The sequence below is a fragment of the Myotis nattereri genome (assembly GCF_964212035.1).
Source record: "Myotis nattereri genome assembly, chromosome: 3".
NCBI classification, from domain to species: domain Eukaryota; kingdom Metazoa; phylum Chordata; class Mammalia; order Chiroptera; family Vespertilionidae; genus Myotis; species Myotis nattereri.
In genome coordinates this window covers 48,482,685-48,554,773 of record NC_138077.1, presented here as the reverse complement: position 1 = coordinate 48,554,773, position 72,089 = coordinate 48,482,685, and the positions used below count along the sequence as shown (strand labels likewise).

General features: G+C 37.3%; 2 protein-coding genes across 2 annotated transcripts in view; one reads left to right on the top strand and one right to left on the bottom strand.

Annotated features, from left to right (window-relative positions):
• The first annotated feature begins 38,005 nt into the window (after positions 1-38,005).
• Positions 38,006-57,260, top strand: TMEM207 (transmembrane protein 207). Its single transcript, XM_081087029.1, has 5 exons — positions 38,006-38,231; positions 40,117-40,154; positions 44,065-44,109; positions 45,530-45,672; positions 56,228-57,260. Exons 1-5 carry the CDS (start codon positions 38,157-38,159, stop codon positions 56,362-56,364), a joined length of 438 nt encoding a protein of 145 aa, XP_080943155.1. The 5' UTR covers positions 38,006-38,156; the 3' UTR covers positions 56,365-57,260.
• A 14,292-nt stretch (positions 57,261-71,552) lies between these two features.
• The window catches only part of CLDN16 (claudin 16), a gene marked incomplete at both ends in the record, with an annotated part of 21,788 nt that continues 21,251 nt past the window's right edge, over positions 71,553-72,089 (bottom strand). Inside the window, one exon of the mRNA XM_081088571.1 lies at positions 71,553-71,686. Coding sequence (XP_080944697.1) covers positions 71,553-71,686 — 134 coding nt within the window. The remainder of the gene's footprint in view (positions 71,687-72,089) is intronic.

Sequence of the window (72,089 nt, the reverse complement as noted above, 5' to 3'; positions counted from 1 at the left end):
TTACAGACAAAAAAGTAAAGCTCAGAAAGCAAACTGTATCGCCCCAAATCACATAAATGTAACTGAGAAATCTTAACAATGTTAGTATTTTAATCCCGGTGGTCTGATTCTTAAGTATAAAGAACTATTTCCTGTATCATAGCTGAGTTACAATAAAATTATAGAAGAAAATTAGCAACTTAGTGTTTTTCTTCCCCAAATGCATCCTTCAATGCATTGCATGCTCTGTGATCAATAATGAAATTTCTATAACCATTTCTCCTTAAAAGTGAGCACCAAGTTTTCTCAGTAGAGGGTGCTGGAGGGACATTGGAGAAGGAAGAGACTTTCTGTGCAGACTGGATGTCAACACAATGTGGGTGTGAGAACAACTGATAGAGCCTGCCCCAGACATGGGCCCAGAATGCAGTCTCTAGGACCATGCACCTTCTGCCTGGTGATGACCTTCCCACACCATCTAGATGCTGAGTGAGTACAAACTGACCAGTGGCCTAGAGGGACACACACCCATCAGTGGTTTCATCTGCAAGCACCCTCCACACCCCCAGCCTGCCTCACTCTGAAGCCCTCTGCCCTATTGGTGCCAGGAATCCCACTCCTCTTCTACACCGCAGGTTGCTGACTCCCTGCAGTTCACCTGCAATCAGAGGATTACCTATTGTTTGTCCTGGAACTCCAGACCATGTTTTGCCATTTCTGCTACCCTGTGGCTGAAGCCCACCTCTTCAATGAAGTCTGAACCACCTCTAGGTTTGTGCTTCCTTGGGCACTCCATCAGCCTCGGGGTCCTTTATAAAGCATTCTTATATCTTACAATTACTCTTTTATCTTGTTTATAATTATTTACATTCATCTTCCTCTGTTTAAGCTAGGGGGTTTCTATCTCGTGACTAGGCCCAGACTGCTATATCAATGGAATTAAATTTGGGACATATTTCAACAGAGTAAGAGAAAGGGTAAAGCTCTTAATCACTATAGAGAATAACATGAATTTCACATTGGGGAAAAGATAACTTTCAATAATTTGGTCTCAGGGTCATCCTAATTGACTTACTGGAGCAAGGAGGGAAGATTGTCAAAGACAGTTCTAGCAACCAACCCTAAGGAAGGACTGAGAAACAATTTGAGTCATTGAAAAATACATATTCAATTTTGGTTCCAAATGTCTGTCCTTTCGTCCCTCTTTTTAATACTGTAAAATCCTTTCAAAAAATGTTTTTAAAGGAAGGAAATAATACAACTGAGAATGAAATTAACTACTTATGCTCCTTAGAAAGTCTTGTTTGGACAGTTCTATCCTTTAGGAGTTTGCAGAGTATCCATCTCAACTTGGGGGGAAGACTCTAGTGAAGTGACACAGGAACCCAACTTGTGTCTAATTTGGTTCAATGTTTCTGCAATTGGTAGAGACAAAGGGGGAAGATTTATTAAACTTTACAAAAACAGATGCTGAGGGGAGAAAAAAATGCATAGATATAAAATAAAGAACCATGGAGATCTATATAGAGACAATTTATAATTTAACAAAGCTAAATGAAAGCTGAGTCTTCAATAGATTTATATTTTAAGACAAGTTCCTAAAATGTTACAACTCTCCCCAAAGGAGAGGAAGTTTACTATTTTCTCAATAAGAAATTATGTGCATTGCCTGTCTCTGCTGATTTCTCTTGGTGAAAGTGAAATCCTTGATGAATTTTCAGAAAGATTCATAAATATAGAGAATTCACTCTCTCGATCTTGTTTTAACAGTGCCTAAGGATCAGACATGGGCTCTGCCTACACAATACCATAAATCTGGTCAATTCAGGTTGAAAAGCAAAGCAAGTCAAATGAGTGAGAAATAAATCAAGGAGATGTAAGCTACAAAGCAACTCTTTGAATGATTCAGTTTTTCAGTTTCCATGGCCACATGATTCTCTCATGCAGTACACATAACCACAGACAATTTAAGGTGGATTTATGGAAGCTATAAGCAGACATTATCAGTCCATAACTGAAAATGAGCTATCACATATATGCACCTTAGACAAAGCCACCTTACAAAATTTATAATTATCAATAATAGCACAATAATAAAAATACCTCATAATTATTGAGAGCATCCTCTTTTCCAGATACTATAATAGACCTTTTAATGGTCTTAGCAATTTAGCAGCTTGCTCAATTCATACAGCTGGAAAATTCAAGATGTTGTGTTTGAATCCTGCTATGTTTGACTCCTAAGCCATTTTTTTCCACTGCCAGGAAGAAGCCGGGAGATCACTTAACCCACACCCTGTTTGGGGGAGAAAAAGTCTTGAGAGGAGAAATTAAGTGTGTAATACACATTTACAGAATCAGCACTAAACCTAAGTCTCCGTGTCTGCTATGTTTTCCATCACACAAAGCTCATAAGGAATATCAGTGCTGCAGACTGTGTGTTTCTGAGCCTATATGTATAGAAGGGAAGGTATGGCAAAGGGACTGCTGGAAGAGAGACACTACTTGAATGAATTCAATTCAGCATAGGGATTTTGAAATTTTCAGATATGCAAAGTCAGTGAAATACATATTTTTGATTATTGCTTTGGTACAGTTACCATGCCAGGTGCTATATAAGAGTAATAAATCAACCAGATATAAATCTCCCCCTCAAAAGAATTATAGTATAGTAGAGGAAAAAATATGTCTATAAAATAGTTTAATATAAGGCAAAAATATATATATAATAATTTTTTAAGTCTAAAAATAAATACTAATATATATATATATATATATATATATATATATATATATATATATATCTATCTATCTATATCCCTGGAGGATTTAATAAAGTTTTAAAATGTGGAGTAGGATAATCTATTTAACTTAAAATTCTGTCTTATTCTCAGAGTTATAAGAAAATTATAAATATTACAAGTCATTACATTTTTTTCTCCTTTCACCATTTTAAGTGGATAGGTAAGACTTTGTACCCTAAAATATGGGACAAAAATTACCACGTTACAGTCTGTGGACAAAATTTGGCCACAGGTTCTTTTGACTATTCCATGAAAGTGTTCTAGACATTTAAAATTATTTGTTAACCTATAAAAATCAAGAAAGTGTGCATTTAAAAATAGCATTTTCTCTATCTCTACTCCTGGAAGAAACAGTCTTGAAAAACTAAAGTCCAGAAACTCTTTCCAAGTTTTCTGGATTGCATCAATCTTCCAGAGTCTATATGATCCTGAGATAAATTTTCCTGCCAATCCTCCTGGTAGAGGCAAATCCAGATATATTTGACTTAGGATGATATAGAAATATGAGTTTGGGGGCATATGAACCAAAATAATATCTTTCCACAAACATGTAAGAGTAGTAAGGAGCATTCTTAGTTGAGTGACAAGGCAACAACTCAAAGTGTGTTTGGGGAAGGTATGTAAGTGAAAGAAAAATTATGTGGGGTGGGATAAGTTGATGGTAAAAGTAGGCAGGAATGGGGAATTTGGAAAGGTAGGAAGGTTGTGATCACATCATAATAGTGTTTGAATGCCAAACTAAGGAGTTTCTATTAAACTTGTTTTCCCCCTCATTCTTTTTTGGGAAAATTTTTAAAAATTTGTGAAACACATGTAATAATCTAAACAAAAATTTTTACAAAATACATAGAATAATAATCTCATTAAATGGGCATGGCTTCTTTTCCCACCATTTCCCCCTTAAGTTCTCCTCCATTATATATCATAGTCACTAAATACTTTCTAAAATATAACCATAGCCCTGACCTGTTTGGCTCAGTGGATGGAGCATCGGCCTGAGGACTGAAGGGTCCCAGGTTCGATTCCGGTCAAGGGCATGTACCTTGGTTGTGGGCACACCCCCAGTGGGAGATGTGCAGGAGGCAGCTGATCGATGTTTCTCTCTCATCGATGTTTCTGACTCTATCTCTCTCTCTTCCTCTCTGTAAAAGGTCAGTAAAACATATTAATATATATATATATATATATATATATATATATATATATATCCATAATAGGGATGCAGTGTAAAAAGTAATTTGCTCCCATAATCACCTATTGGTCAAATAGTGTTTAAGTGCTTGTTTTCACCAACTGTTTCCATATACATTATGATTCAAATACCATGACAACCCAGCAGTAGGTGAAATTATGTTTGCTACTAGATAGAGCCCAATCCCATATTGTGTGCCTTCAGATTCATGTTCTTTACAATATTCCTAATCTCCACTGTGGTTAATTTGGTCTTGGTGCTCTAGACTCTATGGACACAAAAAAAAAGGTTATTCACTATATTACAGAGTTAATGAGGACAGGCTGTCCTAAACCAGGTGTGCTAACCAAAATGAAGCAGGTATTGAGGAGGGTAGTGAGTGACCAGCCTGCAAGCGCAAGCCCTGTATTCTAGGAGGTGAGAATGTATCATGAGTGAGAGATGTTCAGAGTCCCAGGAGGAAGAAAAGAGAGGCAACTCTGGTGGGTGCCAGGTAACTACTGAGCAGAACTATAGTCTATGTAGAAAGAATCTGCAAAGAGTAAGGAAAGGTCTATAGCCACAGCCCCCTGGACTTGTTAGGAAGATAGGGATTCAGGAATTGTAATGACGATTCCAGGATAAAGCTTGAGTCAGAGTATTACAAGTGTCAATACTTTTTAAACTTTCAAGTGCATTTAAATCACTTAGGGATTTTTTTAAAATGCAGATTCTGATTGAGTAGGTCTGAGGTAGGACCTGAGATTCTGCATCTTTTAACAAGCTTTTAGGTATCATACCTTAAAGCAAATACTAAAAGTCAGGGCATATGAGCTGCCAGTGGTCCTAGAACTGTTTTAGGTGAGGATCTATCCCCACCTGAATTAGCCCATAGGGCTCACTCAACCTCTGATATGCAGAATGGGAGACTGAAAGAGCTCAACACAAGGCTAAACTTGCCACACCTCCCCAGGTTCAAGGGAGAAGACTCCTGATTGAGTAAGAAGGAACTCCTTCAAGACCTATAAGCCATGCAGGGCCATTTTGAAGCAATAATTTGATATATGAATACTTTTTAAACAGGCTTTAAAATCATTGCAGAAAAATTGGAGCTAGTCATTTTAGACCCTTCCCTAGGTCAGTGGGAAATAATAGGTACTAGATTTTTGTTTTAAAATTGGCAGTAAATGTGGGAGCATGGCTCAGCTTATGTAGCTCGACCATGAGAGCTGAAAATAGGACTCGCAAGCAGGGAATGTCATCTGCTGTGTTTGAGATGGAAACAAAAGGCAGATGGGCCCCAAAGACAGAAGAAGAGGTGGGGCAGATGGGATTGCCTATCATGGGCTATATAAAATGCAGGATGAGAAACTTGCGTGTATTTTACCCTTTGAACCAAAAGGATGTTAGAGAAATATTCACCTTAAAATGAAGAGAGCAGCTATTTAATGTCAAAGTTAAAACTGGACACTAGTTAATGTGGTAAGGGCAGTCCACCAAGAGCTAAATTCAACTTGGATTTGTCCAGAGGTGATTGAGCATTTAAAGGGAGAAGAGGAAATAAGAAAATTAAAGAGCAAGGGCTTAGTAGAGTAAAGAAAGTGAAAAATTACAAAAATGTAAGATGTGGGGAGGGTTGGTCTCTGTGAAATTCATCTGAGTTTGTTAACTGGCACTTAATCAAAGTTAGGCTCCTGGTTTCCCACAAAGGCTGAAGGATAAGCACCCTATCTTCAGTTGTTATTGGGACAAACAATACATTCTTTTGGAAACCTTGAGCTTTCTCAGGCAGGTTCCTATGACAGAGTAGGGCCATCCTAGTGATGCAGCCTTAAGCTGTTAGAAACAATATCAGAGTTTGTTCAAGTCTTTATAGGCTAAAGGTAGGCCTAGGAAAAAAGAGGACTCAGCTGAGAAAAATCTTTGTTGCTAAAAAGTGTAACCTTAAAGTTTTAGATGGCTCTACCTTTGGAAAATTCTGGACGCTGAAAAATATGCCCACAGATTCAGCCCTTGGATGTAATGTATCACAGCAGTAAGGATATTACTTTTTTAAGTCATCAGCCATATTAATGATAGCAAAACAAATCCACTAATGATTAGTGGGAGAAGGACTTAAAGAGTTAGTTCATCTAGACAACCCCATCTTCACCATCCCTGACTCTGGTCCATTTCATAAATGTGGACAAAGTCATTCAAAAAAAGGTAAGTGTCTTTTCCCAAGATCATGTTTAGTTAGGGAAAGAGTCAGATATATGTTTTAGGCAAGTAAAAAAGAAGTTGCTGAAGCAATGTGAGGAATTGGATTTCACAAATATTGGGATTCTCCCCTCCTAAGTGAAGCTGGTAATGCCTTTCAACTCTCCCCACACCCACATCCATGCCCCTTTTTCTGCAGCATCTATTGCCTCAGGTAGAGTGGGAGGGAGTGAGTCCTGATGCCATCTGTGCTGCTAGGATGCCCTGGTATTTCCATCCTCCGCCTACTACATCTCATCTTCACCCCTATATTTTTTTTGCAGAAAAATCCACTCAAGCAGCATAGAACTGTTTGATCTCATCGCTTCCCACCCCTCTCCCCCCAACACATATAAATTCACATTTCTCCGTTGAGTCAGTTTGTCAAACTTTTTGTTATTTCGCCTTCAGTGTCAAAAATAAGTCTGGTCTTGCCAACATTAACCACACTGCAGTATTATTTATATAGCAGCAATTGCTTCCTGCATCTGTGATTATAACCTGGGGGAAAGAACTAGAGCACTGGCTGGCCTTTCAAAGTGTTTCCTTTATGCTTTAGTCATTAATGTTTCAACCAACAGTTGGTGCAGGTTTTCTGTCATGGCTTTCATCTAATGTTACATTATATGATAAATTATTCTATAAAATGAGGAACCCCAGCTAAGGGATTAATGTTAGGTGTCCTTTAAGAAGGATTTGGATTGTGTATGTTTAACGTATTTGTTATGAGATTCCTTGAGCATTTCAATAATGCACCGGCTTTAAACCCTTGCATTCTGTTGTCTGTTTAAACAATGTCAGATCAACTCTTGCTTCATAGGCACCAAAGATAAGTCTTCTCATTAAATGAAGCCCTTTTGGTCCTACCCAGATAGAAACCCATGATAAGCAAATGATCAAGCAGCTTCTCTGAACTCATTATCATTCATTCCCTCTGTCAGCTGCCTTTCTCTTCCTTATCTCTTCCTTTTTCTTTCCCTCCAGAAGGAACACCCAGCTTTTTCACACTCAATCGTGAAGCCATGCTAAGAACTCTGCAATGCAGTCTTCTCCCTAAAAAGGGGACATTTTATGTTATCATTTAATTATTCCAGGCCACTTAAAGGTTAGTTAATAAAAAACTCAAACATTTTCCCACTTTTACCATAGGTAGAGTTATTTAATTTTACATTTTTAAGAAGCTCTTAAACTAAAACTCTCTCAACCAGTCCCCCAAGTATCAGCTCTTAAAGTCATTGCATCATAAGACATATGTGCTATGAAGATCATTACATTTCCATTAGCCAGAATACTGACACTAAATTATTCCTTAATGTCACCTTTAGTAAATAGATCTTTTTTCCTTAGATCTTTAATCTTATGTTAGTATCCTATCTTCTTTTACTAACACTCAAAAACACTTAGGATAATGGATGACGTAGGTATAAAAGGCATCATAGCAACCAGAAGAAGCTATAATTATTCTACAGTGCTATCAATTTGGGTTTGCAGGGAGTTTTGTTGTAAAAGAAGAAGAAGAAGAAGAAGAAGAAGAAGAAGAAGAAGAAGAAGAAGAAGAAGAAGAAGAAGAAGAAGGAGGAGGAGGAGGAGGAGGAGGAGGAGGAGGAGGAGGAGGAGGAGGAGGAGGAATGCACTTCCTTTTCAAGTTAAGGCAATTAGAAGTCTGTGCAGACTATTACATGAAACCTTTAAGAACACATCTGAGCCCAGTTACTCAGCTGCTTATTTGCACTCCAGATAAATGTAGAGTGGTGGAAGGAAAAGTGGGAAACTCAGGAAATTACAGTGCTAATTCAAGCCAAAATGCCTTGGGGGATTTCTTTGTGTCTTTCATTTTATCACTAAAGTTCTAAGAACTAAAAGTCTTCTTAAACTTATCAAGTTTTCTTACTTCTCTAGTTCCCATTCTTCTTTTTTTTTTTTCATTAAAATTGATTTACAAGGGATAGTTGCTGTGTCTTTGAACACATTTAGAGACAAAATAAAATCATTTGGGTTTTTAAAAATCAAAGCTCAAAAGTAAATCATACTGATAATTCAACTGTCACTTTCTGTAAATAGCTAGTAAAATCAGTTTCCTATATTAAAGATCCCAACTTGAGAGCACACTTAATAAGTAGGTATACACAACATTGATAAGTCTGAGCTTGGATCTAAGTAGATGACCATTTTAATTTCCTATCACTCATTAATCACCAATATCATGTTTTAGTTTATTACTATCTAAAACCAAAAAGTTCTCAACTCTAAGTAAATCTATATAAATAATTACTTGGACCTAGTTTTTTATTTTCTATTTTTAAAAATATTTTTATAACTATCTCCATTCCCCTCCCTTTCCCATTTCCTACTTTAAATGACATTTAAGAGCCCCTTAATTATAGAAATGATATCACAGCATTAAGATATAGCACTTCAGTCTAGCTGGCATGGCTCAGTGGTTGAGTGTTGACCTATGAACTAGGAGGTTACAGTTGGATTACAGGTCAGGGCACATGCCTGGGTTGCGGGCTCGATCCCCAGTGGGAGACGTGTAGGAGGCAGACAGTCAATGATTCTCTCATCACTGGTGTTTCTATCTATCATTCCCTCTCTGAAATCAATAAAAATATATTTTTAAATGATATAACACTTTATACTATGAGATCTTCTATGTTCTGGCTAACCTATTGTCTTTCAGGATTTTTGTTTGTAGTCTGCTGGGCTAGTTTTGGTTAGATCACTTGATCCAGAGGTCAGATGCACTAAGCATCACATGCATCTATAGAGCTTTGCTTAGTTCTGCTGGAATAGAAAAGCCATAGATAGAAATAGTGGAGAAGTAAAGGGAACATAGATGAAAAACTTAGATAGTATATATAGTTCTAAATTATAATAAGGGAATTTAGGAAAGATTACTTACTCTATCAATAGTCACCTTTCCCCCCCACTGTTACTTAACTCTTATCTAGAATATTCTAATGACATGGCCTGGTCTAATTTCTCCTTTGCATACATCCCACAAAATGAAACAAGATATTATTATAGTAATTGCCTACTTTAACAAATCTCTATTAAAGTTTTTCAAGTTGTGGTCCATGAACATACTGATTCTGAATCCCTAGGGAAACCTACAAACAAGGTAGATTTCTAGTGTCCTTCCCAATCTACTGAGTCAGTACCTCTGAAATCTTTTATCAAGACCCCTTGGTAGTTCTTAAACCATTAGTCTAAATATATACATTACAGTCTAAAATATCCAGCTTGTTCCAAGAGGTACTCTAAAAGGTAGACTAATTTCTCACTAGATTAGCCAGGTTCTTTTGGTTCGAGAACCAGAAACTCCCTCCAGGCTGCTTAGGATGGCTTGTAGAAAGGGCACAAAGACTGATGTAACTCTGGGGACCACCCCCCTGGTTTCTCTACATGGAGCTTCTTTCTCCTCTAGATTTCAATTTGCATGACCCAGAAAAATCTTAGTTTTTCTCTATATGTCTTATCTTTCAGCTTTATCTCCCACTTAAATTATGTGTTTTTAAGTTCAAATAATCAACGGAGGGTGTGTGATTGGCCTCATTCATCTCTGGCCAAGACTGTTTGTTTGTTTGTTTGTTTTTGATGAGCCTGTCCAGTAGCTGACCTCTAATCCATCGAGCATTTAGAGACCAGTTCACATGGCAATGATTATGGCCACCTAAGAGAAAGTCCTGAGTGACAGCAGGGCACATGGGTGGTCTCAAAGAAGAGGCTGTATCTGGGAAAACATTGCAATCAGTAAGTCAATTGTATCTTCTCTCCCCACCCAAGGTGCATTCCTAAAATGCACTCTAGACTTTCCCACCTCTCTGCCTTTTTGTGTATATTTCCTTCAATCTGAAATGACCTACTTTCCCAATCTACACTCACTAAAGTCTTATTATTCCTGCAAGGTCCGTTCTCAATTTAATTTCATGAAGGTTTCCCAAACTCTCTAAACAGTATTAAACTCTCCATAACCTATTCTCTCAATGGCCCTTTAAGATGCCTTTTTTTTTTTTTTCCTTTGCCTATAATTAATCTCGTTTGGATGACTGAACCACTGGAGGTCAGGAACCTTGTTGAATTCATTTATGGTTCTTCTACAGAGTTAAGTACAGTGTCTGTAAGTATAAAGCATCCTAACAGTGTTTTTGGATTGTTTTAATAATGTGGCTAATCCAAAATTATAAACTTCAAATCATTACTTTGGGCTTTGGCTATGACTTAGGGTGGTATTGCATTCATTGTTGTTGCATCAGTTATATAATGTTAAAATATTTAGATATTGTTATGTGACAAGAAAGAGTAATAAAACAGTATCTATGATATATGTTTCTTTGAACAAAAACATGGAGATTCTGAAAGATATTATGTCTAATAGTTTATCTGATAAATAAGTTTATAACATTATAAATATCAAGCGTTATTACTTTAGCTACTCTGGGTCTTACTTTCCAATTTATATAACAAAGGGGTTTCTCAAATACCTCCCAGCTCTCACATCTTGTAATCTTAGGGCCTTTGTGTATCACTCACATTCCCTTTCACTCCTCTTCTCCTCTTATTTGCCCCTCCATTAAAACATTTTTTTTTTGCACTACTTCTCCTCCTAATCCCCTAAGATTTATTTCAGGCCTCCAAATTCATTGCCTGCGCATTAGTCAGACTCTACTTGCTCTCTACCTTCCTTGGGTTTATAATGAGACTTTCACACTGACCCTATTACCTTCCATTTCAAACTACATTGAAAGAAGTGCTCCACACCTCAGATCTGTTTCAGGTTAATTTCCTTCCATCTAACTTAATTAAGATGTTTTGGATAGTTTGAGTAAGTACACAATCTAATTGTCACGACAAAATGCACAGGGATTTCCAGCAAGTTTGTTGGAGCACATACACAGGGATTCTCTCCCTCTTGCTTCCCCTCAGGGAGCCCCAGCTAGTGAGTCAGGGATGTGCTGGCAGAACCCTTGAAAGATCCTGGAAAATAAAATTCTTGAGAAGAGCAGATTCTTTTTCTCGGTAGAAAAATACCAGGTTGTAGAAACAGAGGCTGGATGATGGAATTTATGCCAGTAATTATCTCAGAATGATAATTAACTATTTTCTTCAAGTTTTCAGATATTTAAATGCCTTCTACTTTGCTGTGACTGTATCTGAGGTAGAATGAGTGTGCTTGGATCTTTTGTTTGGATTCCAGGCAATGACTGAAAACTTGTTTTCTTTCTCCTTACCAGGATTATTTCACTTGGTCTCATAGCTTATAATGGGTATTACTTTTGGGTAAATAGGTTTTTATTTATTTGTTTAATTTAAATGACCATGTGTGAAGTGTCCATTTTTAGACCTTAGCATTAACATAAATTTTTTAACAAACTGTGACAGCTAAGGTATCAAGCTTTTGTGCATCAAATGGATTTGAGTCTAGTCTGGCCTCTGCTTCATGGTGGTGTACAAATTGTGAGGTGTTGAGAAAGGCCTATCCCAGGTGCAGGCAATAAGAGAGTGCACTGTTGGCAGAGATTTTATAAACAATGATAAAACAGATTACAGTAATAAAACTGATTAAAAGTCTACCTGACTTTATTATAACCATGTACAGGCACTTATAAGAAATGTCAGTAATAAAATACTTCTTTTTGAAAAAAATCACTTTTGGTTAAAATTTTAAACCAATGTTTCTGCCAGTATACTTTGACCTAAGACTACTGAGGGTACTAGAGATCCTTTTCAGGGGACTGTGAGGTCAAAACGATTTTTATAATATTACTAAAATGTTATTTGCCTTTTCCTCTCATATCCCACTGAGTGTACAATAAAGTTTCCAGAAGCCATAATGTGGTAGTACAACACATTAGATGATAAAGCAAATAAGATATTTTACTTTAGCTAAAATGTAAAGCAGTGCACTTTCACGCAAATTTTAATGCATTTTTCATTAAAATATTTTATGTTAACAGGAAATACGGTTACCATTATTATTTTAAAAATAGTTACAAGCTTGTATTCACACCTATCGGATTTTAAATTTAAGAGGAATATTTTATATAATAATTTTGTGTATAGGAGCTTTACTGAATTCTAATGACACAGTGGTAAATGCACAATGATCAAACATAAAATCAGTTTTTCAAAACAAAATAGTAGAAAAAGATAAATAAGCAGAGAAGATAGGTATCACTGGAACTAACACAAATATTTTTTTAAAACTAAAAAAACCAACTTCATATAAAAAAATCAACACTCTAACAGAGGCCTCAGAGAGATTAGAGAAAGTATTTCATAAATAAAACAAAAACACAATGCCATGGAAAAGGTATAAATGAGTACAAGGGACAGCTCTTAGAATTTCAAATAATTGCCCAAATAAATAATTCAGGAGAACCATTGAAAGATGAGTTCAAGTAAATCACCCACTTTTATGAAAACCTAATGAAGTTCTCTACTTTGGAAGGAAAGAATTTTGTTAGTGTTATATCTCTATGTCTTGCATTTTGTTTTTTAGTTCTAATTTACCTACCCAAACTAGTCAAAACAACTTCTCAATATTATTGTAGACCAAATAGTTCTAGTTTGTTTTAATTTACTATGTAAAATCTTTTTAACTTTTACAAACTAAATTGAACTTAGCCCTCCCAAGCAATTTATGGTGTACAAAAAACATTAATTGATTGCTTGTTATTCACTGAGATGGTACATTTTATATGTCAACCTTATTGGACCACAGAGTGTCCTGAAGTGGACAAATATTATTCTGGTTGTGTCTGTGTGGGCTTTTCAGGGTGAAATTAATATTTGAATCCTGAGACTGAGTAAAGTAGTTTGCCACCACCCAACAATGAAAGCCGGCCTCATCAATCAGTAGAAAACCTGAACAGAGCAGAAAGGCTGACTAAGAGGGAATCCTTCTATCTTACTGCTTGATCTGGAGCAGCAATTCTTTGGTACTTTGCCTGCCTTCAGATTCTAAAGGACACATCTGTCTGAATCTGGAGCCCACCAGCTTTAGGACTGAAATACACCATCAGCACTCCTGGGCCTCCAGCTTGCCAATTGCAGATCTTGGACCTTGTTGGTCTCCATAATTGCGTGACTCAATTCCTGTGTGTGTGTGTGTGTGTGTGTGTGTGTGTGTGTGTGTGTGTGTGTGTGTGTTTTCTCTGTGTTAAGCAGAACCTTATTGGTTCTGTTTCTCTGTAGAACCCTGACTAATACACTGACTAAATTACAAATAGTGCAAAATGGCCATCCCATGTCTCCATAATGTGGTGAAAATAGGCTTCTCCTTGAACATTAAGTAAAGCAGGGCAATGTATCATAATAGAAAAAAAAAAAAATGAACAGACAGAAATCTGGAGAACTGGGTCCTAGGTCAATCTCTGCCAGGATCTCGCCAGACACTGCAAATTACTTCAATTATCTAGAACTCAGTTTCCAATATCTATAAAATGTGGGGTTTGAGGAAATGAACACTAAGATCATTTCCTGCTTTGCAATTCTATGATTTTTCAGAAACTGAATTCTAGATAAGTGAAGTGATTTACAGTGTCTGGAGGGGTCCTGGCAGAGACTGGCCTGGGACTCAGTTCTCTTGATTCCTGTCTCTTTATTCTTTCTATAATGAAACATTGCCCTACTTTACCTAATGTTCAGGGAGCATACTATTTTCATCAAATTATACAGACATGGGATAGCTATTTCTCACTACTTGTAATTTAGCCAGAACAAATAAAACCACCATGAGCTATCACCTCACACCTGTCAGAATGACTGTCATTAAAAAAAATCAACAAGCAACTGTTGGTGAGAATGTAGAGAAAAGGGAATCCTCTTGCACTGCTGGTGGGAATACAGACTGGTGCAGCCACTGTGGAGATCGGTATGGAGTTACCCCCAAAAATTAAAAATGGAACTGCCATATAACCCAGTGATTCCATTTCTGGGAACATATTAGAAGAAACCTAGAACACTAATTTGAAAGAATATATGCACCCCTATATTCATTGCAGCATTATTTACAGTAACCAAATTTGGAAGCAGCCAAATGCCCATCAGTAGATAAAGTGGATAAAAAAAAGCTGTGGTAAAAAAAGAAAGAAATCTTATATTTTGAGACAGCATGGATGGACCTGGACAGTATTTTGCAAAGTGAGATAAGCCAGTCAAAAAAGACAAATACCATACAATTTCACGTATGTGTGGGATCAAAAGAACAATATAAACTAACAACAACAACAACAAAACATAGAGACAGGCTCATATAGAGAACAGAATGAGAGTTTTCACAAGGAGGGTATAGAGGACTGGGTGAGAAGCGTGAAGGAATTAAGCAAAGAAGTAAAAAGAGAGACTTATGGACACAGACAACAGTATGGTGATTGCCAGAGTTGGGGTGGGGGAGGTAGAAAAACATAAAGGGGATAAATGGTGATGGGAGGAAACTTGACTTGGCGTGGTAAATACACAATATAATATACATACAATGTATTGTAAAATTCTATACCTGAGACCTGTATAACTTTATTAACCAATGTTACCCCAATAAATTCAAAATAAATAAAATAAAAATAAATAAAATCTAAATAATTACTTAATTTATTGTTTTTATTAGATTTGTTATCAAAGTGCTAGAATAGAATCATTTATACCTTTACCACAATTTGTATCATTCATTTCTCTATTTTTTTACTTGTCGAAGTGCTTTTCCTTCTTCAAATTCACTGCCCTTTCTTAAGTAAAGCTTTCTCCTCTAAGCAGAATTTGCCTCAGCTTATTTTGGCTTTCCACTGAATAATTTTCCCTCATATTTTTGTTTAAGTACATAGTGTACTGCATTATAAATTATTTATACATCTCTTCCCTCATATTTTGTTTCAAGTACATAGTGTATTGTATTATAAATCATCTATTTATACATCTCTTTCACTATAAAGCTAGGAATTCCTAGAGGATAAAGACTATCTACTTAGACTCTTTCACACAAAATTTGATGAGAGCACCCAACACTAAGGACTTATGTTGAATAAAAATTCAGTTTAACAAATGTTGACTTAGTATGTAGCAGACACAACACTATATATTATATGGACTCCAAGGTGACTGAGACTCAATCCATGATACATTATAACAGGAAGTAAAGAAGATAAAAAAATCAAGTAAATATACAGCAACCTAAACAACCTCAGCACTGTTGACATTTTAGGTCAAATATTTTTTTTTTATTATGGAACTGCCATATGCATTGTAGGATTTTTAATATTATTTCTGTCCTCTACAAACTACAACCCCTCCCCCAATTGTGACAACCAGACATTGCCAAATGTCCACTAGTGGGCAAAATCGTCTCTGAGAACCACCAAGTGGTTCCATCTCTGGATGGCATAAAGTAATTCTCAACAGAGTGCTTTGGAGATGCAAAATAGGAATAAACATAACTAGTTGTGAAAATCAGAAAATTTTTCATTAAAAAGTTGTTTCAACCCTTGCTGGTTTGGCTCAGTGGATAGAGCATCAGCCTGCGAACTGAAAGGTCCCGGGTTTGATTCCAATCAAGAGCACTTGCCTGGGTTGAGGGCTCGATCCCCAGTGGAGGACTTGCAGGAGGCAGTCAATCCATGATTCTCTCTTATCATGGATGTTTCTATCTCTCTCTCTCCCTCTTCCTTCCTCTCTGAAATCAATACAAATATATATATATATATATTAAAGTCCTTTCAGATGAGCTATTATTAGCACTAAAACCAAGGCATGTTTGAAATTTTAGCTAAAATGTTCATTCCTTGAGCTCTAAACAATATTGATTTGTAAATTCTGAGCATGAGTGTTAGCAGAGTGCATTTGTAAAGCCAGAAGAAAACTGTTCTTTGAATATTTTCTAATATATAAATATCAAGGTGAACTACTATTTTTGCTAATTCTTTATATATTTCCAAACAATTCTTTAGATTTGCACTTTTCTTTTTTTTGCTTTTATCTTAAAAACGCAATTTAATAGCATTGTTTATTTTCTTGGAGAATTATTCCCATGTCATCATATAATGACCTTCTTAAGCCCAAATAAGACTTTTTTTGTCTTGATGTCTATTTTGCCTGTCATTAATATAGATAAACTAAGCATTCTTTGATTAGACGTTACTTGGTATCTTTTCCCACCCTTATACTTTCATTATTAACCAGTTTATTATTTATTATGTCAGGCTTTTGTCTTGTAAATAGAATAATATGTGGTTGCTGTTCTATACTTCATTCTGAGAGTCTTTTCATAGGCAATATCATACCATTTACATTTAACTGGAAAGTTTACATCATTTAAATTTACTATAATTACCAAAAATATATATTTATTTCACCAACTTAATTTTATATGTAGAGAAATTATAGTGGTAAGAGAATGGACTCAAATCAGATTCTCTGAGTTCTATTACTTACTAGCTATAGGAGTTTTGAGAAACTAATTAAATAACTTGCATGTCAATTGCATATTTTTTAATGGCACACTAATGATGCTAATTGCAACATCATTGTAAGGATTAAATGAGAAAAGACATCTCATACATTTATAATGCTGCCTAATCTATCTATCTATCTATCTATCTATCTATCTATCTATCTATCTATCATCTATCTATCTATCTATCTATCTATCTATCTATCTATCTATCATCTAAAAGGCTAAGTGTCGCCGAAACTGGTTTGGCTCTGTGGATAGAGCGTCGGCCTGTGGACTGAAAGGTCCCAGGTTCGATTCCGGTCAAGGGCATGTACCTCGGTTGCGGGCACATCCCCAGTGGGGAGTGTGCAGGAGGCAGCTGGTCGATGTTTCTCTCTCATTGATGTTTCTAACTCTCTATCTCTCTCCTTTCCTCTCTGTAAAAACTCAATAAAATATATTAAAAAAAAAAAAGGCTAAGTGTCCATCCAACCAGTACCTATGATGTGCATTTGTGGGAAGCCAGCACTTCCCAATACTATGATGAGAGTTCACCAAGGAACGCAGAAGGCCCATCAACTTTGAGCATTAGCAGGGCTGACACTAAACACAAACTGTTCATGCTGAGATAAGTGGTGGCTCAAAGCAATTTCCTGACCTGATAGCCTCCAAGTAAATGTTTACTGGACCTTACTAATCCTTACTGACCTTACAGACGGACTGTCTGCTACCTGTTTGCCATGCTTTACTGAGGGCAAGATGTGTATCTAAAACTGAATAAAAGCAGATGGGAACCAGATTCAGTGTGTCTCTTCAAGAAGGAGGATCCACCTGGCCCCCAATGCCTTCTAAATTCATATTTCTTGTATACCATTTTCATTTGTGCGTCGACCCCTCCTTCAGATCTTGAACCCCTTCATGCAGGTCGTGGCATGCACTGACCACCAGGGGGCAGACACTCAACTCAGGAGCTGCCATGACGTGCACTGGCCATCCTATCTAATAATAGACAAACATGGTAATTGACCATACCTTCGCTACACCTCCCATTGGCTAATCAGTGTGATATGCAAATTAAACCAACCAAGATGGTGCCCAGCAGCCACACAGCTGAAGCAAACAGGAGGCTTTTTTGCTCCAGTGATGGAGGAAGCCAAGGTTTCCCGCCTGCTGCCACCCGGCTCTGAGCTACAAAAGCAGCAAAGTTTCAATTATAGAAGCTAAACAAACCCCAGATACCTGCTTTCAGCAGGCCGTGGCCTCAGAGCTGGAGTGAGCAGGAGCCTGGCTCTTAGCTCCAGTGATGGTAACAAAGTTTCAATTATAGAAGGTAAATAATCCCAGAATTAAAAAAAAAGAAAAGAAAGGAGAGGCTGGGAGCTTCAGTTGCCCACCAGCCTGAAAACAGCCCTCAGCCCCTCACCCAGACTGGCCAGGCACCTCAGTGGGGACCCCCACCCTGAAGGGGGTGTGACCAGCTGCAAACAGCCATCAGCCCCTCACTCAGGCTGGCCAGGCACCCCAGTGGGACCCCCACCCTGATCCGGGACACCCTTCAGGGCAAACTAGCTGGCCCCCACCTGAGCACCAGGCCTCTATCCTATATAATAAAAGAGTAATATGCAAACTGACCCTAACAGCAGAAAGACTGGGAATGACTGGTCACTATGACACACACTGATCCCCAGGGGGAAGACGCTCAATGCAGGAGCTGCCCTCTGGTGGTCAGTGCACTCCCACAGGGGGAGCTCTGCTCAGCCACAAGCTAGCTGATTGATGCCAGTACAGCAGTGGTGGTGGGAGCCTCTCCTGCCTCCTCAGCAGCACTAAGGATGTCCGACTGCAGCTTAGGTCTGCTCCCCGCTGGCAAGTGGACATCCCCCGAGGGCTCCTGGGCTGCCAGAGGGATGTCTGATTGCTAGCTTAGGCCCAATCCCCTGGGGAGCAGGCCTAACCAGCAGGTGGTCATCCCCCGAGATGTCCCAGACTGCAAGAGGGCACGGGCCGGGCTGAGGGATCCACCCCCGCCCCCCACCAAGTGCACAAATTTTTGTGCACCGGGCCTCTAGTTTAAAAATAAAAGGCACCACAGAGCTGATGCTAACAAACCAACACTTGGCTTCCCCCAAGTGGGACACAGGCCCTGCCACCACCCTGTAGCCACGGCCCACCAAATCGCAGCCAATGATGACAAGACCCATGGTGCAAAATGCGGCCCACAGCCCAGCCCTGTCCGGAAATGGTCACTGTGGGCGCCAGGTAATGACATCACGTAGCAACACCCGGTTTCTTCTCCCTAGGGACTAGCCCAGCAGTGGGCAAACTACGGCCCGTGGGCCAGATCCGGCCCATTTGAAATGAATAAAACTATTGAAAAAAAAGACCATGCCCTTTTATGTAATGATGTTTACTTTGAATTTATATTAGTTCACACAAACACTCCATCCATGCTTTTGTTCCAGCCCTCCGGTCTAGTTTAAGAACCCATTGTGGCCCTCGAGTCAAAAAGTTTGCCCACCCCTGGACTAGCCTCTTTGGAGTTTCTTCATCCCAGGAGCCTAACTTGCTTTATAGCCAGGTGCAAACATTTTACAGTTTAACCAAATGTCTGTGAAGAATTTTCACATGCCTCATGTCATTTGATCCTCACAGAAGTCCTAGAGTAGGTAGATAGAAGACTCAGTAGAATCCCATTTTCTTTTCATTAACTGAAAAACAGAGATTTAGAAAGTTTAGAAACTTGACCCGACTGAAAAGAAGTAAGAAATGGTGGAAATTGAAAATTACTTCAGGTTTTCTTACTGTGCAGAATATAGTCAAACACTGCTACAGTTAAATATTTTACCCTTTGTTCTCCTTGCATGATCTACAATAATAATCTGCTTCATGTTGATATTTACTGTTGTGTTGCTGACAATTACCTGAAAGATAAATTGGGGTGCTTCACTGGGCTGGAAAAAGTTTAGCTAATCAGAAAGCAGGTCTATTTAATCAAGCTTATTCTATATATATTAAAGGCTAATTTGACTCGCGCATGCGCAATACATATAAAACTCTCGCTGGTGCCAATCATGTGTGTATAATTTGATCTGTCATGGTCGATCATGAATTTGGTTGGCACTTCTATTATAGAGAAAAGGCGAATAGTGATATTAAAATATTTCTTCTAATTAATTTCCTTACAATGTGCATGAATCCATGTATCGGGACACTAGTTTTACTATAAGTACTCAATAACTATTTGTATATATAATTTCATATCTCCATACTATGCTTTCTTCTTTGTTTTTATTTTTCTTTTCTCTTCTTCCAGTAGATTAAATTTAGTCGTTACTAGTTTCAAGGTTTTACATTTTCATTTATATCCTTTTTGTGCCTACTTTTAATTTCCATATTTGACTTGAAATTTAATCAGTATTTTTATCTTTCCACACAAACAACACAAAGATTATAAGAATACTTTACATTTACTCACATAACTCCCATTATTTTACTCCTATGGCTTCTTGAATCCCAATTCTTCCAGGACTTAAAATCCTTCTTCCTGAAGGAGTAGCCTATAAGGGGAAAACTCTCTCAGTCTTTGTTTACCTGAAATTTTCTTTATATGACCCTCATTCTTTGTTTAAATTTAATTTAATTTTACTGTTGATAGTATAACAGATGTCCCCGAATTTCTTTGTCTTTACCCCCCTCCTCCCAGCTCCTATCCCACTCCAGGCCTTCACCAGATTATTTTCTGTGACCATTGGTTATGCATATATGCATATAAATTCTTTGGTTAATCTCTTCCCATCTCCCCCGCCTCCCATCTGTGATATGTCAGTCTGTTCTATCCCGCCATGTCCCTGGACCTATTTTGTTCATCAGTTCATTATGTTTATTAGATTCCACTTATAAGTGAGATCATGTGGTATGTGTCTTTCCTTGATTGGACTATTGCAGTCAGCATAAACTCTTCAGGTTTCTCCATGCTGTCTCACAGGGTAAGAGATCCTTCTTTTTCACAGCTGCATAGTATTCATGGTATAAATGTACCACAGCTTTTGTACCCACTCATCCACTGATGGGCACTTGGGCTATTTCCAGATCTTAATTATTGTAAATAACACTGCTAGGACAGCCTGGTACCAGCACAAGAACAGACATATAGATCAACTGAACAGAACAGAAACCCCAGAAATTGACCCACATCCATATTCTATTTGACAAAGAAGGAAAGAGCATACACTGGAGTAAAGACAGTCTCTTCAATAAATTGCATTGGGAAAATTGGACAGGTACATGCAAAAAAAAAATGAAACTAGATTACCAACTTATACTATACATAAGAATAAACTCAAAATGGACTAAAGACTTAAATGTAAGTCACAAAACCATAAAAATCCTAGAAGAAAACAAAGAAAGCAAAATCTCAGATATCACATATAAAAGAATTTTCACCAATACATCTCCTAGGGCAAGAGAAACAAAGGAAAAAATAAATAAATGGGACTAAATCAACATAAAAAAACCCTTCTACACAGCAAAATAAATGATCGCCAAAATGAAGAGTGAACCCACTGTGTATGAGAACATATTTTCCAATAACACATCTTAGATATAAATATATAAAGAACTCATACAGCTCAATAAAAGAAAGACAAATAACCCGATTTTAAAAATGGGAGCAGGACCTGAAAAGGCACTTCTTCAAAGAAGTTCACTGATGGCCAAGAGATACATGAAAAGATGCTCAATGTCACTAATCATCAGAGGGATGCAAATTAAAACTAGTAGAAGATATTACCTCACAACTTCCAGAATGGCTATCATCCATAAATCAACAAACAAGTGCTGAAGAGGATGTGGAGAAAAGGAAACCCTAGTACACTGCTGGTGGGAATGCAGATTGGTACAGCCACTATGACCCTCATTCTTGATATATTAGCTGGGCAGAGAATTATAGTTAACAGTTCATTTCTTTCCACACTACAAAGATATTCATAATCATGATCTCCATTGTTTTTGTTGAGCTTTCTATAGTCTATCTAATTACAGTTATTTTGTATCTAATCTTTCTTTGCTATTTAGTTGTATATTATACTAGAGACCTCGTGCAAGAATTCGTGCATGGATGGGGGCCCATAGGGCAGGGCTGGTTGGGAGGAGGAGCCACAGGATGTTGGCCAGCTAATCCCGCCACTGATTAAGGTATTGGGGGCCAATTGGGGTTGGGGCTGGCTGGGGGGGAGGAACCACAGGCAGTTGGTTGGCCGGCCCCACCCCCTATTGGTGTGGGGGGGCCAATCAGGGGCAGGGAAGGCTGGCTGGGGGGAGGGGGCAGGGGCAATCAGTGCCCAGATCAGGCTGGTTGGCTGCTGCAGTGCATGTCATAGGCACCGATCGTTCTGGTGGTTCTAGTCATTCTGCTGTTCTGGTGGCTGAGCTTTTATATATACAGATATATATAGACTAGAGGTCCGGTGCACAAAATTCTTGCACTGGGGGGTGTCCCTCAGCCCAGTCTGCACCCTCTCCAATCTGGGCCCCCTTGGGGAATGTCTGAACGTCAATTTAGGCCCGATCGGGCCTAAACCGGCATTCAGACATTCCTCTCACAAACTGGGACTGCTGGCTCCTAACCACTCGCCTGCCTGCCTGCCTGAATGCCCCAAACTGCTTCTGCCTGCCAGCCTGATCACCCCCTAACCACTCTCCTGCCCGCCTGATTGATGTCTAACTGCTCCCCTGCTGGCCTGATCGCTCCCAGCTGCCCTCCCTGCAGGCCTGATCACCAACAACTGCCCTCCCCTGCTGGCTATCTTGTGGTGGCCATCTTGTGATGATGTGAGGGCAGCCATCTTGTGACAACATGGGGGCAGCCATCTTGTGATGATGTGAGGGCACCATGTGAGGGCATGAGGGCCACCTAGGCTTTTATTAGTATAGATAATTGCTTTGATTTGATGTACTGATGTTTCATTAAAATATGTCTAAGTGTGGAATTATTTACTCTTTTTTTTCAAATGTATTTTTATTGATTTCATAGAAGAAAAGAGAGGGATAGGGAGATGGAAGCATCAATGATGAGAGAGAATCATTGATCAGCTGCCTCTTCCATGGCCCACACTGTTGACTTAGCCTGCAACCTGGGAATGTGCCCTGACTGGGAATATAACTGTGACCTCCTGGTTCATAGGTTGAAGCTCAACCACTGAGCCATGCCAGCCAGGCAAATTATTTATTTTTTATAGAACTTATGTCTCTTGAAAATTTAAAAATTTAATTCTGAAAATTCTCAATCATATTGTTTAAATATAGATGTTCCTATTTGGTATATTTTTTCTGAAAAGCTTATCAAACATATGTGAGGTATTCTTATTCTATTTTCTCTGTCTGCAAACCTGTCTTCCATGTTTCTATCTCTTTTCTCTAGGCTGAATTGTAGATGATTTTCTTCAATTAATCTTTTTGTTCTCTAACATTCTTCACTTCTTAACTAATCTCCTGTAACGTATTTTTATTGTGATATCATTTCAATAGGCTTTCTACTGTGATATTTTTTCATGAAACTGGGTTGTGGAATGTCTGTTTAAAGGTGTTTTATATTTGCTTTGGTTGGGCACACATTGCTTTGGAACCTATATTTATCTTAATTATTGAGGTGGAGGTTTCATTGACAATTTAGACTCTAATATTAAAAGGTGTGAGTCCATGTGTACAAGTTCTTCTTCTTCCTCTTCTTTTTTTAATCCAGAGTGTAAGCAGAGAGATTTATTGCTATGTATCTTCTTCCTAAGTTAGAATATATGCTTTATTTAAGTTTACCCTTTTACTGAGGTTTCAGTTCACTTTATGTGTATTAGTCTCTTTTCCAACTTCTTCCAAAAGTGAGGTTATTGAAATCCAAGTGCTGAACATACTGAATCTGATACTCAATACGTTTATCTACCATGCTTTATGTTTTTCAAAGATTCAGCCCATGAAGTGACCACTTTTTATTTTTACCACCTAAGGATTCTCATTCAATCTTGTTAGTTTAGCCACACATTTTATATTAGAGGCCCAGCACACAAAATTCGTGCACAGGGGAAGGGGGTGTCCCTTAGCCTGGCCTGCACCCTCTCCAATCTGGGACCCCTTGGGGGATGTCCAACTGATGGTTTAAATGGAGTTGGAAATTCTTCTCATAATCAGGGACTGCTGACCCCCTAACCACTCCCCTGCCAGCCTGATTGACATCTAACTGCTCCCCTGCCGTCCCAACTGCCCTCAACTCCACTCCTCTGCTGCCCTGTTCGTCCCCAACTGCCCTCCCCTGCCGACCTGATTGCCCACAACTGCCCTCCCTGGCCGGCCATCTTGTGGTGGCCATCTTGTGATGGCCATCTTATAGCAGCCATCTTGTGATGACGTGAGGGCATCGTGCGAGGGTGTGAGGACCACCTAGGCTTTAATTAGTATAGATATTGTTGCACTAACTATAATATCTGTAGTTATTCACAGTGGGAGAAATATTACACTATGTTAGTCTACACTATTTTACCGAAATCAGCTGGACTAGTACTGTGTATCAATATCAATTCTTTATATGTTGAAAGCTCACCAAGCATTAAGACATCATAGGAAGATAAGACAACACTTTTCAATTATTAGCCTTTAATTCAAACTTCTGTTATGGTAATGGCAAAAAGATTTCTCCATTTATAAGTGGTAGAAAACCAGAGGATTATTTGGTTTGTCATAAAATATTTAACAAAACTTAGAACTGATACCCACAAACATCTAGCTTTACTTATAAGATATTCCTATATATTATACACCTTAAAAGAACAAAAATTAATATCCAGGCCATAATAATACAACCAATTACATGGTTTCAGAGTTGTTACTAATAAAAGAATAATGAGTAAAAGATAACAATGGTTGAATTATATTAAAGTGAGAATTATGGGCAAGTTCTTCAAAAATCTGAAATAAAAAATAAAATAAATTATTCATAGCCATTTGAATTTAGAAGTTCTCAATGATCATTTTCGGTATTTATCATGCTGCATTCATACATACCACTCGAATGTGAAATTTCAAGTAATGTGTGCATGAATTAGGTGAGAAAATACCTTAAAGCAGAATATATTTCAATAGTCATTGCTTAAAGAATGAAGCATTATCAAGGAAATTGACTTGATAATGCTTTCTAAAAAGTGCCAGGTATTATCATGTAATTTCTAAGTCCAGCCTAAAACTGTATCAGTATTTCAAAAATTAAATTAAAAAATACAACTTTTATATTTTAAAAGTCATTTACTTGCTTCCTGTCCTTTCCTTCCCAGGATTACATGAAATCTAAGGCTCGAAATCCCAAATAAATTATTTTGTCATAGTTTTTTGTCTATTTGCTAGTTACAAGTGATATCTGGATACAAATTCTTATGAATAAATGGGTTTGTTGTGAAGAGGCAGAAATAAAAATAACTGCATGAATGATCAAATGTAATTTAAAAATTACTTCTCTTTCAATGACTGAAGAGTAAAAAAGCATATTTAAGTTAAAAAAAATTATAGTCACAGTGTTTTAAGTTTTAAATCCATAAATTTCAGATGTATCTTATTCCATACTATTTTTTAAGTGATGAGGATCATAAGGAGATTTCAGACTCTTACTGCAGGTTCATCATATTCTTAATTGTTGTTTTTTTTTAATCAAATGAAACTATATGTTAATAAGCAGGTAGGATAATTTCTAATTTAGAGAATTTGGAGCTCTTATTCTAGGCAAAGAAAAACATGCTTTGAAGATAATGATGGTTCAGCAGACAATGATCTTTTCCACCTCAAATAAGGGGGTGGCAACAATGTAGATTAACTCAAAGATCTAAACCCAAACTCTGTATGCTTCTTAATTTTCTTTTTTACTTTGGTAAAATGGGTGCATTAATGTTGAAATGCCTCTTAATAACCAAACATACTAAACAAAGTTATCTATTAAGATAACTAGATCAGGATTCTGAGTACAACAACCTCTTATTTTCTATAGGATTATGGAGTTTATAAAATAATCTCTACATAGAGGTCTGGTAATATATCCTTAAGTAAACTAATGTTCAGAGAAGCATATAGACTTTCCCAAGCACAAACAACTAATTAATTCTAGATAGGAATAAAACTCAGTCATTCTTTCCTCTAGAGCAAGAACCTCCTCATACACTAGAGGAGAAGGGCAAATAACTGAATAACCCATCTTTGTCACAACCTTTCTTCCTTCCCTATAATCTAAAGTATAATTTCCGCTGGAATATATGACAAAAATTGGAATAGAACACTCTACAAAGAAGCAGTGTGAGTTCTAATAGTGTATGATTATGTGATCCCCCAATGACCCAACTGTTGTGCTGATAACAACTATAAACTCTAAACAAAATATAAAAATGACAGCTACCATTTGTTTACTAGGGAGAGTAAACAAATGTAAACAGACTATGGAAAGAGTCAAGCATGAAGAGGCAACAACATGTGAGTGAAATTTCAGGTTTTATCCCCCCTGCCTTGGCAGCATTTGACCTTGAACCACAGCTGCAGAGTCACACACAGTGTGAGCAGCTCAAGTTCCAACAGCTAAATCTTTTTTTGGGCCACAGGGAACAAGGAAAGGAACATGGGTGGTCTGGGGGTGAGGGCAGGTAGCAGAAAGCTAGGGAAAGAAGCCTTAATTCTGGGGATGAACTCACACAAGTCTCAGCCTAACTGCATTTATAAGAATGAAAATGAAGTGATGTTTTAAGAAACTGAACCAAAACTTGAGCCACTATTCTCAGAAGGTGAGATTAAACTTATAATTTACATATAACTGGATTGATTGATTGCTAAAAGAAAAATGAGAATATTTTCACAAACTCCATAACTTAATAATCAATCATTCACAATGCCCCTGCATGATCCCATATTAACTGACATACAAAGAATTAGGAAAGGGAGCCATTCTTCCCGAGGGAAAAGACAATTAACAGATGCCAACCCATGGTGATGTAGCTATTGAAATGATCAGACAGAACTTTAGAGTAGCTATTATACTATGATCCATGGGGTAATTTATATATATATTACCCTAACCTAATATGTATATTATGAAAAATAGAAAATCTCAGCAAAAACATAGAGAACAGCAAAGAAATTTTAGAACTAAAAATCACAATATCTGAAATTTAAAAATGTACTGATGGACTCAGTAGCAGAATGGATGTGATAGAGGAAAATGTCAGTGAACTTGAATATAAATCAATAAAAATTACCAATCTGAAAAAAAATAATAAAACAAAAAGTAAGAAAGTTTAAAAAATGAATAGATAGATCCTAAGAGAGCTTTGAAACAATATAAATAGGCTTAACATGTACAATTGCTTCCCCAGAAAGAAGAGAAAAAGAGGTAGGGACAGGAAAATAAAAAGCCCTAGCCAGTTTCACTCAGTGGATAGAGCATTGGCCTTTGAACTGAAGGGTCCCGGGTTTGATTCTATCAAGTGTACATACCTCAGTTGCAGGCTTGATCCCCTACCTGGGGCTCTTGCTGGAGGCAACCAAGACACATTGACATTTCTGTCTCTCTCCCTCCCTTCCACTCTCTCTAAAACTCAATGGAAAAATATATCCTCAGGTGAGAGAAAGAAAGAAAGAAAGAAAGAAAGAAAGAAAGAAAGAAAGAAAGAAAGAAAGAACTAAAAACCTTAAAATTTTTTTTAAAAAGGTATACATTTACAGAGTCAAGAAGGTAAGTAATTCTCAAAAAGGATAAATAAAATAAACCAAAAAACCATGTTTATACAAATTGACATATTACATAGAAGAGAAAATTTTAAATGATTGCAGAGTTATTAGTACTATACACAAATTAATTCAAAAAGGATCAAAGACTAAAGTGTAAGGGATACAACTATAAAACTCTTAGAAAAAAATATAAGTGTAAATCTTTATACATTGGATTAGGCAATGGTATTTGAGAGATGGCAACTAAAACAAAAAACACCCAAATAAATAAATATATTGGACTTCATCAAAATTGAAAATTATTGTGCTTTAAAGGACACTATAAAGAATCTGGAAATATAACTATCAAAACGGAAGAATATGCTAGCAAATCACATATCTAATGGGAGACTAATACTAGAACATATAAAGGGCTATATAATGCAATAGTAATGAAACAACCAATTTTATTAAATAGGTAAAGGATTTGAATGGACATTTCTCCCAAGAAGATATACAAATGGCAAATAAGCATAAGAAGAGATGCTAAAAGAAAATGCTCATTAAAACCATAATGTGATATCGCTTCACACCCACTAGGATGGCTAGAGTCAAAAGGTCAGATAATAACACATGTTAACAACTATGTGGAGAAGTCAGAACCCTGTAGGGCATGTAAAATGTTACAGTCACTTTGGAAAACAGGCTGGCAGTTCCTCAAAATGTTAAATATAAAGTTAGCATTTGACCCATAAATTCTAATTCTATATAAAAATACTCAACAAAAATTGAAATATGTCCACAAGAATGTGTACAAAAATGTTGAGAGGTAGGAAGAAAGCCAGAGAAGGGGGATGTTACAGAATATCAGGGAGGAAAATTATCAGAAAGATGCAGGGTCAATATTTTCAAATTCCAATTTGTGTTTACAACATTTCAGATGAGGCAACTGAAGGATTCAATCCAGAGGAGGTAAAACAACAAGATAGCAGCAGAAATAAAGTTTTCTAATATTTGGAGACTAATTATATATAAAAGAACAGATTATTTTTTGTGTGGATTCAAAAACCAGAAATAGGCTAATGTGTTGAAGGTCCAGAAAAAAAGAATTTAGCTCAACTTATGGAAGAAAAATTCTGCATTTTGTCAGAATTATCCACAGACAAATGAGCTGCCCCAGTGAAAGTTGCTAATACTAGCCTGATGGTCACATGTCAGAGGTCAGAGGATGAGGGTCCATATACCTATCAGCATCATCTAGAAGTTCTTAATAAGTAGTGGGTTTAATAATATGTAATTGCCAATATTTAGCCATTTTAACCAATACAAATGTCAATTTTATATGATTCAATCTAGTATTTATTGAATGAAAAATCTAATGAAAAAATAATGAATTAATATGGGTCTAGGAAGTCCTCTCAATTTTCAGTGATTAAAAATATAGTTACTTTTGAAAATATCAGTTCTAAAAGAACTAAGGGAAACAACAACACAAGTTGACTACAGAGTTTGCCAGAAGAAAAAATGTTTCCTTCTACCTGCAAGTGAAAATTTTTGAGGGAGTCCAAAGGCCAATATTATAGTTATATTTTATGTATATATTTAGTTACCTGGGTAAATAAACTAAGAGATGTTGCATTGAAAATCTATTGTAAGTTTTATAAATTAAAAAGCAAAATTATTAGTAGTAATAACATTTTAAAAGTGTTACCTCATAAATATATGTCTGAGTCTGGAAATCAAGAGCAAAACACATTTTTTAAAATTTAAAAGTAAAAGATCTTATTTACCAAGTCAGCCCAATATAATTTAATTTAATTTCCATTAGCTTTTTTCATTCATTTATAAGAGTCTTAAAACTACTCAGAAGGAAAGAAATTGCTAGTTGTTAGTTTTTTTAATGATTCCAGGTTACCCTGAGTATAATTTTCTCATGCTGTTGCCTGGGAGTCATAAATGTCACTACAAGTGCAATTTTTTGTTCTTATTTTGATTTCTATTGAATAAGCCTTTCCCTTTTCAGCCACTTAGTGTCACTCTATTGCAACCCAAATTATAGTCTAAATTACAAAGACAAAGCGCTCCTTTCCTCAGCCACAGTGAATTTGGACTTTCTGGAGCATAAATTGTTCCCTAGGGCATGTAAGAGTCAATCTTTCATTTTCTTTCACATTCCTTATTCAAGAGAATTTCTGGCAAAATTATGCAATGGGAAAAGAAATATTTTGCTTCTTCAATGTTTCATTGCAATTATACTCTAAATTATTTTCATCATTCTCTTAAGAATCCAATTAATGATTAGTATATCTAACATCTGAATAAAAAGCAAACACATGAGTATTAATAATATGCTGAAGTACCTGTATTCTGGATCTAGATATTAACCACTTCAAACACTGTACTTGACATTTTCTCCAGCCAGTCATCTCTAGATGAGCTACTGATTATCTAGATGTCATTTTGTTCAAAAATCTCCTAAGCAGTTTTATTTCCTGATGGAAAGACTAGTTCAGTCTCTTTATTCTGATGCATATTTCAAGCCCTCACAATCTGGTCCTATATCCTTGCTTCTAGCCACATTGTAGCTCTAGTTGCCATTTTCTAACTATGTCCCACATAATCATGACTCTGTACCTTTGTTTGCTCTGTAATTTACACCTGAGATGCCCTTGTACTTCAATTTACCTCTCTGCATCCTTCAGGATTCATCTCCAATATTGTTCCTCCAGGAAACCTGTTATGAAATAAACATAACATTTTAAACACACAACATCCAATGTCAGAAATATGTCATCATTCTCCAGTTAATGCTAGTATTTTCTAAGTGTGGAGAAATGTTTTCTGTAATCCATGTTCCCCACAACTTATTTCCTCTTATGTCTAATCCTATCTAATAAAGAGGGAATATGCTAATTGAGCCTCACACCATCACAAAGATGGTGGTGCCCACAGCCAATAAGGAGGGAATATGCTAATTGACTGCACCACCCTCAAAGATGGCAGCACCCACAGCCACAAGATGGTGGTGCCCAGTCCCCTCGGCCCTGCCAGGGCAGCAGGCGTGCAGCAAGGCCAGGCCTGCCCCCAGGCGGACTCGCCTTGCCACACACCTGCCTCTGGAGTCCCCCTCAATTCCCCAGCTGCCCAGAGCCACCTCAGATGGCAGCTGCCTAGCCGCTCAGGGCTGCCCGAGGCTCAGGTAACCAGGGTTGGCCAAGGTTTGCGCTGCCGGCAGTGGCAACAGCAGAGGTGTGATGGGGGCATTGCTTTCCGCTGATCACTGGGTCGCCTCCCACCCCTGAGGGCTCCCGGACTGTGAGAGGGGACAGGCTGAGCTGAGGGACCCCTCTCCAGTGCATGAATTTTCATGCACTCAGTTGCCTATAACTGAGTCACTGGTCCAAATGGAAAGGAGATCACTGCAAAAGTTAAAAGCAAAAATGTCATATCATGGGTCATGTATCATGCCTAAACCAATTATTAACAAAGTAAATTAAAGGGCACCACAATGGTTGAGCCACTCATGGGGATGGAAGAAGAATACATAGTTCAAAAAACCAGTGTTAAAAGAAGGGAGGGGTAGATTTTGAATAGATAATCATTGTTTTCAGCTCTTTATGATGCAAAATTAACTGCTTTTTAAAAATTTCAATTACATTTTCTTTAGACAGTTATCAAAGAAAATCCATTCCAGTTAGGTTGTGTTAGCAATGAGGAACAGACTTGAGATTTCATCTCTGTATCCCCAGCATCTGGCATACATTAGATACCAGCAAAGATCTGTAGAAGCAAATTCTGTTTGAGTGACATCACTGATATACTGCAATAACAGAATGATGACTCTAGTCTAGCCCATGTCTGGAAGGCAGTAAAGGGGAAGTTAAAGGGAGAAAACATTTGTGTATGCATATTGCTGGCATTCACAGTCATTGTTTCTAATTTCAACTATAACTTCTTAGCTACATGAGCTTTGGCAAGTTACATAAGTTTCATAGCTTCACTTTTTCCATCTGTAAAATGGAATGGCTTTATAAGAAATTAAAATATGGTAAGGCTTAAGTGGATGTTTGTATATTGCTTAGCCCAATGACAGAGATTTAGTAATTGGTAGGTACAGTTAGTATAATCTTCTTGGATTAGAAAGCCAGGGCTGTTCAATTAGTGCAGGGTATGAAAATAAAATAAATTTCTGGAGCATGTATTCTTTCCACAAACCAAACAAAACCAGTTCCATACTGATACATGGGCCTAGCAAGACTCGTTTGCCTTTTATTAACTGTCATGGCAACAAAGTTAGCAAAAGTGGTAAATTCTGAATTCTCCTATTTCCTCTTCTGGATTTAAAACAGCAAAATACTTAAAAATATTTTTTGACTATTTGTTTTAAAGAAACATAAAATCTAATTTTTATGCAAAAAAAAAAAGGAAAAGAAAAGGCACCCCAAAATGAAAATACAGCAGGAAGTAATGTGAGATGTGAAGGGAAAACTATGTATTTATTTCTTCATGCATCCTAAGAGGTTTTGAGTAATGTTTTATAAAACCAACTTTGGAAGTTAGAATCCTAAAATTTTCATATTTGACAAGAAAAATTCCACTGAAATTTGTGAAAGGAACTAAGGCATAGATTTTAATACCTATCACATTATATTTAACAGAGCAATAAACTCAGCTCTTTAGCAACTGCAATGTTTATCCAACGGTTTTCAAAACACAACCAGAATTTGCAACTTTTAGCAGTTCAATAACGTTACCAGTTAATAAAACAACTCTATTCTTACTCACATCTAACCTAAGCATGCTTTGTCAATTATTACCATAAGCAGTAGCACTTACAGCAAATGTTTAACTCCAAGTTATGTCAAAGCACTCTTCGGAGTGATATAATTTGTGTTAAATCTGCAAAGGACTACATTTAATGGTTCATTTCAGACATGGCCTCTTAGTTGCTGGTACAATCTAGTAATGAATGTAGAACAAACCAATGTCAAGTTTTTTTCCATTCAAAATGCCTTAGAGACACCCTCTCCCCAACCTGATCTAGGTTTGTCTAAATATCGTGCCTTTGTAACAACCCTGATCCCTTTCTTCCTTCAGCATTCTTTTTCTGATTGAGACTGCCTTATATACTTATAACATGTTGGTCAGTAAAATTCCAGCAAAAAATAACCTAAAATTTTACTTATTTTTTCCTCTTTCACAATAGCTAGAAAATGCCCTCACTATAGAAGAGTGTCTGGTCTCCAGTTCCCACAGTAGCTTTCTCTCTATTCGGCCAGCTGCTTGTGATGCTCTTTAGCCACCAGCTCATTCACTTATTATTAATTAGCCAATTAGTTCATCTATTCAACAAATATTTACTGGGGGCTTCTAATATGTGAAAGGCACTCTTCTAGGTACTGGAGTTACATGGTGAACACAAGAGGCGAAATTCCCTTTCCTCATTAAGTTTTCATTCCAGAGGAGAAGAACAATCAATAATGATCATAAATGTAACATGAGAAATAGGAATTTCCCAAAATTCTCGGGAAAACATAAGTTACAGAAAGAGGATAGCAAGTGTCGGCCAAGGAAGAGGTTGTTGTAAGATCATGTATAGTAGTCAGGGAAAGCCGATCTGAGAATGTGGCATTTGAGCATTTGAGCATTTGAGCATTTGAGCACAGGTGAGGGAGTAAGCCATGTGGACAAATGAGTAGGTGCCCTGCAGATGGAAGGAACAGCAAATGCAAAGTCCCAGGTATTTCTAGGAAAAGCAAGGAGGCCAGTGTACCTGGAACAGAATGACTCAAGAGGAGACCAGTAGAACATGAGGCCGGAAAGAAAAGAGAGGACAGACCTTGTGAGGTTTTGTAAGCCACTTCAGGGACTTCCCTTTTTCACGGAGGGAAATATGAAACCACTTGAGTTTTGTGCAGAAGAGTGACAGGATCTAACTTATGGAGGAGAACATCACTGTGGTTGCTATGTTAAGGAGTAGATTGTAAGCAGGCAAGGTAAAGCAGAAAGACTTGCTAGGAAGCTATTGAACTAATTCAGGTGACAGATGATGGTGATTGGTGAGTAGTTCAGGTGAAGAGTTTCTGGCGAAGGTAATAAAAAGTGGTGGGGATTGTATATATCTTGAAAGTAGAAACTACAGAATTGGCTGGTTGATTGTAGATTACCATCTCTCTCTATGAAAGAGAGAATTCAAAAATGTTTACAAGTCTTTTGAGCCTGAAAACCAAAGCAAAAGATTTACTGATATAGGAAAGATCTATGGGAATAAACAGGTAGAGGGCAGATGGGAAAATCAGAAGCTAGATTTGAGGCAAGTTTACTTGCAGAAGTTTAATAGACACATCCAAATGGTGACATAGAGTTGGAAGTTGGTTAAAGAAATTCAGGAAAGAGATCTGGACTGGACATATGCATTTTGGAGCTGTTAATTTATAGATGAAAATCTATGAGACTGAGTAAAATTCCCCAAAATGTGAAAGTATATAGGAAAGAAAGAAGTCAAAGTTCAGTCTTAGGGTAGCCCTAACATATTAAGTCTAAAGGGATGAGGGAAAATAGGAGAAAACAGTCAATAAAGTGGGAGAGAAATCAGTAAATGTATTCTTCTGGAAGCCAGATGAAAAAAGTAAAAGAGAAGTGAGTACCCATGTCAAATGCTGGCAATTAAGTCAAGTAAGAGGAAGACTAAAAATTGACCATTGGTTTAGCAATATAATCAATATTTCTTCTCACTGTGGAGAAGCAAATGATTAAACCAACAACCAGACAAGCTGCCTTACTTAAAGTGCTCCTTACATAACCTGGCTCCCATCCTTTTCATGAACTAATCTGATTTTTGAATTCTTTATCTTGTTTTATTATGCTACAGTAATCAATTCCTTATGTCTGTGCCTTGCCTGATTTTATGTTAATATTTTCAAGTTGACTTTTACAAAAATTTTGTGAGGGAAATAAGCAAATGTTATTATCATTGTTTTGTAGAACATAGTTTGTAGAGAAGATCAATTCAGCCAAGGCCTTCTGACTACTAGAACCTTACCCTGTTCCTTTAATTCCCAGAAAAAGAGGAACTGATGCTCCTTTTTAAAAAAATTTCAGAGAGGAAGGGAGAAGGAGAGAGAGATAGAAACATCAATGATGAGAGAGAATCATTGATTGGCTGCCTCCTGCACACGCCATACTGGGGATCGAACCTGCAACCTGGGCACTTGCCCTTGACCAGAATTGAACCCGGGACCCTTCAGTCCTCAGGCCGAACTCTAGCCACTGAGCAAACTAGCTAGGGCTGATGCTTCCTTTCTTGTTCTTTGAACCTTTCTTGATGCATTGCTCACTTCTTTTCATACCTTCTATTTATTCTTACTTAATCCCTTGAATTTTGGTCCCCGGATTTTTTTGAGCAGCTGCACACCATGACCTTTAAGGACAAATATCAGTATGACTTTAGAGCTTCATGGAATTTAGACTTCTGCCAGGCTCCAAATCCAGAGGCTAGTTTTTATATCCCCTCATCTCCAGCCTTTCCTACAGGATTTACTTCCTCCTAGCATAGGAGAAAAGCTGGGTAAATGATCAGCACTGTACCATTAAACATGCATCTACCATTCTCTTTTACAAAGATGAGAATTACAGGGTCCAACATCCAAGCACCCAGTAAATCTTGTGATTGTAATCTCATATATTATCATAGTATATGTCCTCTTTCTTCTTCTTCTTGATTCTTTCTAAGAGTTTTGCTTACTTCCACCCTTATATTCAAACATCAGAAATCCATATACTATTAGTGAGGAGATCATATTGTTATGGATAGCCATCATCCATGTTCAGGTTGAAAGCCCAGTGATGGTAACTCGCTACCATAAGTTTATGCACATAAGCATGCAGGGGTACAATTACTGGCTTAATCAAAAATTTTAAATGATAAAATATAAGTTACAAAAATCATGCAGGCAGTGGATGTATCACTGCCAAATTTCTGGTTGTCATATTGTATATTAATTAAGTTTCTATTGGGGACAACTGGGTGAAGAATATATGATACCCCTGTATTTTTTTAAACTTCATGTGAATCTAAAATTACATAAAAATAAAATGTTTTAAAATTTATGCAGGTAAAAGACATTCATGGGCAGATTTCTTTTACGGAGACCATCAAACTGTTATGATGATGGGAAAGGGATGCACTAGGGAAACTACTGCCTTAGGCAGGATCTACAATGCTGGCCTTTCAGAGTGGAGTGAGAAAGTCACAGAGGTAAACAGTTGCACAGCAATCAGGGAAGAGAAATGTGGTTATATATAGATATATAGATATATATATTAATTTTAGCACCAAATATAATAGTGTTGCTTGCAGTATTACTGTGACTATAGATCCACCTTCAATCAGCTGCCACACTCCCAGTCAGCCATCTGCTTTGGGACCATTTTTTTTTCCATAAAAATTATTTAATCTATGTATCTAGTTGGTCATAGTTTCAGCTTTTAAAGCTAAACCAAACATGCTGCCCTTGTTTCCATTCCATTCTTTTTAGTCATCTGACCTGCCCTTCCTTTCCTAGGAATCCGTAAGATCATTGACTCCACCTATGGAAGTGAGGCTTCTGACCCACCGCCTAATAAATAAGTTCACAAGTGAAAAGCCCATTTTTTCATTCTATTTAATTACAGGCTTCAGAGACACTCAGAATGAAGGGTGTCTTAGGGACAAATAATACTGTAGGCTTGGTTTACTTATCTCCTATTGGCATTGGCACCAAGCCCTTCCTGTGCTTTGAAATTCATGGCTGTGTCTGTGGCTGCATACTAAACAGACCGAGGCCGCCACAGCCTGCTTAGTGTCCAGATGCAGCTCGGCTAATCCATATACCTTAATGGCCAGTTCAGAATGGTAGTGTAGATAACTAACATGGCTGGCTTGTTTCTAGAGCAATCTATGTATGTGATCATAAATAAATTAATATATAGTCATCTGAATTAGATTCAGTGAACTCTATGGGGTCTGAACTACAACATGCTTGTTTTGAATTCTAGATGACTTGAATTTGCCTATAGAAATATCTGTATAAAAGGAGAAGATTACATATAGAGAATTCTTTTAAAATTAAACATGTAAGAAACTAACAGTGAAAAGCAAATTTACCTTCTACTTTTATTTCCTGACTCTCCCTTTTATTTTTTATATACATTTTTATTGATTTCAGAGAGGAAGGGAGAGATAGAAATATCAATGATGAGAGAGAATCATGCACACCTCCCCCACTGGGGATTGAACCAGCAACCCAGGCATGTGCCCTGACCGGGAATAGAACCGTGACCTCCTGGTTCATAGATCAATGCTCAACCACCGAGCCACGCCGGCCTGACTCAGACTCTCTCTTTTACAGCTTAATAGTTTCAAGCAGAGACAGTCTATGTATATATGAGTATATATGTTTAAGTTTTATATGGTAAAAAAAAACAGTATAGCTATATTTGTTTATTTATTACATAAAAGGTAGCATGATTGTAGAATACAATGTTCTACATTTTATTTCCTTTAATAACTCATGGAAGCCTTTTCACAACAGCATCTGTGATCTTCCATTACCTTTTTAAACAGCAGCCTAGTATTCTGTTGAGTGGATATAATCATTTTGTATTTAATCAGTCGCATTTTGATGGAGACTGGCTGTTTCTAATATGTTGTTATTAGCAACAATGCTTCAGTGAACATCATTGCTTGTAATTATTTGTGCCACATGTAATAATATCTGTAAGACACATCCCTGAAAGGAGAATTCATGGCCAAAGGATATATTCAGTTTTTAGATTAAGAAATATTGCCTAATTGCCCTCCAGTGAGGCTATACAGTTTTCCCAACCATGTGTGAGAAGGCTTGCCTCCCCACATCTATCTCCTCTCACTATATTATCAATTTTTTAAGCTTGCCAATGTGATTATACTTGTAAGTTATATTTCTCTAATTGTGAATGTGCTTAGGCATTTGAAGATTCTTTCCATCTAACTACTCAGTTGTTCATCATTCCCTAAATAACATCTATTCCACACTGCTTTGAAATGGCAGTAAAAATAAATCTTTATGTTTATTCTCACTTATTTCTAAACTATCCTTGTACAATAATCTTATTGTTTATGTGCAACAGTACCAATTTTTGTACATTTTTCTACTACTATAGTATCTTAATATATAGTAGTTAATGACTCTTCATTGTTCTTTTTCAGAATTTCCCTAAGTATTTTGGCAAACATTTTTGTTGGCAGCTGTGTTGGAGTTGTTTTATTAAAATAAGCACTGAAATATGACCTGTTTAAAAATAAGGTGTGATCGTTATGAGGCAGGAAAAGCTTTATGCCCAAGGTTAGGTAAGATCTGGGACTAAAAACGATGTGTAGGAAAAGAAGAGCAAGGAGGACCAACAAAGGGGAGAAAGCCAAGGAAATGTTCCAAGTACAAAAAAGATTTTATATAAAACCCAGAAATACCCTGGAATAAAACATGCACTTGAATATCCTAAGTTCTTTAAGCAGCCAGCCAGTGTTGCAGATCAGCATGTATAACCCTGGCTTTTAAGGGCTTGACAAACAGTTCCAAGGTTCTGACCTTAACCTGAAATTCCTTGAACTCTCGGTACCTGTGACCACACACCCAACATTCCTACCCCCAGCATGCACTTTACCAGTCACAAGGAGCCATCGTTAATGAGTGCTCTGGTAAGAAGCATAATTTATAGAGAAGCTAGCAAGTTCTGAGGAAGAGGGAAATTAACACGGACAGCAAACCACTATCTTTGAGCAGCTTGTCCTTCAAGCATGTCGAGATCCAGTCCTTTTAGTTTCACTTCAGTGATCTCCAAAACGGGAACCTGGTGTTTGCCACTATTCCAGGTAACATCTCTCTTTCTGGGGAAAAGATTTTCAGAGGTACTCTAAGGACCTGATTGGTTATTGATTTGTTATTTGGGGAAACTTAACTCATACATTTCAAAGATTTCCTTTAAGGAAGTGTTACCAGGATTGTATTACTACTTATAGTTATTGGTCAAAGCTACAGAAAACAAAATGACCCACGCTATTAGTCTTATTTCTACTTTATTTAGTTCTATTGCTATTGAAGTAAGATGATGCAATGTAATCTTTGCTATGCTGTGAAACATTTTTTTAGAATAAAAATATCATATGATATCAAAATGCTATGGTAGGGCTAATTTAAGACATACTTGTTTACTCTTGCCTGCAACCACACTTGATGCTTGGGAGTTTCCCATTGCTGAACAATGTAGACAGAACCATGGTAGTTTATTTGTTTCCTCTACTCTAGCATCTCACTCAAGAGTAATACCTGCATCTCTGCATATGTGTTACTTGAATGCTAAGTATCTGAATGATTTAGTTCTGAAATAGATTAAGAATTTGCTCCCCATTTCCTGACAGCCCAGAGTCTGACAGCTACTGCCTTGGCTGAGGGGTGGTACTAATGTGATACGGTGTGCTCACTCCTTGCTAGGGTATAGCACACCAGAAGATTAGGAAATGACTTCAAAGTGAAATGCTGGCTTTACTTGTTTATCTGTTCAACTGGATCCCAAATGATTTCATCTAGTCATACATAAACTCTCTTTATGGACAAAATTTGAATGTTCATTTTCCTCCCAGTTAGTATCCAAATCTATTTTCAGCATTCTAGCAAAAGAGAGTACAAGTCATGTTCTGTGCTCATAAATTGTTCATTACCACGCTCTCTGACGGCCAATTCATGGCTCCATCTGTGACTCCACAAATCTCTTTGCCCAGATAAACCTGGTGGAGTAAATATAAGGTGCTGACAAAGATGCGTTTGAGATTAATAATAAGGAAAAAAAGACATCTCCCACAAAATTCCTATGTGTACCATTTTAAATTTTTGTAACTACTTACTTGGTTTTATACTTCTGTGTTATAGACCAGGAAAAGTCACACTTCACTAACCTTATCAACCCATATTTAGGACTATTTATAAAGGACATTTAAAAATGTTTCTGTTGTACACAGGAGGAGTCTCAAGTCAAGGGAAAAACAAACAAAACCTTAAGAAAGGAGCACTTTATTTCCTCTGTGATGTGAGTTACCGTAAACTGTAAAGCTCAACACACAGAACTAAGATAATTGTGTAGCATTGCTCATGCTTTGGGTCTTTTAAAACAAAGCCATGAAGACTATTACTTTTCCCTTCTTCTTTGATAAAGAGAGAAATGTAAATCTCAACAAGAATGTCATGTGCTCTTAAACTGACCTTTGCCTTAAAGCAGGTTAAAGTCACTCCTTCATGCATATAGTTAATACCCAATATTGCTAATGGCATGGACTTCTGTTTTACGTAGAGAACTTGATGTCTGTGTGGGAAATAATAAAATAATTAACCTCCTCCATCTATCTAAAATTTGAAAACAAAGAAAAAAAGCAAGGTGCATAAAAGCTTTTTAGAGCAAGCAAAATCTGCCTATAGAAAAAAAACAAAAAGATTTTTTCATCTATCTATAATTATGTGTAGGATAGAAATCTGGTTTACAATACATATCTCCTGTCACTGCTGAGCTGGAAAATCTACCCAGAGATTGTTTTCGTTTTGTTTTTTCAATTAAAATTCTGTTCGCCTGACAATAGCTGAGTCGGCTGTGAGCATTACTTACAGAAACAAAATTATAAAAACCCACATTGTCTCTAACTGCTGTTGTATTAAAGGATTAGACTGATGAGATGTTTGGATTTTATTTGTTCTAAACATGTGTTTCAGTTGGTGCTCTCGAACCCACCATGTGAAGAAAATGAAATGTAAGTAAATAGCAAGAGACATTTTCAAAATTCAAAGAATAAAAAAAGGGCTCAAGTTTTAAGAAACCCCAAATGAGTTCCAAATGACCATTATAACCATGCAAGAAAAATAAAGGTAAATTGTTTTAAATGCAAATGGCTCGATTTTTCTAAAAGCAGGGGGAAATGCACTTTTATTATGATCAGCTTTGTTAAATAAATAAGGGGCCTAGATAATTTATAGGTATTTTTGCTCACAGCATTCTCCACCTTTGAGGTTTCAGGGTACTTTACATTCATAAAAGAATTATTACATCCTATATGGCTGCATACATACCCATAAATCACATTGGTGATGGGGGGTAGCTTTCCAGATAAATCAGTTTCAAATATAAGCAGACTAATGAAATTTCTAACCTATAGTATGTGTAGCTTTCAAAGTGCAGATATACAGTTGTGGGGGCTAAAAATTTATAATAATAAAAGTGTAATATGTTAATTAGACTGGAAGGCTGAACAGTGGAACAACTGTCCAAACAACCTTCCAGATGACCTTCAGGATGAAGCCAGGGCTGTGAAGGCCGAGCCCCTTGCACGAATTTCATGCATTCGGCCTCTAGTATATATAATACTTTTCCTCCCATCTTCTATGTTTTTCTGAAAGGGCTAACAATTAAATTAATAGAGACAGATTGATAGGAGAAAACCAGAATTTTAATACATGTCCATGGGAAATTGACATAAGCATGAAAATTCCAAATATAATTGGGCAAAATTGGGTGTCAATGTCATTTTTGCAAAGGAGAAAGAAGGGGACTGGATCTTAGATTGCAAAAGTGAGACTGGGCCATTTTCTGGTAACTGAGGAGAGGAAGATTCGAACATACAAGGCAGGTAAGTATTTGCTGGGAAACTCAGAAACAATGGAACACAGGGTATCTAGCTAATTGGACTTTGACTGAAGCCCTCTTATTTATCCTACTTAATTTAAATTAAACTAAGGTTAATATCCTAAGATTCCCTTCTTTGAGTAGGCCTTCCCATCTGAACCTCTTAGAAAGGGAAAAAGTCAAAGGTTGATTCTGAATCTTTTGTTTTTTAAAAAATAGCTTAAAATGAGTATCCCAAAAGGCAAAAGTTTGGTTCCCTTCACAGTCATGTGTCACTTAATGACTGGGATACATTCTGAGTTCTTAAATTTATCAAAGTAATGAGTTTGTAGTTCATCATAGGTCCACAGATTATCAGCAGTGAGAACAGTAATAAAGATCAGTTCTCACTTTTCCCAGATTTCTTTTCTTTTTGGCATCATTATTTCAATTTCACCAAGCATATATAAATATCTGAGCAATAACTTTATCTTAAAAAATGTAACTTTCACTACACTGAAAATCTTACATCTAAAATTTGAGTAATTGGAATATTGTCACAGTTCGGATATTTTTTTAATAACACAAAGAATTTCTGTTTAAAAATTGAACTTGAGAAAGACACAGAAATAATGATGTGGAAGAAAGTACACCAAGTCCGAAGACCCATATTGTAGTTTAAGTTTTTGGGCAGCTAGTGACCTCCCCAATTATTTTTCTACTCTGGGTCTCAGTTGTAAAGTATGTAAAATCCTAAGGGGGAAATAAATTATCCCAAAGGTTCCTGTAGTTCCTCAATTATATGATCACTTTGCATTTCTTCAGCTAACTGCTTCTAGACCATTTTGTTACATATCAGAAAATCCATCAGTAGGTTCACAGATTCAGACAGAGAAAGTGAAATAGGTCAGTTTGCAAAACTGTTAGCACTGGAAAAAATATTGAGTGACTAAAAAAATTAAACCTAGGAAATAAAATGAGGTAGTTAAATTTAGAATCTATAATAATAAAAGCATAATATGCAAATCGACCGAATGGCCAAACAGTGGAACGACCATCTGAGTGACCATCCGGACAACCATGCTATGACACCTATTGGTGCCAGGCCAGCCAAGACAGGTGCGATGCGATTGGCTGGGGGCCTGGCTATTGACCCATGATCACCTTGCAGAGGGAGGCCCAGGCCACTGACCAGCAAGCTGTGGCAGGTGGGCAGGGCCTCCCTCTGTGGGGGTGATTGATCTCAGGGCTCCCAGACTGTGAGAGGGCACAGGCCAGGCTGAGGGACCCCCTCCCCGCCAGTACATTAATTTCATGCACCGGGCCTCTAGTTGACAGTATAATAAGTATATACTCTATTTTTAAATGTAAAGAAAAGAAGCAGAGATTTATATATGGAGGGAAATAAAACAATCCACATTCCTGATCATGAGCTTAGATTTCAAGACTCAAAAACAAGAACCTTCTGTTACTTTATTTGGCTAAATCACCAAGAAAAGTTTCCTGCGTCCATCTCTAAAGTAGGATACTACATTTTAAAAATTTATATATTTCAATGTGATATTTAATTTTTTATGACTACAAAAGTGATGTATGTACATTATAAAAATGTAACCAATATAAAAATATTGAAAAGATAAAGTGCCTCATGACATCCATCTTCAAGTGAAGCAAACATTGTTAGTAATTTGATGTATGTGTATATATAACTATATAATACTTATTTTGTGAAATCATTATATTTGTATTGAAATGTATACAAAGTAGAAATGATACTCTTTATTATTTTACTTATCAAGGCTTTTAACTATAAATATAAATCTACATTTTTGATGAATATATAATATTTCTTTAAAAGGAAGTACCATTATTTTTAAAATCCTCTATTGATGATCACTTGTCTTAGGATGCTGTTTTTAAAAGTCACACTTCAGCTGTCATTTTTCCTAGCCATCTATACCTGTGCATTTGGCAAAATTCTCTAGGTGCAAAACAAACACCCCATGAAACTTATTCTCTGGATGATTGAGTTTTGTCTTAAATATTTGGGGTAGAATTTTTAAGTTGACAATCACATATGTTAAAAAGTCATTTCTGAAGAGTAGTGTGATAAACAGGACACACTTTCTCCTTAGGGAGGCTGTGAGCAATAAATTAGCTGACATTTATGAAAGCTTTCAAGCTGAAAAGTGCCGAGTGTTATTTTAACAAAGGCTGAAGAAAACGTGATTAAGTGCAGCGCCATCTCAGAAGCTTATCAGGCTGTGATGAACAGCCTTCAACTCGTTAATCCCAGAATACTGTAACAGCAGCCCATCTACTGAGGTTGAAAAATGTCCATCAGCAAACATACATTCAAAGCACTATATGTAGCATAGCAAGGGACTCTAGAATGAACAGCACATGTGTCTAAACCTGGGGAGTTATACCTCCTAAAAATCACACTGTGAACCAAAATGTGATCTTTTTAAACTTATCTTAAGAACAATTAAGTTATGCTGAAGCACATAAATGGTTTGACCATCCTGACTCACAGATCAACTTCTAACTCTTTGGTACATGGTGTGTATGGCCACACTCATTCATTTTCCTTTTATCCTAATTTATTTTTCCAACCGGGATTGCAGGGCTGCTATTCTCTACCAAGACATCCAAGGTTAATAGGCACTATGATCTTCCCTGGATAATTTGCATTTTAAAGGACTCCAGGTCTCTGAATAGACAGAATAGTGGAACGGTTATCTCCTAATACCTATCACATGGTAGTCCTGAAAAGTTAGTCACTATCTTCTCAATGTACTACAGTATTTTTAACTCCGGCATCAAACCTGTTACTATGCAATTATCTGTTTTTAAGTATCTGACAGTTTCCACTCACATGTGTCCTCAGCGCCTTGAATGACGTGGACACATGGGAAACATTTACCAATTATGCTGGGGGCCTTACAGTGAGTAAATTATTGTTGGGGAAACAGGTGTAATCAGAAAAAATATTATGGTGCAAAAGAATAGGTTTGGACCACTTAGAGGTCCAACACTAATTGTTCTTTCTTTGTCACTAGGTACGTAAACTATAAAAATCAATACCCAAATGACTGGTATATCTGGTAAGGACATCTTCACTTCTATATATATAAAAGCCTAAGGGACCATTATGATCGAATGACCAGAACAACTGGAATGACCAGTCGACAAGTTGCAGTGATGCACACTGACCACCAGGGGGCAGAAGCTCAATGCAGGAGTTGCCCCCTGGTGGTCAGTGTGCTCCCATAGCCAATCTCCCATGGCCCTTCCCCCAGGCCAGCTTGCCCCCCTGACAGGCTGGCCAACCTCCTGGGGTCACTTCCCCTGCCCGGCTGTCCCCCTGATAGATCTTGATCACCAGCCAGGCCAAGGGACCCCACCCACACACAAATTCATGCACCAGACCTCGAGTTGTTTTATAAAAATCTTTGGTAGTATATACATATTCCTTTTACTAAATAACTGATATGGCACATGAAATCATACCTATTAAGAAAATAATAGAGGTCATATGAATCAATATATGTAGAAACATTACTTTCAGATTGTTGTCCAGTGTTTACTTAAGTGTTTTCTATAAGAGGGAACTTACTATTTCTAAGAATAATAATAATTTTCTCCCTGGTTGAAAATCTTTAAAAGGAAAATTATTCTTCCTTCTCTTGATATCTTCTGAAATGCCTCTTCTACTGATTTTAGTTCTGGCCTTAAAAATCATTCAAAATAAGACTGCTGCCTCTTTTATGAGTTAGACTTTTAGAAATTTTAAAAGTTATTATACCATCCTAAATGTTGACTCTTATATTTTACAAATTAAATATTACCAATTTTCTCCTTTAGGTAGCTCTTCAAAGGCAGAGACCATGTCTTATCTTGTCCATCTTTTCTTTTTAATTATTGACTTCAGAAAGGAGGGGAAAGGAAGAGAGATAGAAACATCAATGATGAGAGAGAATCATTGATCGGTTGCCTCCTGCAAGCCCCCCAACTGGGGATTGAGCTCACAACCCCGGTATGTGCCCAGACTATGAATCTGAACTGTAACCTCCTGGTTCATAGGTCAATACTCAACCACCTAGCCAAGGTCAGCCAGGCTTATCTTGTCAACCTTTGAATACCCAACCCCAACATCTAAAGTCTGTTCATTTGTTTAAATCCTGGTGGAATGAATGGATTTATGGTTGAATGAAAGGACACATGGGTAAGTTGATTGAAGAACCAAGACACTGCCCCCCGAGAACAACCTTCCAAATTTCAAAGAGAAAACAATTCTAATCACCTGGCAAAATCAACCCACTCTGAGCTCAGCTTATATTCCAGGTTCAGTGAAAATGTACAAATGGTGGTGGTGGTGTGGGGAGGGGTTGCTTAAGGAATTCAGCCTCTCACATTGCTTGTAGCCAGTCTTGCTGAGTTCTTGCCCCCTTTTCAGGGTGTAATAGGAGTCTTAAGTTTCCTGCGTGCTCCACCTCAGTCCTCTTCTGATTCTTCTGGCACCAGGTTCTTGCTCCTAATTTTCCTGGTGGCTCTGCTATGCGGAGCAGTGCTCTTCTGCCTTCCCTGCTGGCTGAGGAGATGCGGGATCGGTTCCTCAAGACGCACCGTGGCTGTTTTTGCTGTCGGCGACTTGGACCCTGTTTATGGTAGGCTCTCTGCACATTTCTGGCCTTGGTCTTTGAAACCTTATGATTTTGTGGTGAATTAGAAATCTAATCTCTGAAAATCAGATTTGTGAACTTACAAGACATAGTTTATCGAAGATTGAAAGGCATGCATTGGGGAGAGAGTCTAAGTGAGAAAACTTCAGAAGAAGGGAGACCCCCAATAGAAAAAATCACGTGTCTTAAGAAAATGATTTATAGTTAAGTATGGGGATAGAACCTAAATATTTTGCTCAGTTGACATGAAGAAAAGAGGAGCTATACAAGGTTGGTCACTTCAAGTGAGTGTAGGGTTTAAGGTGCAGAGAAGTATTTCTGAGTTTTTTATCAGTTGATACTACCCTGTGTTCATAGTCTCATTTACTAAACTCTCTATACCTCACTTACCTACAGTAACATTGAACCACACTTTTCAGATTGCTGCCAATGCAGAATCTGAAAATTTGGAATTGGCAGGGGAGTATAAATATTCATATTTTTTCTTCCCAGACACATTGGCAGCATCCTGATCCTGCCTTCTTCCACCCCTGCCCCTCAAACCAAACCCTTTCTATTATTGTCCAGTCTTCAGTAGGAGGTAAGCAATGGAGAAAAATGAGGTCAGAGAGTCATTGTTAATGCCAGGCCTTGTCCTCACCCAGAACATCTGTTCCGAGACCTTCCCTCTGAATCACAGCACTGTATACCTCAATTGCCTCTAGAGTGCTTAGTAGAGATTGACAACTGCACTTCAGAAACTTGGGCCAGATGAGATTTCCCATAGAGAGCGTAGGGCATGTCCTGGAAAAACTAAAAGCAAAATAAAAAGTGGGATGTGAATAAAATAAAATGTTTTAATATCAAAATTCATTACTGTAAGGTTTGGTGATTATATTCACTATTGACTTTTTTTAAGTCATTACTTACCCAGGGAAACAGTGTCAATCTGAGAAATGGGTGTTTGGAGAAATAATTAAAATCTCCAATGAAAATAGTTCTTTCTCCTAAACTTAAAATTACTGTCCTCTGAGCACAGAGGAAAATAGGGTCACTGACCTTTTAACAAAATACATGAATCAAAGGGGTCAACACAATTATTTTGGTCTTATTTTCTTTATTTAACTAGAGGTATTCAATAAACAAATACAGTTATGTTCCTTTCAACTTAATTGAGTTTCTAAAGAGGAGAATTCCCCCTGGTCCTCTTAGCCCTGCCGTTACTCTAAGGAAGACTTTTCTAGACTTCCTGGAATCTTTAAATTATATATATATATATATATATATATATATATATATATATATATATGTACATATATATATTTAATTTGAGTAAGTTACCCACTTATATTGTTATAATTTTAAGACAATCTATGTGCCACGGTTATATGTTATATCCCAATTTATCTAATGTTTTCACATTTCCTGGATGGTGATACATATGCATGCTTTTGAATTTACTTGAACTTGTCTGAGCAGGTATGACTGAGAGAAGGGATCAAGGCTGATATGCTTCTTCAGAAATCTGCATGTAAGAGCACTGAGTGCAGGGCATTAGCATCACATTCTCTATAGTATCCTGAAGTCATTATGAACAGGAAAGAAAATACTTGGGGAAAATTGTTTTGTTTTCTTTAAATAACATAGTCCCAATTTAATTCACATCTACCAAGTGTTAGGCAGTAGGTCAAGGACTTCTCAGAGATTATCTCTAGTTCCTAAAAACGGCTTGGAAAAGTGGCTATTACTTCTCCCAGAGGATGTTATCTACTTTTCTCACTCTATTGAATAAATGCACCACATAGATCTTTGCTGTAAGTCAACTAATCGACTTCAACTTACCCAGAATTAAGGTTAGGAAGCTAAACAAAATATGGGCAGGCACTCGTGGTTTAGCCACCTACATTAAGTACAACCTATATCCTGTGTCTCCAGATGTTTCCATATTGCAATTCCTTAATGATAGAGATTGCTCTCCAGAGTCCTCATTCCCTTCCTTATTCTCTCCATTCCTCATTAGTTCCACAGGTATAGCTCTGCATCTTACTTTGATCAGGAACAATTAATCTCTCCTCAGCTTAATCTGCATTACAAAGTTCACTTTTACTGATTTCCATCTTAGGAGACGCAGTTTCAGTTGCCCCTCCCTATTAATTCTTTCCTTCACCTACACTAGGTTGGATATTAGGTTGTTCCATCCATTGACCATCTCCCATCCTATCCTCTGGATGCTCAGCAGGTCTGTACAGGCCATGAACAGTCATTCACTTAGCCTTTGATGTGGATGTGACTCCCCGAGTTGTGCTTCTTGGCCTTTTTAGTTCTCCTTTCTAAAACAAAATATAAAAGAGTAATTTAGGAAGTGGTATTCTCTGTGATCTCTAGTCACATCTTCTTAAGTAGCAATTTTTGGAAGTAAATTCTAGGGAGTCAATATTTTAAGTCTACCAGACCTGAGGCCCTGAACCTAACTGTCCCCTGTACCTGGGCCCCTGAGCATTAAAGAGAAAAAAACAACATGATATAGAAAAATGTTAGTCACATGCAAACAAGTGGTTAGAATAAGATGGAGACATTGTAGAAAATAGGCCTACCTTTCATCTACCTTTCATCTAGCGCCAATACTCCACCTTTGTGTGGAAATTACCTAAAAATCGGTACAGCGGTCTGGTAGTCTGAAACCCAGACCCACACTGGATTTCCTTTCCCTACTGTATCCTCACTATGCTTTCACTTCTCTAAACAAATGATTCTTCCTACCTAGTATTTCCACAGAAGGAGCTATTTTCCAAAAGGGAAGTGAGGAAACCACTACCAGGATCTTTGTATGGTTAAAGAGGGAGGGAAGGGCCCAAACCACAGCTTCTACCTCCACAACCCACACAAACTATGTGCTCACAGCTTGGAGTTGAGTGCCGTTGCTGTTGGTTTTATATGCTCACTCTTCAGGATATGGGGTGCACTTCAGGATATGGGGTGCACTTCTGATTCTTCCTCATAGCCTCTGTTCAGAATTGGGGTGGAATGAGAACTCATTGGAGGACACTGGTGACATGTTAGAATATGAAATAAGGGTGTCTGGACTTCCTGTCACCCCTGCAGCACAAAGGGCATAATAGATTGTTCCCTCTGACTACAGAATGTAGAAAGTGGGTCATTTAAAACATCTTAATGGAGAGACTAGATTTGCTATATTCGCCTTGCGTTCCTCCTAGACCTTTATTTTATTTTCCAGAACTCATTTCATGTTATTATCACTATTTGCTGAATATATTAGTTGAAATAGCTCTGCTCTTCTGACCTGTGATTGAGAGGTTTGACTCTCAGGATCCCATGGAAGTTGCCTCAACTGAATAGAGCCAAGAGGATAATTTTGACTGATTATTAGAGGCTGGAGTGGACTGAACTTTACTGATTTAAGTACATAAAATAGGAATGTTCTCTCACTAGCAGTTCCTGACAGTATTACATGGCTCAGGTTGCCAATTATCTTGATTAGAAATATTAAAGAGAGAGAGGAAAACACTTGGTTTGGGAACCTCATCAAAGGTGTTTAAGGAAGGCCTTATAGCCCAGCCCATCTGAATGTCGGATGAGGTTTTTGTCTGGGAAAGGTCCTTGGAAATCTCAGCAAACACCCTGCCCCCAATAGCATCTCCTGGGCCAATAGTCATATATTTTCACAGTTCTCTGCTGATCTGGTGCTCAGATCTCTCAGTTTTTCTTCCCCTCTCGTAGGGTCTATGTTTCCAAGTCTGTAATATGTAATGACTAAGCTCTTTATGCCCCGATAAGGGAAAATTAATCTATCTGATACCGGAGGGTAAGAAGAAAAAGGAGGCATTGTTAGAGAAAGAAGAGGAAGAGAAAGACCAGAAGAAAGAGGAGAAGAGATGATGAAAAGTAAGAGGAAAAGGAACCTATAGTTTGGAGTTGAAGATACTTTAAGGACTGACATGAAAACGTGTTTATTTTATGTAATCCCTAAAATCATGTTATTTTGCTCTGCTTCAGGCCCAACTCTTCTTCCTGACTTGGCCCCAAGATCTCCTAGTTAGACCCTTTTCCCCTTATTATCCTTCCTCCACCCCCAACACCTCTGATCCTGTTTCTTATTCCCACTCTTTTATAATCTCAGAAAGGACCCATTCACTGCCCTTATGTCTTCTTGAATAAGGTAAATCCATGCAGTAATCTGAGACCTTCTTGCTCTCCTCTTTCAACCATCAGAGACTAACAATTCAAGTATAATTCAGGTTTGTGATTTTAAGCACCTGTGTCAGCAGTAAAAATAATGTAGTGTTTCACTGTTGTTGTTTTGTAATCTCATTATTTTACCTATGTTAATGAAGCTTCTGGAATCCCTCCTTCCTGATAATTCAACACAATACACAGATTTACAACCCATTGTTTGCCCCACACTCCTCCGCAAATGTGTAAATCTAGAGTGAGAACTCATATTGGGCCATGGAAAATGATTTTTTTAAAGGAATGTATCAATTTAGTAAAGGTGGAGATACAAGAAGAGAAAATTAAAATTCTCACACAACCCTTTCTATCCCAAATTTCTATCATTTGTGATCAATACTCCCCACTTTGTAAGACCAAGGACTATATAACAAGGAGAATAGGTAGAGTTCTGGGGGCACCTACATGGGGGGAAAAAGAAAACAAAAATGTTTTGGGTTTCTTAGATTAATTGTTTGGTATATTTTTTAAATTCATGTTTGAAAAAATAAGTAATGACAAAGGAGTCATTAAAAGGAGTTTTAAAATTTATTATAAGCAAGTGTTTTCATAATTCACTGAAAATGTGAATAATAGTATGTTTCCATTTAAAATAAGGTTATGAAGTTGCATAAAAGCCCTTATTTATAAAGTAATGCTGCCGTCAGCTGGGTACATGAGTAGGGGGTGCCCTCCGATGTTTGTGGAGCTCTGGGGGCACAGCTGAAATAAGCATTTTTAGAAGCCCTCACGAGATGATTAAGAGGTAGAAGATTTTTAGTCATATAGTTACATCCCTTGGTTTGAAATGTCCCATTTCCCTCAAGCCAGTCCTGAAAGAGAGGTAGTTGGGGGTTCAGCAGAGCCAGTGCCCAGATTTTCTGTTCCATGTTGCAGTCAGGTGCGGTTCGGCATTCAGGCCAGATTAAATTTAGTTCATGTGTAAAGCCCAACATTCATGGCTTGCACCGTTTGAGCGCAAGGGAGCACAACTCCTTCCTCCTCTTCCCCCTCCCCCTCTAGCATGAGTCCCTAAAGGGGAGGCATGAGAGAGAGAGAGTGACTTTCCTTTCTTTGGAAGTGTATATATTTAGATTTTGCAAGCTTGCTGTGGCCACCACCATCCTGGCCAATTACCTATTCCTAGGTGTGATTGATGGGCAAGTATTTTATTAGGTCCCTCAGACTTTTACTGGGCTTGTGTCTAAACTGCCTTTGTCTAGTCCAGGGGTGGGCAACCTTTTTGTGAGTGCGTGCCAAAACCAGCAAAATCTCTGACTCAAAATTCTTCTGCGTGCCAACCCTAATTTTTTGAGAACATGTTATGCCTACTTGATATCTCTTAAGGTGTACGTATGTGAAGAACCTTGAAGAAATAATAAAATTCATTCGAGTGACAAAAACACAGTATTTGATGATGAAAAATACATTTATTTTTTAATGTATACATGTACATTGATAGTCCAACAGAAAACTTTATGACTCCATTTGATATTATCAGTGGGACTTTTGTTGCTGCATCACTGATGACATAGATTTTACATCAGGTTTATATTTCGTGACCTTCAGAGATATATGCACGAGCTACTACTTTCATCCGTCAGGCTACTCCTATTACGAGACTTAATCAAATTCATCACTGAGAACAAAGATTCACAAGCATATGTGGATGAAACCAAAACACTGATCGGATCTAGGAAGGCAGGGAGAGTTAAGGCAGAAGCATAGAAATTGCTCTTCCCCTCTCTTGTCAATTCATGTCTATGGTCTTTAAGGTAACTTGTTATGTAAAATTATTTATCTAAGATGAACCTACGCAGAATTTATCTGAAAAATAAAGAAGTCGATATTAACAAAAAAATTGTAAATGGAAGATTATAAGAGAGGGTTTCGCGTGCCAGCAAAAGTTACTGGCGTGCCATGTTTGGCACATGTGCCAGGGGTTGCCCACCCCTGGTCTAGTCCCTTCCCTCATGGATCAGACTTAGTGTTAAATGTAGCTTTTAACAATGCTGCATAAATGGCATGCCTATATCTAGTCTTCCCTTTTACTCCTTTTTCTGTTAAATGTTAACCAGGTTATTACAATGGCATCAGTAAGTCAGTTAAAGATAATAAAGAGAACAAAATGTGGGGTTTGGGAGGTGAGAGAGGGATGAAGAGTATGAGGCAGAAAAACAATCTAAGTGTTTGTTAGAAAAGAGAATTTGAGAGACTAAGAGAAGGCTCCCTGCCATTGTCTTTCCGTGCTTTTAAACAAAAAATAATAAGTTACTATAAAATCTGCATTGAACTCTTTCTATTTCATGTGTATTCAGAGCTGGGTCCTTCAGCCCTGACAGCAGCAAGCAGGTCCCCTGTCTTCCTGAGAAGACCTAGAGGTGAGAACCTTCTGAGGCCCCTACTGGGGACACTCATTTTGGCTTAGCTTCTCAGATCTGATTTCCCTGATGATGCTTTCAACTATCCAATTACCCTGACCCCATTTCTTCTGCTATTTCAGAGATAATCTTTCCTTTTTCTTATTTCAAGGCAAATAGAAATACCAGTCTTCCAGCAGCCATTAAATGTGAATGCTTCAAGTTGAGGAGGGGAAGGAGGATAGGAGAGAGACAGAAAAGAGCAGGTCTTACACTGTGCTCCCTTCTTCCCCCATCACACCCAGGATTCCATCTTGTGTTAGGATCCTCTTTTAAATGTCACTTCCCTATACTTTATGCTCTACATGTAAATATTCTGTGACTCCTTTAGGTAAAGAAAGAGAGTATTTTATTTACACACTTTCATGGACAGGCATGATAATAGTTACCGCTCACATTTATTGAGCATTTACCATGTATCATGCTCTGTGGTAACAACTGATATCTCCAATTTCATTTCTTTCCTCCTATACCTCTATGAGGGGCTCACTATCATTCTGAACCTTCTAAAGATGATAGAACAAAGGTGCTTAGAGATTAAGTAACACAGTAGATGAAAGAACTGTGATTGGAATTCAGGCATTCTTAGCTACCCCCATATAAAAGAACAGGATGAGATAGAGAAGGGAAAAGATTAAAAAAAAAAAGAAAGACGTCGAAAGGGCAAATTAACATAAGCCAAGTTCATGGGAGTGATTATTAATTGTGTGGGAAATCTGAAATCTGCCTACAAAAACTCAACAGTGAGTGTATTGGTTTACACACTTAAACAACAGACTCTAATACCTTCACCAACAGTTCTGTTAAAACCATAGGATTTTTAACTTTTTTTAAATCTTCACCAGGTACTATTTTTTCCATTTATTTTTTTTTAGAGAAAGTGGAAGGGAGGGAAGAGGGGGAGAGTGAGAAAGAGAGAGAAGGAGAGAAACATTATGTGCGAGAGACACATGGATTGGTTGCCTCCTGCACACGCCCAGACCGGACGCAGGGATTGAACCTGCAACCAAGGAACATGCCTTTAACCAAGAATTGAATCCACAAGCCTGCAGTCTGCGGGCAGATTCTCTAACCACTGAGCAACCGGCCAGGCAGGAATTTTTAACTTTTAACTCAGATTCTTAATTTGTCCAAAGATAAAAATAATGTCTGCTCCCCTCCCAATCATGTGATTTTATACATAAACATGATATGAAACAAATTGAAAACGGATATGTTTGACTTTATGAAAGCTCTGAATACATTGTCTTAGTTGTTTATTAATTGTTTATCAAATGATTGTCTTGTGGTTTTCATAGCAAGTTTGAGAGCAACAGACAAATCTGTAGTAAGGAGGTAACAGTAAAACTTTCCTACCACAGAGGGCAATGGTCGATATCCTGTTACCTGGAGCCCAGTATTGATAGTGTTAGTGATGGAAACCCATTTGAGCTGATAATTGTGTCAGGTCAGTCTGATTGAGGACTCCAGCAGAATGATAGCTAAGTTACCATTGACTTTGTATTGAACACTCCAGGAGCATTCACCTGGAGAATGGGCAGGGCTCAGTACAAGTATCCACAATGGAGGGAAGTGCTGGGACAAGTGTACTTTATCAATGTTAACTGTTTTATCAAGTCCCTCACACTTAGCTGACATCACCCTAAACTTCCTAACTGCAAAAGACTAATGCCACAAAATTTTTCATTGAATAATTTCTGTTATAACGTTAATAATGATAATGATTAAAACATTATTTGACCATTAAAATGGGATAGATTGGAAAATGATATTGTAAATAAAAGGAAATATGCACATTTGTAACATAGTATAGTTCTTAATGTGTACTAATAATATTAGTATTTATACTAATAGTAATGATAATTAAACATTAATGAGTAATTACTGTGCACCAGGCTTTGTTTTATATACTTTACACTTATTTAGCCTTGCTTTTATAGATGTAAATACCATCATTATTCTTTTACTACATAAAAGAAAACTGAGAAACAGAAAGATTATATAATCACCTAGAAGTAGATTAATCTTAAATAAATAACTCCTTTAAAAGAATGCTGAACCAGGAGGTAAGACATATTCTAAATATAACTCTACCTTTACATATTGTATTAATATTTGAGTTTTTATGCTTTGCTCTGCAAACCAGTGAGATACAAAATAAAGCAAATATAAATATATGAAGATCCATGATTCTAAATAAATGTTATTCATTACAAAATAGCAATTTTGAGCAATCTACTTATTGATTCCTATGATGCAGCTATTGCCTAATATATAACTACTCTAAATTGTTTTCATGATAGTGGCATGGTAAAAGGAATCTCCTCCATGGCATCAAATCTTAATCCTTTAAGGAAGAGGTCAGCAAACGCAATTAAGGGCCAGATAGGAGCTATGTTTAACTTTGCAGGCCATAGAGTTTCTGTGGGACTATTTACCTCTGCCACCATGATGCAAAAAAACAGCCACAGAGAAGCTATAAATGAATGGGTATGGCTGTAACACAATTAAATTTAATTTACAAAAGCAGGCAAAGAATTTGACTGTTTAGGTAAAGAGCATAGTTTCTTCTTTAAAGGTGAATTTAAAGGTTGTTACTATTGTTTGGGGGAGAAGCAATCAAATGACTCCCAGACAGGTAAAGGCCCATATGAAAAAATAAAAGGAAAGGATATGAAGAAAGAAATGGTTATAAGATATTACTATTGATTTCTTGTGGCTCCAAAAGTCTCTCAGGAAAATACTAATAGAAGATTTGCTAAAGAGCTATTCATAAGTGCATGGTCTCTTGAGGTGATCAGTTTGAGGATGAAAATGCTTGTTTTTGCTATATAATAGCGCTGTAGTATGCATAACCTAAAAGTGAAGAACTTGGACTTCAAAATTTAAAATGTAAGAATGCTTCTTCCTCATTGTGTGGTAAACTTCAATTGCAGACTTTTCACAACTTAACATTCTTACTATTTATCATAAAGAAAATTTTAAAGTAATTATACTAGTTGTGATTTTCAGAACATAAATATAAAATAATGAAGTTTAGATGTAATATTTTAATGTTTCTAGTGAGATTTGTGTTTCCCATGATGGGAGCATTAGTTAAACTGCCATTACCAGATGGAGGCATCTTGTCTTCTGTCCCACCAAAAATGCTATTTCTTCTAGTTTCAGCTGCTGAATTGTAAACGCTTTTTGATGGTGGTGTACAGTATTCCCCTCTTATCTGCAAGACCCCCAGTCGATGTCAGAAGCTGTGGACAGTACCTAATAAATATACTATCTATCCTATGTTTTTCTATATACATAAAAACCTATGATAAAGTTTAATGTATAAATTAGACACAGAAAGAGATTAACAATAATAATAAAATAAAACGATTATAACATTATACTCTAATAGTGGATGGCTTTGGAGACATAATTAAGTGAAGTAAGAATGATTTGAGCAAAAGCACTGCGATACCTTCACAGCACGATAACCAAGAAGGCTACTTGGTGACTCATGGGCAGGCAGCACATCCAACAAGAATACGCAGGACAAAGAGGCTTTACATCTGGGTGGGCCTGAGCAAGGTGGATCAAGATTTCATCACTTTGCTCAGAACAGCATGCAATTTAAAATGTGTGAATAATTTGTTTCTGAAATTCTTCATTTAATAGTTTTGGACCATGGATGACCTCGGGAAACTGAAACTGCAGAAAACAAGCCACTAAAAAGGGGCAGCTACTGTCATCAGTTCCTGAGAGCGCATTCTCTCGCTATAGTGACTCAGATGATTGCATATTTCCCCCCAAGTGTACAAATAATTTTCTGCTGCTCCAGTGATTCAAGAAATGTCAGATTTTACTAGGCACTTCATGTACATCTGTTTTATGCTGAGTAGAAAACTTACAAATCCCCATCTTTCTCTTTCCAGGGACGGAAGCAGCTGTGAATCCAGCTGTTGGAATTCACCTTCCAACTCAAAACCCTGCACTGTATCATGTTTCAGGTTTCAACACTTCAGGAGCACCTCCTCCATATGAAGAAATTCTGAAATCAAGCCAACTTTAGCTATGGATCATCAATTGAAGAGATTAGAAATATTTTTAAGACCAAAACATCAAAATTAGGGACAATTTTTCTCATTTGGTGGGAATTCCCAGAGATCAATTAATATAGCCTTGGAAAGGACAAATAGACAAAACAATGAATGTAGAGAGAAAATTTTGGTCAGGAACATATGTTAGTAGTATATTAGTGGACTCAATGGATAACTGCTGTTACATTTTTTTTGCTATATCTCTAAGTTAATGTTTCTCCATTAATACTCATAGACAGTAATTAATACGCAGTGATCTCAATTAAGTTTAGGATTCCACTCTAGTACACATCGCAGCTTTCTCTGCCTAAATATTTCTGTTTTAATCTGATCTCTCTCCTAGTATGGAGTCAATAAAAATTGTCATAATTTAACAATGACTCAAACAGATATTCAGACACATCCAGAGCCAGAATCAGGGAAAAACAAAAAGTTGGAATAAATCCTCAAAAACGGTTAAGCTATGAATAATACAAATGATTAATATTGAGTTTTAAAATGGGTGTTATTCATATTGACAATCTAGGCAGAGGGAAAAATATGTGAAGGAAGGTGGCTGAAAATAATGAGAAAGCTAAACCCTAACCTCCAATTGTGGGAAGTCAATGAATAATATCTAAAATTAAAACAAAAATCAAGAATTAATGAAAAGTACATCATTTGGAAATTAGATTGAAAATATCTGAAGCAAAACACTCAAAAGTTGAGAATAACTCCCTGAAGAAATCAGCTTTAGAGATAATGTTATGTGGGATTAGGTGGAGCAGAATAATGCTGTGTGTGTGTGTATGTGTGTGTGTGTGTGTGTTTATAACAGGCCTACAGTACTATTTGACTTTTAAAACTAAATGCATGTATTACTTTAATTAAAAAGAAATATAAAATTAAACAAATAAATTTTGACAAAGTGATAGCTTACAATTGAAGACAAACAGGAAATCATGCTATATGGAAGAATAAAATGTTAAATGTAAATGTGTTTAAGTAATGGGACTACAGGTGATTTAATATTTTATTTATTTTCCGAATTTTTGTTCATATCCTATAAGTTGTGTATGTTAAAATCCATTTCAGAACAGTTTGGGGTTATAATTAACACCTATAAAAGTGTAAGCACATCTGGAAATGGGACTAATGATTCAGCAGCTGTAATTGTCAGAAGTTAGTGCAAGCCCGGGTTGAAGTGACCGGAATTTAGTTTTAAGACAGTTGCATTTACATGTCAGAGCAAGTCTAAGCAAACTACATGTTTGGCCTCTGGTTGCTTGGTTTATTTATCCAGGTGAGGAAGGAAGTGTGGGGACAGGGTTTAAGCAGGTGGATAGGGCTGGTAGAAAAAAGACTTTGCTTTCATAGAAACTTTTTTTACAAAGATCTCTTATTAAGTACCACAGGTTACATTTATTTTTTCAAATATATTTTTATTGATTTCAGAGAGGAAGGAAGAGTGAGAGAGAGATAGAAACATCAATGATGAGAGAGAATCATTGATTGGCTGCCTCCTGCAAGCCCCCCACTGGGGATCAAACCCACAACCCGGGCATGTTCCCTTACCGGAATCAAACCCGGGACCTTTCAGTTCGCAGGCCAATGCTCTATTTACTGAGCCAAACCGACTAGGGCTACATTTTCATTTATTATCTAAGAAATACTGAATGACTATTATATGTTAATTATTGTACAAGGTCTGAAATTTCCCCCCAACATATTTAGTATTTTTTAAAAATATTTTTATTGATTTCAGAGAGAAAGGAAGAGGGAAAGAGAGAGAGAAACATGGATAATGAGAAAGAATCATCTATCGGCTGCCTTCTGCATGTCCCACACTGGAGATAGAGCCCGCAATCCGGGCAAGTACCCTGTCTGGGAATCGAATGGTATGATAGGTTGACGCTCAACCATTGAGCCACGCCAGCTGGGCTTGTATTATTTTTAATGGTACTACAGTTTCCATCACTTGGCTTTTACTTCCAGACAGAGACTTGCAAGTTCTATAGCCAATGCTCTTTATGGTCTACTAAAAACTACTGCAAATAACACAATAATAACACTAACATATATTACAGGATTATCATGACGATAAAAGAATTCTGTCATCTCAGCCAACCTTTGCCTGCATTGTAGTTCATCAATTAATTGTTAATCTTCTATTTAACCCAGTGTCTCTGATCTTAATTCTGACAGCACTAGATTTTTTTTCCTCCCATGTTAAAGAGCATTCCTTTTTTTCCAAATGAGGTTTTCTTACTGCTAAAGGTGTAGCATTTTCTTTGAACATCCAGCAGAGGGCATGCAAGCCTATCTGTGATTCTAGCCCATTAGCTAGATTTGATGTAGTGGTTAAATGAAACTATGAAGCTGGATTACTATTGGTGTCAGTTTTTTTGACAGAACCTAGAAGAATAGATTAATCATGAGTTTCAAATTTTCAAGAAGAATGTAGGGCTTTAGCTCATATTGCTCACAAAGAAACTGAGCACCAGGAGAGATGCCTGTCATCAGAGAGTCTAGTAAATTTGAAATATACTCCCCATTCTAAGGATGACACTTATGAGTTAAAGGTGCCTGTAAAGGCAGGGTAATTTGTATTTAAATGCTCACATGGTATGTGATCTCCACAGCACTGACTCTATAGATCTAGCCTATTTCTTTCTTACCTGACCAAAAGTTCCTATTTAATTTTCAGTTTTGTAGTTCCATTTTTTTTTCCTTTGTGTGAGGAGCACGACTGTTATAAAAGACAACTTTAAAATTCAGTATCTTGCACAAGAATGAAATAGAGCTGGGATATGACTGAAAAGCATTTGTATGGACAATGAAATGAAACTCAGCCAGAATATTATATTTAAGGCAGAAAGTGAAATACTTCAGGATTGTATAAGGAAAATGAGACAACGAACATGTGTTGGCTATGAGACCCCACTTTCAATAGAGAATAGTTTTTAAATCAGAACAGAGGAAATAGACTATACATTCCAAATTAATTTTGCTTTGTGATCTAAACAAAAAAAAAAAAAAAATATATATATATATATATATATATATATATATATATATATATATATATATATTATTAATACTGGATCCTGAAAAATAGTATAGTTATTTTGTTATTTTAATAAATATAGTTCTGAGAAAATGGAATAGTTTAGTAATAAACAAAATCCTATATAATAAAAGGCTAATATACAAATTGACTGAACAGTGGAACGACCAATTGCTATGACATGCACTAACCACCAGGGGGCAGACACTCAATGCAGGAGCTGCCCCCTGGTAATCAGTGTGTTCCCACAGGGGGAGCACCACTCAGCCAGAAGCAGGGCTCATGGCTGGTGAGCGCAGTAGTGGTGGCAGGAGCCTCTCCGGCCTCCACAGCAGCGCTAAGGATGTCCAAGGGCTCCCAGACTGTGAGAGGGCACAGGCGGGGCTGAGGGATCCCCCGCCTCCCCGAGTGCACGAATGTCATGCACAGGGCCTCTAGTTTATTTCTATTTGTGTATTTAGAAAATAATTGTTTTTTATGCTAAAATTTATGCCAGTCTGCACTGACTGACTCATGAAACAAATAATGAATATCAATCAAGATGTCAGATTTTTATATGAATAAATTGAAAAATGTATTGCTCAGAAGCACTGAAATTATCAATGTCTACAGGTTGAAATTATCAATAAATACAAGTTTCTTAAGTTTATTATCTTGTTTATTGAGTGAGGGTTTTCTCCTTAGAATCCTTAAAGGATACAATAAGCAAATTAAGAGAATTTCCCTTTCTCTAGCACTTAATTTAATTGTCTCTCAATATTTAATAAATAGTCAGGGTTGTTTTTTTTATCACATATGAAAACTGAAGTCATGTGTCAATTCAAATCATCCTTCTTTGGGTGTCTAAATCTGGATAAATTTGTAATGGTAAAGAGTCTTAGGTTCCACTGACTAATTTCCTTCCAAAGTTAGAAGCATGAGAGCTATTATTTTATTAAAGAATATTGAGACACAGATAAGGAAGCCTAGGGATTTACTTCTAAGCAATCAGAGGACAAGTGCATCTTACCTGATATCATATGAAATAGTTGTCACCTGTGATAAAGTCGACAAAATAGGTGAGTGCTATATGAGGAGAGTAGGACTAATGGATGAAATATCAATATCTTAGGTATAGCAAAAACATTACTGGGGTGCTAAGATCTTTCTGCAGATGTAAAGATTATTTTTATTTTTTTAAAGAGAGTATGTGGTTGTAAGGGATGCTTTGATAAGCTGCTAAAAATAAGAGCCACCTATGGGACACACTCAATAACAATAGATGGTCATTAAAAAGAGTGATTCTGACATGACCCATGTTGATCAATGGTTAGAGCATTGACCTGTGTACCCAAGGATCAAGGGTTCAATTCCCCTGTCAAGGATATGTACCTGGGTTTGGGTTTTTCCTCCCCTCCAATAATGCATTTTCTTCTTAATTTTACTCCTTTCTATTTTGTCTGTTTTTGACAAGGTTTTCTGACTGCTTCACTTTCTGCTGTATTGACCAAATACTTTATTTTGCTTTTGATTGCTAAATTTCAGGCTTTTTCTTTGTCCAATAAAATAGAGTCCCTCTAATCAATACATCCCATTCATTAGCTTCACAAAGGCATTGTGTAACATTTGTTTTAATTTAGTAAAAGGAAAACTATGGTTTGCAACCAGAGCATCGCTCAACTTATTCCCCTAATTCTCTAGGCTGATTTGCATTAAAACAACTTAATTTAGAAAATATCAGGAAAGTTTGATAATTTCAACCACCCTCCTCAGTTTCCCACCTACGTTCAGTCCCTCCTCCAGCAAACTCAGGACGACCCTTAAAGAGCCAGGTCTTCTTGGCTTCATTTCTCTTTATCTGTACAAAGGCTATTTCACAAAAGCATCTCCTTTTCTTCTTTTAAACTTCCATTTTCTTTTTCAACTCCAGTTTTCCTTCTTCCCCACCCCCCATGTATTTTCAACAAACATTTAACCTGTCAGTTTTATAAAAGCAGTCAAGTTTTTACAAAGGAAACCTTGTAGTACATTTTTTAAGTCTCCTAAACACTGATTCAAATAGAGATTATAGAAATTAAAATTACAGTATTTTATTTAAGAGTTACTCTGCCACAAAGTGTAGATCATTTGGGATCTTCAATTTGGGACCCAATTAAAAAGAACATTTTTCAGACAATTGAAACAAAACAGACATTGGGAAAATTGATATTAAGAAATTGTTCATTGTAGCCCAACTGGTATGGCTCAGTGGTTGAGCATCGATCTATGAACCTGCAGGTCACTGTTCAATTCCAGGTCAGGGCACATGCCAGGGTTGTGGGCTCAATCCCCAGTGTGGGGTGTGCAGGAGATAGCCAATCAATGATTCTTATCATTGATATTTCTATTTCTCCCTGTCCCTTCCTCTCTGAAATCAATAAAAATTATATATAAAAAAATAAATTGTTCATTGTAAATGTTATCTGTGGTTATGTTGTTTAAAATTTCTTATCTGTTATACATACATAATGAAGTATTTATGAGTGAAATGGTGTGATGTCTGAGATCTGTTTTATACGACCAAATAAATAAATAAAAATAGTCTTGTTTGCTTTTTGGGGGGCTCTGGAGAAAGCCTATATGTTGAATTCGACAATAAGTCCATTTTTTTTTTTTACTTAGTCTAATACTAGCTTAAGGTTCTGTTTGTTGTCATTGTTGCTTAAAGTATATTTTATTTAAAGAATACTACCTTGATTAATTCATTGTATACCAAAGTTCAACCACTCAAATATGGGCTTTCTCATTTCTAAAATAGCTAAAAAGCATTTTTTACTTATTTTTATTTAACGTACTTTTAAATCAACTCAGCTTCAAACTTAGGTGTATCTTAAACAAAAACTTTAAATTCTATCAGTGTGGAAAACTGGTGCTTTTCTAAATTCACATGAAAACAAATGTGTCTACAAAATAAAATTATTTAATGTATGGCCAAAACAATATCTTAAATACTATTAGCAGTAAGTATAACACATTCTGAGAAGCTCATTAATATGTGCTTTGAAACTGGGGATACACAATATCATGGGAATTTTAAAAAACTTACACTTTTCATCTGCAGAAATAAATATTCAAGCAATTAGTGATTATTTATAAAGTTGATTAACTATGCTGGATCTAATTAAATAAATCCATCAATATATCAATATAATATCATTTTTTACCCATAAGATAGCAACAATATTAAAAATTGTTAATATCTGGAGTTGAAAAGAATCTGGGAAAACAAACAGTTTTATACACTTCTGATGGAAATGCAAAATTACTGTAACATTTTTTGGGAGGTCAATTTAGTAGCCATATATTTTGAAACAGGGTTCTTATAACTTTGATTAAATTTAATTTTAAATCCTGTATCTAGTAATCACATCTCTCTCTCTCTCTCTCTCTCTCTCTCTCTCTCTCTCTCTCTCTCTCTCTTTCCCCCCCCCCTCTCCCTTCCTCCTTCCCTCTCTCTCTTCTAAAGACCTAGCCTTATTCCAGGTAATCAGTAACCCCTGAGCCCATGAGGTGGCAGAAGACAGTGGCTTAGATCTGACTAATGGTCACAGGGTCTGGCAGGCTAAAGATAACATATTGGCCTAAGTTATGTTTCAGTTCCTGAGCCCTAAGGTGGTAGGACCCCATGGCTGCTTTCCAATGAAACCAGACAGAAGGACACTGGAAAACACATCAGAGTTGCTCTCAAGACCTGAAGAAATGATTTGTTACCTTTACCCCACCTCTGACCCATCAGCTCCCTGCAGGACTGTGAAAACCTAACCTACTGTGTCTTGTGATTCTGCCCTGTATAATCTGTAACCTACACACTACTGGGGAGTTAGGGGTTTTGAACATTAGCTTCCTGTTCTCCTGAGTGGTTCTATACAGTATCAAAATATTAATATATGTATATTTACAGAGATTCAGTATTTCTACTTTAAGACAAAGTTAGAAAGCAATTCTCTAGTTATAATTCTACAGAAAGGCAAACACATTTTTAAAAGGAACATTTATTCCAATATTGTTTATAGCAGCAAACCCAGAAACAATGGAAATGTTTAAGGGAACAAATTAGAAAAAAAAGGGTACATTTGACCAATGAACTATGCAGCCATTAAAAAAGAATTAACTGACATGGAAAACTACCAACAAATATATTTAATTATTAATTTTATTTTTAAAGGAAAGGAATAATATAACACTATGTTGTATACATTTTCAATGGACCTATATATGCTATATATTTCAAGTTTTTTTTGAAAGGATACAAGAAATATTAAATAGGTACATCTGTTGGGAGAGAGAGGGTGGATGAAGACTATAGACATGGGTAAGAGCAACATTGTGTAATATTTACATTTCTGTAAATTAAAAAAAATAAAAATGTATGTGTGTATAATATTTTTCTGACTCCAGAGATTCTCTGGGTGCTGAGATAATTGGTGTTTTGTTTGTTTGTTTGCTTTGCTTTCCTCCTTATCCTTTTCTGCTTTAGGCAAATAGAGATTATTTCAATACAGATTTTAAATGACAAATTACCAGCTTTTTGAATGGAAACATAGGTTAATCAATATTGTAGTGTGCATTATATTGTATTCCAATTAATTACTGCACATCAGAAGCCAACATTATTCACTTGAGAACAATTATTTCTGAGCTCAAAAGCTGCAGAACCTGCTCCAGGCATCACTTTTTTCTAATTGTCAATGTAGTCCCTTAAATTGAGACAGGAAGTGCTCTCTCCAGCATGAGAATGTTGACATAAAAAAATGAAACCAAAAAGGCAAAATAATTGACTTGAAAGATTAAAGTGTAAAGGAGAGAATATGGCAGGAGGATTAGTTTGGGAATCAGGATGATTTCGGTGATGGTGAAGATGGCTTGATAGTACTTTGCTACATCTATGATGCCTCAAAGAGGCGACTGTAGAAGGGAAACCAGAACAGTAACTGGGCAGAATAAAACTAGCACTGTATAAACGTGATGGTATTCCTAATGGTGGCACTGAGGACCTTAGAGCATGCATCTTCACCTCAATTTTCCTACCTTGGAAAGTGCTATCTTACGGTTTTCACTTTAAAGTAATTTGTGAATATCAAAAACTCCTTCCATCCAGTTATACTCTGGGGACAGGGAGCTGCTTGTAATTTTTAGCACATTATTTGCCATCTCTTAGTTCTATTTCTTTGTGCATGATGTCTTTGCAAAGAATTCATTCTCCTAACTTGTTTTCTATCATCATTCTTTACTCAACTGAAAATGTCCTCCTCGGTGAAGCCTTCCCTGACTCTACCAGCAGATGTAGAGATTGATTTTCTTATGGGATTTCCTCTATACCCATGATATAGCAATTATTTTATTGCACTCTAAACTTTTTTTAATATCTGTGTGCCCCCTATACCTTATGCTGCTTCAAACCACAGATATGGCCTTTCAATCAAACTGCCCAAATGGATGCATAAATAAGGGAAGGAATAATATAGTGAACAAATAAATCTCACACAGTGAATTTTCCTGGCCAGGGTATTACCACCATTCATTCACTCATTTATTCAAAAATATGCATTGAGGGCTTATTATGCATCAGGCATTGTGCAGATACTGGGAATAGAGCAATACACAAAGTAGAAAACGTGTAGCCCTCTTAAAGCTTGTAATCTTTTTTTTTTTTTTTAATCCTCACCTGAGGATATTTTTTCCATTGATTTCTAGAGAGAGTGGAAGGGAGGGAGTAGGGGAAGAGGGAGAGACAAAGAGACATTGATGTGTGAGAGACACATAGATTTGTTGCCTTCCACACCAGTTCCTACTGGGGCTGGAGAACCTGCAACTGAGTTATGTTGCCCTTGACTGGGAATCAAACCCAAGACCCTTCGGTCTGCAGGCCAACATTCTAACCACTGAGCAACTGGCCAAGGCGAGAGCTTGTAATCTTTATGGGAAATTGAAGTATGAAACAAGAAAACGTATTCGTAAGTGAAGTGCATTGGGGACAATGAAAGGAGAGCCCTTTGCATTAAAAGAGTGACCACACCTTCTTGCTTTCCCATGGAAGTCCTGACTTAATCACTAAATGTCACCCTCTTTTACTCTCATATTGTTTCAATTATAAATTATATATTATCCCACTAATAAATCAGCTTTTTATTTTGTACTAGTGAATTGGAAAAGGAAAATAATTGAGCATTTATCATGCTTCTTCAGGTTAACTAAGCAGATTTTGATGAATAGTCTAGGACTTATTTTTCAGAAAAATGTCCACTACAGATGTACATAAAATAGAATTAAAAAATGATTTTTCTATAAACTCTAACTAATGTATTCACTTAGAAAAGGATCAATTGTTAAAAGTATTGTTTTAAAACTATTATTATGGTAATTGGAGGATGGGATATCCTTATAGTTTCAAAAATAACACCACAATAATCACTAGAGGAATATTATTTTTGTCACCAAGGGGAAAACATATATAACTGAAGAATGGAGGGGTCAGATTGTCATCACCCTAATTCAGTGAATAACTTTAGCATAATTAAGGCCAATCAACCAGATATTAGGTTTCTGGATATTCTATCACATCACCTATGGTGTATCCTAAAAATTATTTAACATGATTCCATCAAGCTTTTAGATTAAAATTCTAATTTACTGGAAATACAGATATAAGGAAACAACTAAGTTACAGCACCAGACAAATCCAGAAGCTGGAATAAACTGTAGGAAAACTGGTTCAGCTTTCTTTTGTTGTTAATTCTCACTCAAGGATATTTTTTTTTTCATTGATTTTTAGAAAGGGTGGGAGGGAGAGAAAGAGGGGGAGAGAGAGACAGAGAAAGAGAGAGAGAGAGAGAGAGAGAGAGAGAGAGAGAGAGAGAGAGAGAGAGGGAGAGAGAAACATCAATGTGAGACAGACACATTGATTGGTTGCCTCCCACCCTGACCCTGACTGGGGCTGGGATCAAACCTGCAACCCAAGTAGTGCCCTTGACAGAGGATCGAATCCGAGATCTTTCGGTGTCTGCCGACCACCCCTGAGCTATGCCAGCCATGGCAGTGTGTTTTTTGTTGTTTTTTAACAAGTTAGAGTCTGTGAGAAAATGTAGCTTGAGTAAAGGAGACTTAAGACGCATAACAACCAGAGGAAGCACAGAATCTGGTTTGGACAAGCCAAGTGTATTAATACATTTTAAGAAACTTGGGTAATTTAAATATGGATCAGTTATAACATAAGTTGAAAATGTATTACTAGGAAAGGCAGAGATAGCTAAAGGGGAAAAAGTTGATTACAAGCAACACATACAGAATGATCTCAAAAATAAAAATATATGTGTATGTGTATAAGTACATAATATCTGGAAGGACACACAGATGTTCAATAAGATTAAGGAGTAGCAATGTTCTAGGTACAGAGAATATGGTGCCAAGTTATTTAAATAAGATGCATTTTTGCCTTGCTAGTTTGGCGCAGTGGATAGAACATTCGCCCTTGGACTCAAGGGTCCTGGGTAAGATTCTGGTCAAGGGCGTATATCTCCATTGCAGGCCCAATCCCAGGCCCTAGTTGGGGCTCATGTGAGAGGCAACCAATTGATGTCTCTCTCACATCAATGTTTCTCTCTCTGTGTCTCTTCCTCTCCCGTCCACTCGCTCTAAAAATGAATGGAAGAATATCCTCAGGTGAGGATTAACATTAAAAAATAAATAACATATATTTTTGTTGTTGTGTTTTCCCACTGTATACAATGCACACATATAACTTTTATAATAACAAACATCTAATTTTTATTTAAAATGTGATACTAGAATCATCCTATCTAATAAAAGAGAAACATGGTAATTGGCATAGGGCTGCTATCCTTCCCATTGGCTAATCAGCGAGATATGCAAATTAACTGCCAGCCAAGATGGCGGCTGGCAGCCAGGCAGCTTGAAACTAACATGAGGCTTGCTTGCTTCAGTGATGGAGGACTCCAACGTTCCCCGCCTGCTGCTGCCAGCCTCTGAGCCTGCAGTTTAAGAAACATTGTAACAAATATAGAAGCTAAACAGAACCCCAGAAACCAGCTTTCAGCGAGCTGGGATCTTAGAGCTGGAGTTATACATTGTTTTGATTATAGAACCTAAACAAACCAGATACCTTCTTTCAGCAGCAGAGGCCTCAGAGCTGGAACCAGAGCTAAAGCTGGCCCAGAATAAAAAAGAAAAAGAAAAAAAGGAGCAGTTGGGAGCTTCAGTCCAAGCCTGAAAACAGCCCTCAGCCCCTCACCCAGACTGGTCAGGCACCCCAGTGGGGACCCCCACCCTGAAGGGTGTGCGACCAGCTACGAACAGCAATCATCCCCTCATCCAGGCTGGCCAGGCACCCCAGTGGGGACCCCCACCCTGATCCAGGACACCCTTCAGGGCAAACCAGCCAGCCCCACCCATGCACCAGGCCTCTATCCAATATAGTAAAAGGGTAATATGCCTCCCGGCACCGGGGTCAGCATGACAGGGAGCAGCGCCCAAACCCCCTGATCGCCCTGCGGCTCTGGGTGTGACAGGGGGTGGGGCCACAACCTCCCTATCCACCCTGCTCTGTTCGTGACAGGGGAAGGTGCCCCAACCCCCTGATCAGCCCTGCTCTGTGCCTGATATGGGGGAGCTCCCCAACCCCCTGATTGCCCTGTGGCTCTGTGTGTGACAGGGTGTGGCGCCCCAACCCCCCCACCCCATAGGCCCTGCTCTGTGTGTGACGGGGTAGAGCCATAACCTCCTCATCGGCCCTGCCCTGAGTGTGACAGTGGCGGCATCCCAATGCCCTGATCTGCCCTGTTCTGTGTATGACAGGGGGCGGTGCCCCAACTCCTCTATCGGCCCTACTATGTGACAGGGGGAGCTCCTCAACCACCTGATCGGCCCTGCTCTATGCATGACAGGGGGAGCTCCCCAACCCCCTGATGGGCCCTGCTCTGTGTGTGACAGGGTATGGAGCCCCAACCACCCTGATGGGCCCTGCTCTGTGCGTGACAGAGGGTGGCGCTGCAACCTCCCCATGGACCCTGCCTTGAGTGTGACAGGGGGCGGTGCCCCAACCCCCCAATCGGCCCTACCCTGAGTGTGACTGAGGGTGGCATCACAACCTCCCAATCCGCCCTGCTCTGTGCATGACAGGGGGCGGCGCCCCAACTCCCCAATTGGCCCTGCTCTGAGCCCGACCAGGAGGTGCACCTAGGGATTGGGCTTGCCCTCTGCCACCGGGGAGCAGGCCTAAGCTAGCAGGTCGTTATCACCCGAGGGGTCCCAGACTGCGAGAGGGCACAGGCTGGGCTGAGGGACCCCCCTCCCCCCCGAGTGCACAAATTTTTGTGCACCGGGCCTCTAGTCCTATATAATAAAAGCCTAATATGCTAAGTGTCCGGTCTTCCATTCAACCAATCAAAGCATAATATGCTAATGATATGCTAAGGCCACTCAACCGCTTGCTATGATGTGCATGGACCACCAGGGGGCAGATGCTCCAACCAGTAGGTTAGCTTGCTACTGGGGCCCAGCTGATAGGACTGAATGAGACATACTGGACATACCCTGGAGCCCTCCCGCCTCCCTCCCCAGCCCCTATCATGCACTGGTGGGGTTCCTTGGTCTGGCCTGCACCCTCTTGCAATCCGGGCTGAGGGAGCTCTCCCTCCCAGTGCAGAATTTTGTGCATCGGGCCTCGTACTTAATAAAGGGATAGGTAGATAAAATTGTCCAATTCCATAAATTTTACTTTTTCTTACTGTATTTAACTGGATGTGACTAAATTACAGTACCCAGAATATAGTGAGTTATTTTAATGTTTCAACCTAATAATCTTATGTATGTACACTTTGAAGTATATTATTTTTTCTTTCTAAGCATGCTGAGCTATCACCATGTCAATGATTACATCTTCACTATTTGATACTTGTTTTGTTGTTCACTAGTTGCTATATAAAATATATCAAAATATATTATTTGCTGGGCTTTATTTGGGGATGCTTTATTAAGTTATAGGGAATTAGAAATAAACATTTCCAAGGTAATTAAAGAAAAAAAATACTAATATTCCTCCCATAATCTATAAAATGTTTTTATGAGAAAAAAATTCAAAACTATCATAGATGCCCATTATTACCACAACCTTTTAAAATATTTTCTCATACAAATGAAATTTAAGGAAAAAAAAATTGTATCTCTAAAATTTAATAAGCTAACTTAATTAATTTTTACCCTGCCTTTCCCCAGAAGGATTCAAGAGATATATTAGAATATATAAAAGATAACAGACAATGTTATCATAAAATTAAAGTAAAAATAAAAAAATTTAAAAATAAGGTTGAGAAGAAGAACAAGAATAAGTTTTTTTTTTTTATTGATTGATTTTTTACAGAGAGGAAGGGAGAGGGATAGAGAGTTAGAAACATCGATGAGAGAGAAACATTGATCAGCTGCCTCCCGCACAACCCCCACTGGGGATGTGTCCGCAACCAAGGTACATGCCCCTGACCGGAATCAAACCCGGGACCCTTCAGTCCGCAGGCCGATGCTCCATCCACTGAGCCAAACCGGTCAGGGCAAGAATAAGTTTTTAAGTGCATAGAATAATACCAATATAACTAGGAAATGTGGTCTACAAAGTGAGTCAATTGCTCTGACTTATAAGATTAGATTAGAATTTCTCCTCAGAATACTGGTAAAGAAATACCTTTTTAAAACATGAACACCATTCTCAAAAACATTAAAATATGTAGTAGGCTTTCATCATCTCATTTTCACATTATTTTTAGTGGGTTTTTTTTTGTTTTTTGTTTTTTTAATTTGAAGTGTTTCTTTTGGAGTCTTCAGAAATTCACAACTAAATTTCCATTTCCAAAGAACTAATTTCCAGTTTAGTTGATAGTTCATTAAGGGACTGCAAGAGGATTGATGCTATTCATGTGAATTACAAGGAATTGGAGAGGCTGAGATTAAATTTTATAAACATTTTTAAAATTTTACCATTTAAAAAAAGCAAGATGATTACATTGTGAATATGAATGAGTTCCATTAGCAATCATTCATTGATTTAAGTGTCTACAGAATTATTTTTTTTTTCAAAAAAGCACATATTTTATGAGGTAATTTGATTATTTATGTAAAGAGTTGTGAGGCTCTATTTATTTCAGTCAACAGATATTTGTTAATACCATATGTTGGATATTTTGTGAGGGGTTAAGGATCTAATTGTGAGAGGACACCTGAGTTAGTGAATGCTAACATGGTGCATTCATAAAATATATTTGGATGTCCAATCAATAAATGAGTGAACTCTTTGTTTAACTATTACTGCTGTAGTCTAATAATTTGGCAATATATAGGCAAATGGGGAGTGGTGATAATAATGCACAGATCTCTTATATTGTGAATGAGGAAGGAAGTCACCACTGACTCAGGCATTATTTTAGCATTTGCTTTTGACATTTGGAGTGTGAAGGGGAAACTTCTTACCTTTAACTTCTACCAGTAGCTGGCACATAAAGCTACTTTTTTATTCTTCAGTTTTAACAGAATCAGAGCAATAGTAGGTGCTAACATTTAGATTAAATTTAAAAGAACCATTTTTTTCAAAGTTATCAAATAACTAAGTTGAGAATATAAAAAGTGAACTGAAACCCAGGGAAAGAGCTAAGAGTTTGTTAATCCCTTCAAAGATGAGAATCTCCGGCATTTTTTGAAGGTTACTTTCTATTCTTAAAGTGTCACTTTATTTTAATATCACCATGTCACAATCTCTAATAGCAATATAGAACTCACAAACATTTTTATATTCTAGCAAACTCAACTTGAAATATAGGGAAAATGAGAGAGAGAGAGAGAGAGAGAGAGAGAGAGAGAGAGAGAGAGAGAGAGAGAGAGAGAGAGGAGAGAGAGAGAGAGAGAGATAAGAAAGAATGAGAAAGAATATGAGAATAATAGCAAAGAAGTGACAAACTTTTTTTTTTATTAAGCTGCACAATTAATTTACTTGAACATGAAGTTTAAATAACTGTTCCTTTGTTTACCTGCTATTTTATTCACCTGAAATTATTGCTTAATTAAATAACATACAAACACAGAATGATATGCAGCACTCTATACCCTTGTGTCCACAGCATACATTTTGGCAGTCTCTGTCCGAGGGGCCGCGTATGACTTGGCCATGGAAACAGCTGCATTCGAATAGGCCTTCCTCATGGAATAAGGATAGTTCCTTTCAGGTCCCACATCTGTTTAGGAGAGGTAATTGTAGGGATATCAACATAATTATGGCTGAGTAAACTTTGGGAAATAAAATAATGTCAATTTACATATTCTTCTCCAAAAGTGACAAGAATATACTAGTACATATTCTAAGAAAGAATCATCTAAGAAGACCTCTAGATGACAATATAAATTTTTATACTGTAAGTTAATTTTAGATTCAGAATTGAGCCAGGTATTTTATTTACTTTTTCTTGATAAGGAAAGGAGTTCATTTTGTTTTTAAGTGGTATCTTTAGAAACCAATTTGCAGTTTTTAACAACAAATATTTGGTTTGCCTTTCAGTCTACTTCTCTATTCAACTCCAGATATAAACGTAATAGATTGGGTGAAGTGAGAGATATAAGATTATGATACATCAATTTAAT

Excerpts from the sequence above, each read along its gene's own strand:
- TMEM207 (XM_081087029.1), top strand. The coding sequence starts at position 38,157 with ATGTCGAGATCCAGTCCTTTTAGTTTCACTTCAGTGATCTCCAAAACG. Across the intron at positions 44,110-45,529 it reads CCAAATGACTGGTATATCTG|GTTCTTGCTCCTAATTTTCC; the intron begins GTAAGGACATCT and ends TTCTGGCACCAG. Across the intron at positions 45,673-56,227 it reads CGACTTGGACCCTGTTTATG|GGACGGAAGCAGCTGTGAAT; the intron begins GTAGGCTCTCTG and ends TTCTCTTTCCAG.